General features: G+C 34.4%; 4 protein-coding genes and 1 long non-coding RNA gene across 12 annotated transcripts; 2 read left to right on the top strand and 3 right to left on the bottom strand.

Moving 5' to 3' along the window:
• The first annotated feature begins 33,247 nt into the window (after positions 1 to 33,247).
• Positions 33,248 to 49,201, top strand: LOC108331463 (phosphatidylinositol 4-kinase beta 1). Of its 5 annotated transcripts, none has more exons than XM_017566151.2 (17): positions 33,248 to 33,365; positions 33,470 to 35,418; positions 35,893 to 36,081; positions 36,167 to 36,215; positions 40,016 to 40,148; positions 40,255 to 40,738; positions 41,467 to 41,547; positions 41,632 to 41,751; positions 43,249 to 43,318; positions 44,238 to 44,335; positions 44,418 to 44,522; positions 45,762 to 45,815; positions 45,962 to 46,105; positions 46,223 to 46,276; positions 46,346 to 46,420; positions 48,227 to 48,310; positions 48,392 to 49,201. In XM_017566151.2, the coding sequence occupies exons 2-17, from the start codon at positions 33,946 to 33,948 to the stop codon at positions 48,491 to 48,493; spliced, it is 3,315 nt and encodes a 1,104-aa protein (XP_017421640.1). In that variant the 5' UTR covers positions 33,248 to 33,365; positions 33,470 to 33,945; the 3' UTR covers positions 48,494 to 49,201. The 5 variants fall into 5 exon arrangements, 3 of the variants coding, with proteins under 3 accessions (XP_017421640.1, XP_052731877.1, XP_052731876.1); XR_001832391.2 differs by lacking the exon at positions 33,248 to 33,365 and having other exon boundaries at positions 33,409 to 35,418; positions 48,392 to 48,707; positions 48,786 to 49,201; XM_052875916.1 differs by lacking the exon at positions 33,248 to 33,365 and having other exon boundaries at positions 33,409 to 35,418.
• Positions 49,202 to 50,178: 977 nt separating this feature from the next.
• On the bottom strand, positions 50,179 to 52,996 carry LOC108330746 (succinate dehydrogenase subunit 7B, mitochondrial). 4 transcript variants are annotated; one of them, XM_052876370.1, is made up of 5 exons: positions 52,773 to 52,996; positions 52,598 to 52,663; positions 52,057 to 52,159; positions 50,936 to 51,050; positions 50,348 to 50,565 (listed from the first exon to the last, which is right to left on the bottom strand). In XM_052876370.1, exons 1-4 carry the CDS (start codon positions 52,827 to 52,829, stop codon positions 50,983 to 50,985), a joined length of 294 nt encoding a protein of 97 aa, XP_052732330.1. In that variant the 5' UTR covers positions 52,830 to 52,996; the 3' UTR covers positions 50,348 to 50,565; positions 50,936 to 50,982. The 4 variants fall into 4 exon arrangements, with proteins under 4 accessions (XP_017420764.1, XP_017420763.1, XP_052732330.1 ...); XM_052876369.1 differs by having other exon boundaries at positions 52,598 to 52,666; positions 52,773 to 52,989; XM_017565275.2 differs by lacking the exon at positions 50,936 to 51,050 and having other exon boundaries at positions 50,179 to 50,565; positions 52,773 to 52,988.
• Positions 52,997 to 61,667: 8,671 nt separating this feature from the next.
• Positions 61,668 to 65,442, top strand: LOC108332149 (NAC domain-containing protein 82). The gene is made up of 5 exons (XM_017567312.2): positions 61,668 to 61,814; positions 61,903 to 62,363; positions 62,446 to 62,723; positions 63,692 to 64,345; positions 64,992 to 65,442. Exons 2-5 carry the CDS (start codon positions 62,207 to 62,209, stop codon positions 65,229 to 65,231), a joined length of 1,329 nt encoding a protein of 442 aa, XP_017422801.1. The 5' UTR covers positions 61,668 to 61,814; positions 61,903 to 62,206; the 3' UTR covers positions 65,232 to 65,442.
• A 943-nt stretch (positions 65,443 to 66,385) lies between these two features.
• On the bottom strand, positions 66,386 to 67,726 carry LOC108330382 (uncharacterized). The gene is made up of 3 exons (XR_008248434.1): positions 67,286 to 67,726; positions 66,755 to 66,824; positions 66,386 to 66,674 (listed from the first exon to the last, which is right to left on the bottom strand). It is a non-coding gene; the product is annotated as an uncharacterized LOC108330382 (long non-coding RNA).
• An 852-nt stretch (positions 67,727 to 68,578) lies between these two features.
• LOC108329930 (BTB/POZ domain-containing protein At2g13690-like) lies at positions 68,579 to 71,364 on the bottom strand. The gene is made up of 2 exons (XM_017564317.2): positions 70,517 to 71,364; positions 68,579 to 69,890 (listed from the first exon to the last, which is right to left on the bottom strand). Exons 1-2 carry the CDS (start codon positions 71,117 to 71,119, stop codon positions 68,946 to 68,948), a joined length of 1,548 nt encoding a protein of 515 aa, XP_017419806.1. The 5' UTR covers positions 71,120 to 71,364; the 3' UTR covers positions 68,579 to 68,945.
• Between the last annotated feature and the right edge of the window lie 725 nt (positions 71,365 to 72,089).

The following is a 72,089-nucleotide window of genomic DNA, read 5'->3' as shown; positions in this document are numbered from 1 at the left end:
GATTTTTTCCTTGCATTGTGAATAAGGCAAGAAGTAGACACTATCTACATTCACTAGTCGAAGTATGTTAAAAAGCCTCTTTAGAAGTTCACGTTGGAAGAAGCAAAGGAGATGAAGACTTTAATGCATCCAGCAACTAGCTTAAGGCTAGATGAGAGCTCTACGAAACTGGACAACACCAACTATCGACATATGATACGTTCACTTCTATATCATACAACGTATGGGCCTGATATTATGTTTAGTGTTTGTATGTTAGATTTCAATCAGACCTTAGAGAAACTCACTTAACTATTGTTCAACTTGCATCTTTTTTTCCTCATTGGAATAACTAACCTCGGTCTTTGCTTCAAATGAAGGGAAACATATAGATTGTAGGGATATTGTGATGTAGATTATGCTACAGATAAGATTGAGAGAAAAAGTATGAGTGAAGGTTGACACTTTATAGGAGGAAACCTCGTCTCCTGGATAAGCAAGAAACAAGGAACAATTTCTCTTCTACAACCAAAGTAGAATACATATCAGCAGCTAGTTGTTGCTTACAACTTCTATGGATTAAGACTTAGCTTAAAGACTACAATGTCAACGAGAGTAACATTTCTATCTTTTGTAATAATAATGTTGGTATCTATTTATCTAAAAATCATATTCTACACTCAAAAGCTAAACATATTGAAATAAAACATCACTTCATTTTCATTACGTAAAAAAAATATTGATTTATATTATAAATACCCAAGATCAACTTGATGATATTTTTACAAAACCCTTAGTTGAAGAAAGATTTGAATATTTGATAAATCTTTTGGGCATGAAATTTATTGAGTGAATATTCTATTTCAATGCGTCTAGTGCTCAGATATAACATATAGTACAAAACATCATAAGACATATTGTCTAGAGATGTCATAATCAATTTCATGGCCTGAGACACATTGTATGAAGACACATCATATTGCATGCAAAATTGTGTTTAATATTGAGCCCAACTAGATAACCCATTTAGGGAGCGTCTAGGTTCAAGAGGATTTTAAATCTCTGCCACCTTAGCTTAACCTAAAAAAATGCATTAATTATAATTTGATGGCAATTATGACTCCTCGATCACCGTTTCAAAAAACCACTAATTTCCTCAAAAAGTAACTTCCTTTTTCACTTTATAAAACCAAAGCCTACATTTCAAGTTTGTCATATTTTCCCCAATGTTTTTGAGATTTCTCATAATCTCTCAAACACTATGTTATCTCTCTCTTTGACTTCCTAAACAACCCACACTCAAAAACCCTACGCCTTCAAACTTTCTCAGAAAAACCTTGTAGCCTTCTTCCGTGTCTACCAATTAAGCCAGTAACATCATTGTGAATGATATTTACTTCAATGTCAAAAAAGTCGCCTATGCTAACCCTACCAAACACAAACCAACAATTATCTATCTTGGGCATTAGGTTAACCTGAAGAAACTCACAGGCCAACAAAACATGATGAAAAAGAAAGTGGTTGTTGAAGATATTGTTGAACACTGGACTTTCTAAAACCCATATTGAAAAATACGTAAAGAAAGCAAGGAAATGTGGTTCAAAGAAAGTCCTTTAGTGCCAATAACATCATCTCCAAGTGGCACTAACAAACCCAACCAAACCGTACTACCAACCTAACAACCACCACCATAAACACATCCAACTCTTTTTGCCACCTCTCTCTCTTCCTCTAGACTTTGATGTTCTCTACATACCCTTTTGATGTTTATCCAATAAGGGGGAGAAATATAACGCTAAACACTAATAGGTTATTACAATAAGGGGGAGAAATAGGTTATTGCATTTAAGGGGAGTACATCATTCATTTGTGTGGAACTATTTATTTGTTGAAATATAAATTATATATTTTGTTATTACAAATCGTCTACAGGTCTATTCTAATAAAAAATTGTTTTGCTCCATTATCATGATACATCTTACTCTGATATACATATGTTTTGTACAAATAATTTATAACTTAAGTCTGATATATATGCTCTGATACACGTATGAACATTTATGCTCTGATACATATAGGTTTTGCATAAATAGTTTATGACTTATAGAAGTCATATATCATTCATGATTGATTTTGAATAACATGTTCTAATGTTTTGATACTATAAATGACATTTGCTTTGATGGTTTTGAATTATATGTTGTAATACTTGGTAAAGAAAAATTGATCATATATCTCATACTCCTTTGATGCATACCAAAAATCTACTTATATTTGGTTTCTTATATTTGGTTTCTTATTTTTGTTTTCTATGATACATATATGCTTTAATACGATGGACTATTATTCATTTCACTCTGATAAGAATCATACATCGCAGTAATATTTATTCCAAGCCATGTTTGGTATACTTCACTCTGATATATCTTTGTTTAAAACTATTTAAGTTAACAAGCTCTAATATATAAAAGCTCTGAAAATCTTTTTTCTTTTTTAAGAAAATATGATAGCTTTGAAAATTTGTAAAATCACATACTTTCATACATATACATGCTTTCATACATGAGATGAAATTTTTTTCAAAATCATTTCGTTTAGCATATGCATTTGTTAACCATCAAAAAAAGGGAGATTGTTAAGACAAGATCATATAAATACTAGATCGTCTAACAACTCAAGTTTTGAATTTTAAGAAACAACATTAAATGAAATATTGCTTTAAGAAAAAGTCTAATGAAACAAAACATCTTTCATAAAGAATCATCTTATAAGCCATGAATTATAGAATAGTGCTTTCAAACACATATCGTCTAAACAAACATTATTTTATAAATAATGTCTTACAAAAAGAAACGTCAATCTGAAAGTTTAAAATATTTTTTACTCAAATAGTGTTATTCAAGCAAGCGTCTTACAAAATGTATCATTTAATGAAAGCTCGCTAAATGCTATAAATAATAAACAACTTTTGTATATAAGCATTTAACATTTTACACTGCCTGATAATTCTATGTTGAATGCTTTGTTAAACGATGTGTTTATTAATGAGTTGATAAATGAAAAAAAAAATTCTTGAGCACGCAATACAACTTAACGTTTATCAGCATTCAAAACTTTAAATGTGATAATGGTTGAAAATACCGTTATCTGTGATGCAATTTTGATATTAAATCAACCCATTTTGACATATAAGCTTACTTGAACTCATATTTTTAGTTTAGTTTCTTGAATAAGTGAGTAGAGGGTATAATTAATGATTTTATCACTAAATTTCCTTAATTTTGTAGGTCATTAGTATGATTTGGAAGAAGAGTAAAAGTATCAAGGAGTTGGAACTTAAGAGGGACAGATAAAGTACTAGAGAAGAAGGCTGAAGAAGGTCGCAGGGCGCCTGGTTGCCCCTTTAAAGGGCCCTCAACGCAGGATGTCACACATCACCGCTTGGGCACCCCATTAAGGGCGCTGAGTGCCAGCTTCTTTGTGCCACACACCGCCTGGGCGCCCTCTAAGGGGTCCTGAGCGCCATTTCTCTTGCAAGCTCGCTCGGTTGCCCTAAGTAGGGGTGCTGAGCACCAACGTTATTGGGCTTGGACTTTATTTTTGCTCTATTTACGAACTTGCACACCCTAGGGTTGCTATCTCTTGATGGCTTGAGCATAGAAACACACATTTTGCCCCTTTGGAGGCAGATTTGGGGATGCAGGAGCTCTCCTCTTAAGTTTCTAGGGTTTTTCTATCAATTTCATTCCATTGTACACCTAGTTTCTCCATGACAATGAAGAACTAAACCTTAATTGTTGTTGGGGGAAGATGTAACCTCTAAACTCTCATGTATTTGAATTTGTTCTGAATTATTATATGCTTATGTTATTAATTGTTAGGAATTTTCTCCTTCGCTCTATGCTTGTTGTGTTTAACTCATTCATGACATGATTTTTGGTCTTCTTTGTTATTGGGAAATACCTAGAAACCTAGATCTAGAGAATTTCTCCCAAGGGGACTATTGCCTAGACATAGGGATAGAACGTTTGGTTTTCTTAAGCTTCTGTTCGTAATGCAAAATTAATTATTAGGGATGTAAGACATTGTGATCTAGTAATTAAGGATAGGCTTCTTTCGTTGAGACATTGGGTTCTAAGTAATTTAGAAAGTGACATTGACATTTAATAAAGAAGAAGATATCTTATATGCATGAGAGTGATTAGGTGAAATCTAAACCCCAACAACATATTCATCTTAGATTATAAACATCATCCATTCACTTTTGTGTTTCTCCTCAATTGATCGAATTGCATTCATATTTACTTTTAATTGCATTTGAATTCCACACCAAAGAAATTGTTCTTAAGTCTTAATTAGTTAAGGTATTACATGAATGTTTAGTGCCGTGAGTCTTCTAGTATACGATACTTGGTCCTACCATTTTATATTACTTGATACGATTTTGTACACTTGTCGAGGTCTTAACAAGTTTTTGGCCCCATTATCGGGGACTCATGGTTTAAACTATACTTTTGTGTAATTCTTAACCAGTTAGACTTTATCTTTAATTTTCCTGTTTTTAATTTTTTTTCAGTTGATTTTTTTAATTTTTGGGCTAATTGGGTGCTCTAGTGCAGTGTTGTTTAATGTCTGTAGGATAAAATCTGAAAATTTGTACTAGGAGCACAAGATCATCAAAATCTTTCTTCTTAGGTCTAGAAGTAGAGAAGACTGCCAATAGTAGATGAAGAAGGCAGATAATGAAGAGAAGGTAGTTCACTAGTGAGATACAAGAACAAGTTATGGGTGATTGAAGCTATTGAGATTGAGGCTCCTTATTCAAGGAAAGTAAAGATGGTGACTAGGAAGCTGCTGAAGTTATGTTGGTGTGATGAAAGAGAGAAAAGCACCAACATCAAAAATTCGGATTGTGCTTAATGGTGTCAGGCTCGTGACGTTAAACAAGCGCTTATTGGGAAGCAACTCAGTTTTTGACTTTTTCTTTTTAATTGATTATTTGGTGGTTTGGATTTGATTTTGTTTTGCAGTAATGACAGCCTCTACTGAGGGATGCTAGGAGGATTTAGATGATAACATTTACTGATGGATGTTGTTATGATGAAGATTTAGACGATAGCATCTACTGATGAATGCTGCTACAACATCTACTGATGGATGCTGCTATGATGAGATGATGAATGATAGCATCTACTGATGGATGCTACTAGATTAAAGCATCTATTGATGGATGCTATGATGAAGAAGATTCATATGAGAGCATCTACTGATGGATGTTACTGACAGCTTCTACTGATGGATGTTACCGACAACATCTACTAATGGATGTTATGCTCCTATATCAGGATTTTTTTATGTTTTTGTTTTTTTTATTTTTGTGCATGTTGAACTTTGTTTATTTTTTGTTTTTGTTTTAGTAAGCTATGTACTTGGTTGAATGAATAATGGTTGGTATTATGTGATAAATTGTTGTTTGTGATGAGTAATATTCTTGTGTTTGCTCTATTATTTTGAGATGCATGATTGAAATAATGATTGGTTTAGCTTTTAAGTAGATGGTGGATGCTCATAATTGTTTAAAACAGATGCATGGTTTCAATTGTGATTAATATGCTGGGCAGGATGTTTATTAAATTGTGGAACCTGAGTTAACCTATGAGAGGTTGGAGTCTAGAGTATTTGATTGATTGAATGTTATTGCTTTGGAAGCATGATTGAGTTTGCCTAAGTTTCTATGATTAAACCTCTTGCTTACTTGTTACACATGATCAAGGCCATTTGTTCTTCTCCCATATAAGCCAATGCCAATATGTGAACCCAACAAAGAACAATGTTTTTTTTCTATCCTTTGAAGCTTGAGCCTAAATTTGAAAGAAAAACCTTTTGAAATCCTTGCCTTGAGTTTAGTAGAGTATGTTTATATGGTAATGAAGAATGGTTCAAGTTTGGGGTTGTGGAAAACCAGAAAGAACTTTGTGAAAATCCTTAAAGAGTATTGAGCAAAAGAAAAAGCAAAATAAAAAGAAAATAGAAGAAAAGAAAGAAAAGAAAAGGTTAAGCTCAATGAAAGGAAAGTTGGAAATGAGTTGAATATTGGTTTCTCAGATAAAATGAGAAAGAGAGATTATTGTTAATCTAAATAAATGAATTATCCACTCTCTTAACTCAAGGAATTTTGTTGTATAGAAAAACCAATTTTCTTCTTAGCTTGGCCATGTTAGAAGCCTTGAAAAGCCCTTGTGATTATAACTTTCTTGTGAGTGTGTTTGATGGTATTTAAATGAAAGGCAAAGTTGATTCATGTGACATTGTGATGGTAGAATGTAACAGTGCCACCTCACTATACACCTTTGAGTTTGAGTGAAACATTATCCTGGGTGAGGAATTATTCCATGCACTTTATGATAACATTCTTGCTTGCTTGTTGATTATTCATGAGGTTTGCATCTGTTGTGTATGTCTTGATTATGTTAGCCCCATAGTTGAAGCTTGATTGGCTAAAGCATCATTATATCTTGACTAATCTTTCTATGATGAGTAGACATGAGTGATTTAATTGTCCTAAAGGAAAATGCTTTTTGGTGTGCTAGACCATTGTAGTATGTTTATTTTGTTTAAGCCAAATTACATTTTTCTTGAGGACAACCAAAGTTTCAAGTTTGGGGTTGTGATAACGGATGAAAATACTGTTATCTGTGATGCAATTTTCATATTAAATAAACCCTTTTTGACTTAAAAGCTTGCTTGAGCTCATATTTTTAGTTTAGTTTTGTGAATAAGTGAGTAGAGGATAACAATTGAATTTACCGTTATATGATACTTAATTTTGATACTAAAAACACCCTTTTTAACTTAGAAACTAGCTTAAAATCATAGTTTTGTGTGAATAAGAGAGTTGAAGGTGAATTTAATGATTTTATGCTAGATTTCCTTGTTTTCAACAGGAATTGAGATGATTTGGAATAAGAGTTGAAGTAGTAAGGAGTTGGAACTCAGGAAGAGCTGGAAAAGCATCAGAAAGGAGAATCGCAGCAACGTTGAGCGCCATTTTAGGGACCCTCAACGTCAGAGTACATTGTCTCACGCTTGACTGCCCTTTTTCTGAAGCCCTCAGCGCAGGAAGTCTCTGGCTCGCACCTGCGTGCCCTTTTGGGGGCACTGAGCGCCACTTCCTTGAATCGCACCACGCCTACTTGCCTTTTGAGCTGACCCTGAGCGTCATATGATTCGGCACGCCACCCAGGCGCCCTAAGTGGGGCGCTAAGCGTTGGCGATTGGGCTTGGGCTGTGTTTTTTGTTATTATTTCGAACTATTTAATGATTTAGACGACCTAGGGAAGGTATCTTTTGACAGAAGAGGCGTAGAAACACACCCTTTGTCCCCTTGGAGGCGGAAGCTCCTATCTTCAACTTCTAGCATTTTATCTTTCATTCTTTTCCATTATTCATCTAGTTTCACCATGCCAATGGTGAACTACATTCTATTTGTTGTTGGGGAATGATGTAAACCTTTGTAAACTCTCATGTATTGAATTGATTCTTAATTATATATGTTTCTTTCATTAATTGTTAGGGTAATTCTTCTTCACTCAATGCTTGCTTTGTTTAACTCATTCATTAACATGATGTATGATTTGCATGAGTACTGGAAGGTATCTTACAATTCAGGTTCTGGAGATTATTCCCAGAAGCAGTATAGCTCAGGAATGGGGTATGAGTTCTGGTTGTCTTAAGCTACTAATCGTAATGCAGAATTAATTGTTAGGGATCCAAAAGATTTTGTTTTCAAGTCTTATTTAATCAAGAAATCACATAACTGTTTAGGTCGTGAGTCTCTTGGGAAACGATGCTTGGTCTTACCATGTTTATTACTTGATACGATTCGGTACACTTGCCGGAGTCTTAACAGTAGAGGGTATAACTAATGATTTTATCACTAAATTCCCTTAATTTTGTAGGTTATTAGTATGATTTGGAAGAAGAGCAAAAGTAGCAAGGAGTTGGAACTCAAGAGGATAGATAAAGTACTAGAGAAGAAGGCTGAAGAAGGTCGCAGGGCGCCTGGTTGCCCCTTAAAAAGGCCCTCAGCGCAGAATGTCACACATCACCGCCTGGGCGCCCCATTAAGGGGCTGAGCGCAAGCTTCTTTGTCGCACACTGCCTGGGCGCCCTCTCAAGGGCCCTGAGCGCCAGTTATCTCGCAAGCTCGTCCGATTGCCCTAAGTAAGGATAAGCTTCTTTCGCCGAGACATTAGATTCTAGGTAATTTAGAAAGTGACATTGACATTTAATAAAGAAGAAGAATTCTTATATCACTAGTACAAAAATAGCGTATTACGTCGGTTATTTTTGGCTTTTAATGACGAACTCGAGATCGACGTCATATCGGGTGACGTAAATTTTACGTCGAACACGACCGCGTGACGTTACTAGAACAATTTGACGTCGAATGGATTGCGAATTGACGTAATTCTAACGTCATTTCTTTACAACGACGTACGGCTACGTCCACTAGTAAAGAGAATGACGTCCAATATTTAAATAAATATTTATATTTATAGTAAGATTTGTCGTCTCATGTATGGGGGAACTGACGTAAAGTTGACGTCGCTGTGGAAGATAATTGACATAATGTTCATGTCGAAGCTCAAAGAGGACGTCAATTTTTGAGTAAAATTTTGAGTAAATATTTATATTTAAAGGAATATTTGACGTCAAGTATAAGGGGAAGGACGTAAGGTTAACGTCGAACTTGTCGATATATGACGTTACTGTCGTTGTATGAACGTCGAACAGTGTATACTTTGACGTTACCTTCAGTGTTTTTTTTTTTAAATTTGATTCGATTTAGCTCATTTAACCAAACCTGAAATACATAAACCAGTTTTTCAATTCATATAATTAATTAATTTAAACCATGCTATCATCAATTCATCAATTCCAATTAAATAGTAAAACTAAAAGACGCTAATGCTATCATCAAATCTTAAAAGAACCCAGTTTTCCATTCATCTATTCACAGTAGTCATCTATTCACAATAATCTATTAACAGTTTAAAAGTTGCACAAGTAAGCAATTGCTACTATCATGAAAGGAAAAACCTAAAGCTATAACTATTTAAAATGTTTATTCAAATATCCTGCCCAATCCTCTCTTATCGTCTTTATTACTGAAGTGGACAATGAAGAGGTAGTGTTGAACCGCTGCATAATCAAAGAAACTTTACTATTATATTCATTTTAATGTCAAAAGTTTATTGATATTTGTAAGATTTTCAAATGTACATTTCTACCTCAGTCCACTCCCCTCTGATTTCTGCTCGGATGATTACCTTTATCCATGACATGATGTAGTAGCCACATGCCCAGGAATCATTCTGCTTATTACACTAAATATGTGAAAGAACTTAGTCAAATGTAATGATTTAAATTTGACTACGAAAATTAAAGGTTAAAGATCAACGAATTCCAACCTTAGGATATATAATCTACAGTTATTGTCCTTTGTTCCAGGTCACAACTCTAAACAAATTTGAATCATTTGAAACATTAGAAACATAAGTTAATATATTAATATCATAATGAATTGATAAGAATGAATGTAATACTTACGTTTGTATTAAGGACTTCAACTCCGCTCTCATCTTCCTATGGAGAGAACAAAACCATACAACTGTGCTTTTTTTGGAATGATCACCATGAGTTTCCAATGGCCCCTATCATGTACCAACAACTAGTGAGTTTATTGATTAAAATTTGATAAAAGTTGACAATATTGGGAAACACATACACATCAATGTATGGCATGATATATATTTCTCTGTTAGACTCAGTCATCCTTGTTTGAATATATGAATTTCTGGAATCTAATGTGTTTCCAGATGGTTGAATGGTCTGAGGTTCAAGAAAGCCATAAACTGACGCCCGACCTGATTCCACTACGATGGTGTCCATGTACGTATAAGAATAAAGTTAAGTATATTTATTAAAAAGTAATAATACTAATATACAAATTGGAAAATAACAAATAAAAAACTTACATGCATCATAGTTGTGTGCATGCAATGTTCAACATTTTTTCTCTACCACTGATCTCATATGCATCATCGAAATTAATATACAATGGAACATGACACTCTAGGCCAAATGTTCTTAACTCCCACAGCAGCTCTACCGGTCCTTTTCTCAACTTATTTAATCTCGAGGTCAATATGGATATAGGGACATGGTCTTCTGCTTCCTCACGAGCCTCATTCATATGTTGAGCCATTGGTTGTTTCTAAGGACGATAGACCTGCAACTCACATTTACAAAAGTTAGGAATCATTTAATTATAACTTGAAGATTTAAGATAATAAAAAGAAGAATATAATACCATTAGTCGGCCAAAATATGGCATCATCATAGCCTTAGGCCAAGCTATAAATGTGCCTAAGGCCTCCCCCACGAATTGGATTTCAGATTTAGGCACTAGGACTCGAGCTTGGGGGTCTCTCGGATCATCAATCATTACCCGTGCGCGAGTGGGCAATAAAGGAGCACCATGAATGGTCTGGCCTCCTACAATCTGTCGTCCCACGGCCACTACGCGCGGAGGATCCTCGTCAACCAAAAACTCATACTGAATATTGTAATAAGTACGATCTGCAGCAGAGCATGAGCCTTTGGTGCTCATACGAGGTGCAGTAGGATCATCTATAGGGGCATCCTCTTGTGTGACTGTTGTTGTTGCTCTTGTGGTTGTTGTTGTTATTGTTGTTGCTGTTGTTGGGTGATCATCGCAAGTTTTTCTTCGAGCATTCTTAAGCGTTCACCCATGTTTTCCTCTAATTCGACTTGCACCTGTTGCCGGATGCTACTAACCATTTCTTGAGTCACGACTTTTGTGCTTCTTGGTTTAGGGCCAAAGTAGTCCCTCAATTCAGTAGCTCCTCCAACAGCACGCACACGACCTGGACGGTCTAGCCGACCTGTGGCTGCTACTAGGAGGTCCTCCCTACCTTGTGCCACAAATATGCCTTGACTCTGTTGGTCAACCAAGTCATCTTGCATATCATAATGAAGTTAGACACATTAAAAAGTTTGTTACATAATTTTTTTATGAACTATGGTAATTAGTTAAAAGTTTCCACTTATAATTCTCTAGGATATCTCCTGAGCAGACTAAGATGTAAACTGGCCATTGAACTTTATTCATGTAGCCTTCCACAATTCATGTTTAGCTGGTTGAGGTGCTAGATCAGGTGACTCAAGACCTAACTCCCCAGCACGACGTTTTCTCATCTTTTTCTCTAATAACGCATAACCACCACGTGATAGTACGTGTGGTGTACATTAAGCTTCTGCCTCTGCTGGGCGACTATCCTTTTCACCTATGAAAAAAATGAAAATCATTGAGCATAAATCACAAATTAACATCTTTTGTGACTAGAGCAAAATATTAAAAAACATACCTACCACTAACGAGTAAGTCTAGATCCTTTAAACTACACCCACTCCTCCTCATTTATTTTATATTATTTTATATTTTGTACAAGGAGTGTCGTTCTGTTTAGAGCCAAAGACGTATTGACGTGTCATTCTCGTCTTAAAGTCCCTCCACCGGACTGCAATATGGGATAAAATCTTCTTCCTTATCCTCTCATCATTAGTGATATCCCAATTTTCCTGTTAAAAACAAAATTAATGTTAAAGCATAATCAACAAAAATAAGTCAATGATGGAAGTAAAACATCTTAAACATACCAAAATATCCTGCCATAGTAGATTTTTGACAACCTATGGGACATCATCCCAACAGGTAGCGACAATAGGGACATGATATTTTGCCATCACGCCCAAGTAAGTCTTGAATGATGCTGCATGTGCCCCAATAGGCACAAATGTTCGGGGATCAAACTCCACCGTCAATGGTTTATCATTAACCCGACGGGATGTGACATCAGGCATCCGAGTCGCAAATATACCATCTCCTCCCATCGGACCTGATCCAGAGCTCATCATACTTGTTTACAAAGTGTTAGTAAATTATAGTTAGAACAAACAAAATATATAAATTATTCAAGTAATTAAAGCAATGTTAAGATACCTATTTGTCCCATATGCCTTCATTGTGATCACATCGAGTTGCATGTATTTCATCGGGTACATCATCAACCTTATTTTCAATGGTTCTTGATGAGAAGGAGCTTGTCTCAAGTATATCTAGAGAGTCTTCATCATCAGTTGTGTTCATGGCTCTGCCTTCCAATACCACTGACCATTTATGATTCATTGGGTCAATGACATAGAATATTTGTCTTGCTTGACTAGCCATAATAAATGGTTCATCCGTGTAACTCATTTTGTTAAGATCCACCAAAGTGAATCTGAGGTCTTCTGTCACCACACTAGAATTACTGTCAACCCATTTACACTTGAAAATTGGAACTCTAAAAGTGACAATCAATTTCCCAAATTTCTTGTATTATTCGAAAATAATTGATTGATGCTATAATTGGATTCTTATCCTTGGAACTGGAAAAGTGTACAGCCTCAGCTTATAGGGTAACTCCACTATTTTGAACTCTACTTTTATCGTCTTCCTCCTTTGAATAGAACGAGTAATTGTTTATGTAATAGCCCCCGAAAGTGATCACATCAGTGTTAGGTCCACGAGCTAGTCTCAATAGATTTTCAGAAACATTCGGAGTCGCATAAATCTTTTTCTTAAACCAAGCTAAAAAGGATTTGTTATGTTCATTAAGTGTCCCCTTTTCACTCATACGTGGATGTGCTGACTTAATTTTATCAATGTGTTGTGAAATGTAAGGAATAACATCCTCTGTGTTGTTTAAAAATACAAATGAGCTTGATTAACTTCTTTTCCACTAACACTTTCAATCCTTACTCCTCGAACTCCCTTTCCTTCACATATGTTTTCATGTCTTTTCTTTGGAAGTCCTATTGGGTCACAACTTGGCATATAACTTGAGCAGAATTCAATGGCTTCCTTTGCAATGTAGCGCTCTATAATTGAATCTTCCGGTCTCAATGATTCTTAACATATCCCTTTAAGATCTTCATGTATCTTTCAACCTGGTACATCCACCTCAAGAAAACCGGCCCACATATTCGAATTTCTCTCACTAGATGGACAATCAAATGAACCATGATATCAAAAAATGAGGGTGGGAAATACATTTCCAATTGGCACAATAGTCTGATGGCCTCAATTTTGCAAATCATCTAACTGTCGAGGATCAACAACTTTCTTGCAAATGGCATTGAAAAACAAACTCAAACGTGTGAGAATACCTCTAACAGAGGTAGGTAATATGGCTCAAATAGCTACCAGTAAAAAAAGTTGTTGCATTAAGACATGACAATCGTGAAACTTTAAACCAATTAACTTCAAATATTTCATAGAAACAAGGCTACTAATATTCGACGAATAACCTTGTGGAACCTTCAGACTGTGTAAACAATGACAAAAAAAATTGTTTTTCTTTTTTTGAAAGAGTGTGACAAGTTGGAGGAAGATAGGTGTGTCTTCCTATGGATTGCGGATGTAACTCAGAACAGATTCCCAAGTCTTGTCATGCTTTCACTCCATCTTTTGTCTTTCCTTTAATGTTTAGTAAAGTCCCAACAACACTATCACATACATTTTTTTCAACATGCATCACGTCTATGCAATGTCGCACATCAAGTTTATACCATAATGGAAGATTAAAGAATATTGATCGCTTTTTCCAAATGTTTTTCTCAACGGTCTTTTTTAATGTTTTCCGAAGACAACATCAATCTTCCTTACCTAGTTGTATACTTCTTCCCCATTACGTGGTCTGCACACTACATCATCCTCAGGACTTTCATTAAACGCTTTTTTCAATCTACGGTAAGGGTGATTTCGAGGAAGGAATCTTTGGTGTCTTGTGTACACAGTTTTCTGCTCATGCTTCGGTTGAAGATAACTAGTATTTTCTTCACAAATCGGACATGCAAAATGACCTTTAACACTATAACCACTCAAGTTCCCATATGCTGGGAAATCATTTATGGTGCAAAACAACATTGCATGCAAATGAAAGTTTTATTCTGAATATGAATCGAAGACCTCGACGCCCTCTTCCCAACCCATTTTTAAATCGTCAATTAACGGTTTCAGATAAACATCAATGTCATTTCTAGGTTGTCTAGGACCCGATATCATCATAGACAACATCATGTATTTTTCCTTCATGCACAACATAGGAGATACATTGTAAATCATCAAAATAATTGGCCATGAACTATGTTTGCTACTTAAGTTGCCATAAGGATTCATACCATCGGTAGCAAGTGCAAGTCTTAAGTTTCTCGGCTCTACACTAAATTCGGGAAATGTGCCATCAATGTTCTTCTATTGTAGGGAATCAGCTGGGTGTCGAAGAAGATTATCACATTTTCTTCCATCAACGTGCCACATAAGATTCTTCGCATCTTCTTTAACAGAAAACAATCGTTTCAACCTAGGTACTATAGGTAAATACCACATGACCTTAGCCGGTGGACCTTCATTGTGTTCATCGTTATTTCCATCAAGTTTCTTCTTAAATCGTGACAAACCACACGTCGGACACACCTTCATTGAAGCATATTGATCTCTATACAATACACATTCATTGGGACACACATGTATCTTTTGGTATTCCAAACCCATTGGACATAGAATTTTCTTCGCGTTGTAATTACGGATAGGTAACGTGTTATTTTCTGGAAGCATCTCCTTCAGCAACAACAACAATTCCGTGAAACTTTTATCAGTCCATCCATTTCTTGCTTTCAAATAAAACAATTTCAAAGTAACCGATAACCTTATAAAATTGATGCATCCTGGATACAACTCTTGCTCCGAATTGTACTTAAGACTAAAATAAGCTCTTCCAAAATTTTCTTCGCCAACGTCACGTGCCATTTCGTCTAAATGATCACTCATTCATTTGTCGACATAATCTGAACCTCATAAAGTTGTTGGCTCATGTAATACTTCCCCATGCCAAGTCCAAACTGTATAACTTCTCATTATTCCATAGATGAACAGATGATCACGGATGTTATCAAAGTCTTCATATACTTGATTGAGACAACAAAAACAAAGGCAAAAATATGCCTCGTTCACTGGTTTTGCGTGTTCTTTAACATATTGTATGAACTTAGAAACCCCTCGATCATACTCTTCACTAATACGACATTGATGAATCCAGCTTCGAACCATACAACTACACTAAAAGCAAAGAATCCACGAAAAAAAAACTAACTTACGTAGAGAAACAAAAATAAATACCTATCATACGTTGAAGGAAAAAAATAAATTATCATAGTATACGTACACGAACACAAATATCTATCGTTATACATATATCATACGTCCAGAATCGACAAACACAACACAAACACAAACACATATATTATATGTAAGAGATATTGAAGGGAAAAAAACCAAACTTGAAATGGTGTCACTAGAGAAGATGAAGAAGTTCGCTGACCACGAACGAACACAAATATCATACGTTGAAGGAAAAAAAACTATCATAGTATCGTTATACATATAGATATCATACGTCCAGAATCGACAAACACAACACAAACACGAGCACATACATCATACGTAAGAGTATTTTAAGAAAAAAAAACATACTTCAAATGGTGTCACTAAAGAAGATGATGAAGTTCGCTGACCACATACGAAAAATAGCCTAAAGATAAACGAAAAACAATCGTTCATCCTTAGAAATGAGAACCAAATGACATTACAAAGACAGAAAGGACTTAAAAATAACCTTGTTTCTTTATCGCAGTCGTCCACCAAGAAGAAAGTTCAAGCAGAAATGGAACTGCGAACAAACAGTGAGACTGTGTTATATTTTTACATTCAATAAATAAATTTCACGTCGAATACAATAAAAATTTGATTTTATGCTTAACAACAACGTCGAAGTCCCAAACCATTCGACGTTTTCTCTTAAAACAGCGCACCTTTTTTATTAATTTTTTCTTATAAATTGCAAAGGTTACGTCGAATTTGAAGGGGATTGGACGTAGTATTGGAAACCAAAAGTTTCTACCTTTTTCATTCTTTTTAGTTTTTTCTTTTAAACACAAGAGCATTAATAGAACGTCGAATTCTGTTGGAATTCGACGTTTTGTTCTTTTGCCAAAAAGTACCGAACTTTCATTTTTTTTCTTTTCTCCCCTCCCATAGAACGTCGAAGGCTGTCGGGCTGCGACGTGAAGAAAATTGAAGTACTTGGGAGCATTAATTGTGTGCTTAATAGAACGTCGTATTCGATGTGGCTTGGACGTTTTTTTCTTCCGCCAAAAGCAAAATGTGGCGCTCTTATGATTCTTTTTTCTTTAAAATCAGACATGAAATTTTTTCTTTTTACTTCTTCCTTAATCGATTCAAGTTAGCAGTGTACTAAAATTTTCACTTTTAAACTAGTGATAAGTTTTTTATCAATATCAGAACTACATAATCTTCTCTTCTCAACTAGATTGAGGGAGTCCACATACAATGCAATCAACATTCACAATTCACATATCGTTTACTAAAATAAATCTTCATTTCATTTCAAAATAAAACCGAAAGCAGTACATAAAATAAAACAAAAGGTGACTTAATAGCCATGATTACAAAATAAATAAAAAAATCCGCATAGAAAAGTAGTCCCTATTCTTATGAAGAAGAATCCATTCAATCTTCATCAGTTGACTCATCATTAGAATCTTCAGTTTCAAAGCCAATGCCATTCTTGTTTCCCTTCTTCTCCCATTTGAAAAGAGTATCTTCAACTCTCTCATCCCTTTCAAACTTCTTCCTAAATTGATCCACAACATATTTCTCAAAATCAGTTTATGGAATGAAGGCAGTATGATCTACAACAGGAGTAGGTGTACTTCCAACAGTTAGCTCATCTCTGAAGAACCATCCATTCATAGTCCTTTCCAGCCCAATAGAAAACAGACTTAGTATACCAATTTCTTGTGACTTGTTGCACACAAGTCTGACTTCTTGAGATACATCTACTCCTTGAAGTATCAGCACTTGGCTGATAAATACTCCATATGGCAATTTGTGTGCATATTTATCTCCTGTAGCGATCATGTGGTCTTTTAGTACCGCAACCCAGTTGGTTGGGATTCTAGTCTTGATAGCATTCAACAAAAATACATCTTCTGTTGACATTCTGTCCTCGACAAATCTTCCAGGCAGTAGTAGCCAAGTCAGGACATAAGCATTCAGTTTCTCCTCCTTGTTTAAACCATCATGGAGTTATTGCTTATCCACCGTGTACCTTCGTGCATATCTTAAGCAGTTTATATTTATAGCTCTCTTTGTTAGCCATCTGTTTGACTCAGAATCACGGATATGAGAATCCAAACCTTCAACTTTCAGTCCAGCAATATGTGACCAAACATTATCCTCAATAGTAAAGTTAACACCTTTTACCCTTGAGTGCATGACCCCATTTACAACCCTCAGTTTGTGTAGAAAACCTCTACCAAATCTGGATAGTAATCTCCTTTCATTTGGACCAAATCAGTAAGCCCTTGATATGCAATCCATTCTTGAAAAAGGAACCCTTCTTTCTTGAACAATTGCAGGTCCAGAATTCTTGGAACGTCTTTCACAATCTAGTAGTTTTTAACTTCTCAGCTTAAAATATACAAAGGTTACGGCGAATTCTATTAGGCTTCGACCTACTAATTGTCACCAGAAGACAAAGAGTTTGAAAAAAGACGAAGGATACATCGCATTCCATGGATATTCGACGATTTATTCTTCATCCACGATTCTTTTTTCCTTTATAAAACCGCTCATAACCTCTCATTACCATTATATTTTAATATAATATTTACATTTTAAGATAACCTCCCATTAGAAATCCAACGTTACCGTTATTCGAGGTTTTCTTCTTTAGCCTCCCACACTTTTCTGTGCTTTTTTCCTTTACAAAACTCCCATAACCTACCATTACCTTTATATTTTAAGATAAGATTTATAATATTTTTTGTCTTTTTATATTATAAATTTGTGTAAATTTATTTTGTAATATTTACATATTATAAAATATAAGAACGATTTGTCGGTGAAATTTAAAGAGAATAAAATATTATTTATTTAAAATATTATTTTAATTTCATACGAGAATTGAGTTTTAGTTATACATCACAATAATTAAACTCATAGTAAATATTATTATCTTATTTAAAGTAATTTGAAATGAATGTTGTAGGCTAAAGATAGGTATGATTATACTAAAAGACCTTGATTGAATTTTAAATTATAATAAATTAAGTTTGAGAAAAAATGAAGTTCACTGATAAACTAAAGGTTAAGATAGAATATCGTGGAAAAAAATTGAGATAGCTAAGTTAGAAAAAAAATATTTAGAAAAGTTAACAACAGAGATGCATCACACCAAGTCAAAGATCGAGAAGAGACAACGTGTATGGAGAATAGTCAGACAGATCTAGACCAAAAATTAAGACAGAATGGGTTGGGTCGAAGAATAAGGCAGGTTAAGTTTGACGGTGGATATTGGTTGACCCAAAATGAATGTTCAGAGATTAAGAATAAAGGTCAAGACAAACTAACATAAGTTGAAGGTCGAAACGAGTCGGCCTGAGCCAAAGGTAGGTGCCTTAAACATTTATACCTATATATAGGGACACATAATACGTATGTAGACATTTTAGAAGTCATAAATATGCATTTGCAATGTTGAGAGAGGATTCTTTTGGTTCTTGGTTTACAACTCTGATTCTTATCAAAGATTAACATCTTTGTGGCAAATATTTCTTTTAGGGTTTCTTAGGTGCCTTAGACATTTAGACCTATATTGTAGTGTTTTCATCTCTGTCTTATGAATCTCTAGAAAAAATTAGAAAAGTCGAGACAGACGGGCCAGGTCATGAAAGAGATTGGTTTATATATTTGAAACGGACCGATCAGAACTACCACATAAGCGTTTATAAAAAAACTCGAATTTAAAAAGTCGACGACGATCAAAGATCAAACCAACTCTTAGAACAAGTTTTATTGGCCACATTGAAATAAATTATTTTGAATAATTTAATAATTATAATTAGTTATTAGTATAAATGATTATGATATCAAAAAATACTATGATTAACATTATTAGAAAAACAAATTTGACCACTTTCATGCATTATTTCTTCGCTTTTTAGTATTTTAACAAACGTGTGATCAATATCCAGCCACATTGTCATTAATATGACCATAAATAATCATTAAAAGCTCATTTGTATTTCTTAATTTATAACGCTTTTAATGGATTCTTTATTACTTAGAATCGATTGTATTAACTTAGCAAAATTGAGAGTGGAATTATATGAATATAGAGTGGCACATCAAACTTTTTAACTTCAAGCCCTCCAAATCTAACCTTCTTCGCGGGTGATTGAAAAGTAGACATTTTTGGGTTGCGGGAAGTCAATTTGTTCTTATCTGAATAAAAAGAAATTTATTACTTTGAATGATGTTTGAACGTCGAATTCGGCTAGGCTTCGACGTTCATACATGAGGGTTGAGTGTGGCAGTTACTAAGCATAATTACACGATGTACGTCATCGGTTCATCTATAAATATAGCCTACATTTCACTCAATTATGTTAGCAATAGTGTTGTCAAAACGGGTCATCCGGCTTAACCCAACCCGGTCTATCACGGGTTGGCCACTTAGTGAGCCAACCAAACTCGACTCATTTATTAGTGAGCCGAAAAAATTCAAACCTGGCCCGACCCGCCACGGGTTGGTGGGTTAAACGGGTTGGCTCACTAGCTCACTTAATTACGAGTTTTTTTTAAATCCAAAAAAATTACAATTTTTTTGTAATTCAATTTTAAATAATTTCACTTTAAAATAATGTTAAACTCTAGAGACAATTCAAAATAAAAAAATTTACATACAACTCAAATGTAAACCAAAAATAAACCCAAAAAGCGAATAAATAAGTTTATAATATTTATAATTTTTGTGTCATTTATCCATTTATAAGATTAGAATCTTGAATGGATAAATTTATAATATTTTTGTCTCTTAAAACATCTTTTTCTTTATTCTCATTTACAATACAATAGAAAAATATTAACTAATAATATTAAAAGACAAAATAGTAAATAATTAAATTAAACTAAGTGGGTTGACCAACCCGACTCACCACGATTCAACTCGGGTGAGACGAGTTCTAAGTGAGTCGGATTGAAAATTAGTCCGTACAAAAAAATTTCATTTTTTTCAAACTCAACCCGACCCAAACTCGTGGTGACTCGAGTTAGCCTGTGAATTTTAACCATTTTCATAACACATGTTAACACTATATTCTCTTAATTTAAATTCTACGTATAAAAATAGTTGTGTATAATACATTAGCCTTTATGTATAGAACATTGCCCTATTAATAAAATTGTTTATTTTAATCTTGGTTGTTGTTTGTTATTGCTGCTAACACAACATATACTATTGATTAAAAAATTATAATAACTCGTGTTTCGTAAAATTGTGTTGCTTAAGTACGAATTATATATATATATATATATATATATATATATATATATATATATATATAAAAGAAATTTAACATGACAAATATCTTAATTCATGGAAAGTCATAAAGAGGATCGTGCGGAGCAAATGAAAAATTGTCTAAGCATGACATACAATTATTGCAAATATTAAAAAGAAAATTCTGAATTGTTACTTTAAGATATCATTAATATATCAAATATTTGTTAATTAAATTTTTTGATCAACTTATTTTCCAACTTAGATGTTATGTCTAAATAATAAAATAGGACGATAATAGGTTTAATATTTTTTAGGTTTTTGTTTACGCAAAATCGTCTTAAATAAGTCTTTGTATTATTTTGTATCTCAATTAGGTTTTTGTTCCTGTAAAATTGAATTAATTGAAACCTTAACATCAATTTCAGTAAATGGTGTTAAGAGGTCCATCACATGACATACTGACCAAGCAAATATTTCTCATGTGGCATACTGAGGTCGCAATAGGTGGAATTTATTTATTTTAAGATTTAAATAAGTTAAAGTGAATAAAAAAACATGTTATTTATTGTGTGAAATTAAAATAAAAACGTATTAGGGATAAGTTAGGGATTTTTTGGTGAGATTGTTGACTATGCGAAATTAGGGAAAATAGGGTTTGAGTGGGTTTGTTGTTATCGTTCAAAATTGAGATTTTTACAATCAAATTAGTTCTCGATCAAGAGAATTAGGGTTTCGTTGGAGGATTTTAGCATCATTTATCGGTGGTTTTTCGCTAAAATCGCCAAGTTGTTCGAGATCAATCACGTGGAAGGTTATCGCCAAGTTATTCGAGGTCAATCACGTGGAAGGTTGTAAATGTCTTTTGATTTAAGTATTTGATGATTTTGTCCTTTTATGCTTTTTCCATTTTGCAAACGTTGATGTCGAGGATATGGGGGTTGTCCCACAATGTTGCATGTTCATTCGTGTTTCCTTGTTCATTACAATGTGGTCCCCAATGTTTAAAGTGTTGTTTGAGTGTCTTTTTTAGTGGGTTGTGCTTTAAATTTGTTTAATTTTTGTTGTTTATGTTATTATTCTATAGGTTAAATATTTGTATATTGTTGTACGTCATGAAGGATCATTTTGAAGTTGTTTTCCACCATGGAGGAAAGTTCTTAAATGATGGGAAACTAAAGTATGAGGAGGAAACTTCAACTTTATCTTTTGACGCATACATGTGGAGCTACTTCCTTGTAGTCAGTGTAGTTAAAGGGCTGAGATATGATGGATTTAAGGACTTGTGGTACTGTGTAGGAGGAGGTTTTGTGTTAGATAATAGGTTGAAGCCTTTGTGCGATGACATAGGAGTCATGCACATGATTAACTTAGCTAGACTAAATGGGCAGGTTCATCTATTTGTTGTTCAAATAGTGTCTGAACCTGAGGTGATATAATTGTTAGAATATGTTCCTCATAATACACCTGAAGTAGAAATTGAACTTGGGATGCCTGATAGTGGTCAAATTGCAAGTATAGGTGATGGTGAATGTCAACAATAAAGTGATGGTGAATGTTAACACGAGAGTGAAATACAATCTGAGGTGCCTGTCATTGAAGGTGAGAGAGGTGAATGTGATGGTGATGATGAAGGTAAGAGTGAAAGACAGGGTGAAGAGGGTGATTGTGAAGAAAGTGTTGTTGTCTTAGAAGAAAGAGGTGAGGGTGATCATGTAGAAGGTGAAGTTGAAATACAAGTTGATGTGGCTGAGTGTGAAGGAAATGGTGTTGATGTTAGTAGTTAGAGTTCTAGTGGTGAGGATGGCAATGTTTATGTTAATGATAACTGTATGGAAGGCCTAGTTTATATAGATGTTGACTATGATATAGAAGAGGAGGTAGGAGTTGGAGATTAGTTTGGTAATATGGAAGTTGATGTGCAAAGTGTTTCAGATCAATATGATGGACTATCATGGACTCAAATGTCGAATAGTGATCTTGATCATGACATAAATAGTGATGATGGTAGAAGTTTGAGATGATTTTACATAAACAAGGACCTCAAAAATGATTAAACCTATATAATATTAGTATTAGTTAAGAAATACAATAAAAGATTACTCACATCCACTAAAATATAATTTAATAATTAAGAATTTTTTAAATATATAAATAAATTGTATTAAACAAAACTCGTGAGACAAATTTTCATCATTGTTATATTAAGGCTTAATAGCTTATTTTATCGCCAGTTTCACTTAAGTGTGTCAAGTTGGTCCATCCTTTTAAAAAAGTATCAATTATGTCCCCATTGGTAAAATTTGTTTCAATCAAGTTCTTTCCATTAAATACCCACAAACGACGTTAACTTTCTTCTCTCTCCTCTCCTCCTCTGAACACAACATTTTTTTTCAGTACACTAGGAAGAAAAGCTTGAACATAATTTTGAATTTAATCCTTGATAAACATCACATGCTACGTGACTGGATTGTTGGAACAAGAATTATGATTCAAACCACTAAAAAGAGAGTCTAGCAATTTTAGTAACTCTAGAAGAAGCCTTAGAGTACCATGTTTAACATAAGGTTCGGTGTGAGGCAATCCCTTATTAAACACAGGCCTGCTGAATGGACGAGGAAATAAACACTTCACAATACTGTATAAATCCATATTATCTAACAATAGCCCTGGACTATTTGATTGTAAATTTGCATATTCCTTAGAAATGCCATTACCAACCAACGAAACCAACTGAGCTGCCACAGATACTGCAGGAATCATGAAAAATATATCAGTCACCATCAGTAATAAACATAATAAATAACAGCAACAAAATTTTGGTAAACAATTCTAACCATGAAGAAGACTTGAAATTTTCAATGTTGTAAGGAAACTCCTTCAAATACAACAACCCAAAAGAACCCTTGGCCTCAACAATAGCCAAAAGCAAGTCCCTATGATGTTGAACCTCCGTCACGCAACTTCTTTATGAGGTCCAATACCCTCTTAATATTGCCCCTCAACCGCATTTTCGAATCTGGCATCAAACCATTGCACAGATCAGTACAAACCCTAACAAGCACCCAAAACACAACCTCAGCAGCATCACCACCACTCTCCCTTCCACAAACCTCAACCAATTACTCCAACGTGGCACTCCCAAACAACACACTCCGAAGCCCCGAGGGACCAACAACTCCACAACGAGAACGCCAGAATACATCTCTCTCTACTGCAAAATCCACCGCAACAACCCCGGCTTCCCGACATCCAAAAACGACACCACGAATCCAACAAACGACTTCCGCAGCAACCCTACGCTTACATAGAGAGACACATTCATTAGCATTTTCCATATTCATTAAATACAAATATATTTATTCTATTTATAATATAAAGTATTATAATACAAATATTCTATTTAAAACACAAATGTATTATAATATCTTTTTTAATTTTTTCCAGATATTAAATTAAAAAATTACTCTTTACATTTACGAGTTTATAAAGTAAATAATATTTTTAACTTAATTTATCTACTTAATCAATTTTAAAAATAAACAATATTATTACGATTTTTAAACAAATAAAAGGAGTTTTATAAATTTTTTTATTTTTAAGTAAACTCATTTTATTTCATTTTTAAGTAAATTATGATTGACTTAAACAAATTGAACAACTCTTATAACTTGAACATGACTTTAAATAAAAAAATATGATTTAATTGAGTAAAAAATTAAATATAAACAGACTAAAATTCATAAAATACATAAAAAATGAAAAACAAAATACTATAAAATAACATGTGACACGTACAAAACATTATTAACGCCAATTTAATGAGATGAACCAAATTAAATGTACTTTAAAAGAAATAAAAAATTAATTAAAAGTATATATATAAAAATTTCATTGAGTTAAATATTGATATAGAGACCAAAAATTTCATTGAGTTAAATATCAATATAGAGACCAAAACAAATTAATGCCACAAATAAAGAAATCAAATTATTAATTAAATTAATTATGTATATGTAAAATCCTAGAAAAAGGTATTTTATAAGTTGTGACAGTCTAAAAATAGTGTGACTCGATTATTTTAACATTAAATGGTTTATTTATAAATAATTTTGTTATAAACGAGTTTCATTATTTTAAAATGTATCATCTCTCTATAAACCACTTTTATAGAGTTATCTATCTTCTCTCTAAGGGTGTATTCACGTGTGGTGATTGGAGGAGATGATTTTGGGGAGAGTGATTGAATGAATTTGAGGGTAAATTTTTTTGTGTATATTTCAGTGGATTTAGAGGTAATTGAGAGTGGATTTAGAAGTAATTGAGAGTGGGTTTAAAGGTAAAATTGTGAGAATTAGTGTAGGATTTGATTGATGTGACAGTTTAAAAAAAGTTGTTTAATTGGTAGATATTAAAGATTACCAAAATGCCCATAGTTATTAAAGTAATATAAAATGATAATTGTTAATGTTATATATAATTGTAAAATTATTTATAAAGAGTACAAAATTAAAAATAATGATTAAATTTTTCTTTTAAAAAGTAAAAAAATGATAATTTAGTCAAATGAATTTATTTTTAAATGTAGTATTTGTTTGTAATATAATATAGTTCCAAGTAGTATGAATTTATTTGTTATGGAAGTGAGATTTATTAATTTTGAATAGAGCTGATAATTAAAGGAACTTAGAATATTACATGACATAAAAAAAAGTGCGAACATAATAACACACAAACATATTTGTAATAGTTTATGATGAAGTTGCTTTAGTGAGGTATGTAAGCAATCTATTGAAACGATATTGTATTGGCATTCCTATTAGACGTCTTGTATGTGATGGATGTGAAGATATAGAAAGTCGAAGCACTATTTGAATAAATTAGCATCTTGAATGTTCATAGGTCGTAATAAGTTATGCATTTCTTCTAAAGTTGGATTAGATGATTGAATCCTAGCCATTAATAGGGAATTTCGACGCTCCATGGCTTGTACTTGACGTTCAAGAATTGCACATAGTCTTGTTCTTTGAGTAATTTCTTTTTCCAATTCATCAATGATTCTAGAATCCATCTGATTTACAGTTCATTAAGTTTACATTAAATAGAAGTATGAAAACTGATGTCAATGTAAGTATAATTGATAAATAGGTAATGTAAGTTATCAAACACATCAGTGAAATTAAGCAAAGAAGTCATGTAATACAGTGACGGAATAATAATCAACTTAATAATCTAAATGGTGAAGAATTAAGTTAACATTCTGATTCAGGTGAGCAAATTATCGGTTCATGTCGAGGGATAAGTTCGCCAAATTATCTTCAATACGCTGAACCCGCACCTGCATTTGTTCCATACCCTGCATTCTGTGTTGCAAGTCTTGTACCCCCTCCCACATTTGAGTCATCATATTAGGATTTGAAAGATGTAGAGGAGGTTGCACAGGGTTGTCATGATGGTGTGGTTGCTCTTCGTCTTCTTCATCACCGACGTCGTGCTGCCAAACACCGTTAACATTAACAATATTCAACCTCTTCAAAGAAGTAATTGAAAAATGATGTCTGGTCCCAAAATGAGTGTTGGCATCGGCATCAACATGTACTCCACAATATTGCATGATTTGGGTGATAAGGACATCGCATGGAAGGGGTGTGTCACCGGCCTTGCATTTAAGCATATGCTGCATGATGTGATGAGGCCAATTGATAGCTATATTATTTTTAAGCACCTATAACATAAAGACATCCTCCTGCAATAACTTTGAAAAATTTGCAGGTCGTGGAGTCAACATGTGCGCAATAACATAATCCAGAAGTTTATCATTAATATTCAAACAACCAATCGTTTTAACACGTTGACCCTGCATTTCTGGTCTAACCATAGTAGCTAATGCCATCTCCCGATCATACTTCATATTAGCAACATTCAACCAATCAGTAGGTTTCAATTTAATTCTTCTCTTGTTGACCTCACTCATAAGATATCCATTTGGAGAAATCTTCAGATTTGAATAAAAAACTTTTATCAAATCCGAATAGAATGGTCCCTGCAATGTTAGAAATTCAACCACTCCTTGAAATAGAAGATGATGTTGAAAATATAACCATGAACTGGCAAATGATTCAAAATTCATAATTTTTGGAGCAACGATATTTCTTGTGTAAAAATCAGCTGCATAGTTTTCCATCTGATGGCTGTGACTGAAGAAACAACGCTAATCTAATTGGTCTGCAACAGATGGTCTGACATAGTTAGTAGGTTCTGCCTCAGTTTTGGTTTCTTTTCGCTTACGAATTTTTCTAGGCCTTTTTGTTGATGATGACGCCATTTAGCAAATACTTGAACAAAACCAAAAATAAAAAAAAATGAACAAGTTAAGTCATAACTTCATATTCAATATTAAGTATAAGAAGATAAAAAACAAACCATAAAACCGTAATAAAATTCACTTCCTCAAACCAGTTGGTTAAATACCAACAAGTGATAATTACAAAACAGGTACATCTAATAGTGTCAAAGTAATACAACATAGCATGCAAAAATTTTAACAATCACCACCAGAAATCATTTTACATAACTTATTCCACCTCTTGTGTGATGGAGGTCCCATCAACCTCTTTGCACATATGGGGTTTACACATAAGAAGTCATAACATTGCTCGAGCAAGTTGTCATCTGCAATATTCATTTCACTCAACATCTCATAAATGTTGCCCTCTGTGTATGTGAATGTAGGGGTGCGACGTAATATTTCATTTCTCTTTTCCATTGCAGTGACTTGTCGCTCGGCTACATTTGAAATCTTTTCAAAATGAACATTTGTAGATCCAAGGACACCTGTGAAACCATCTAGGTTGGTCGTCAATTTATCAAATTATGCATCAATGACATCGACCATAGGTGCCTTCCTTTTGGAACCTCATGAGAATGAAGTTCCTCCAGATGGGACGGAAGGCACAGATTGAGTCTGCCCTGGAATATAATGTCTATCATTGTCTCCAATCCATAATGTGGTTCGGTGCCACTTGCAATGATAGGGAACCTTTTTTCAATACACCAAATGTTCTTTCAATAACATTTCTCGCTGATGAATGTCGATGGTTAAAGAGCTCGCGTGGATTCTGTGGTCCTCTGCGTCTAAATTCTTTAAGGTGATATCTGACGCCTATATATGGTGTCATAACCGTACTTTTCAGCATAAATCCAGCGTCGCCAAGATAATATTTTCCTACAATATTGCACACATCGGTATTTAGTCACTAATAAAGAACCAATGATAACATCGCAATGAAGACAACTACCTTGGGGGATCACCAACGGATCATCTCGATCAAGAGCATTTTTTAAAATTCTAGAATCAGATGTTGTGCTTTCCCACCCAGCTAGAACGTATGTGAATTTCATATCAAAATCACAAGCGACAAATACATTTTGAGTTGACTAATCTTTTCTTCCACGAAATCTCGGAGCATCTGTTTTTGGCACCCTTACACGAACATGGGTACCATCTATGGCCCCTAAACAATCCTAAAAATGTAATTAAGAAGTCATGATACAACTGAATAACATTATCATCCTTTCATAAAATTATATTTTCAATTATTATGAAATGAGTACTTTAAAGTAAGGATAAAATCGATTGTTGTTCAAGACATATGGATGAACCTCTTCTCTTGATGGCTGAGTTAAAAATTCTGATTCTAGACTTAAGATAGCATCCAACACAGTATGAAAGTGTTTGCTAACCGTTGCCCCATATCGATGGAAGAAAAATGCGACACTTCGATTCTTAATATTATGGCCAATTATATGAAGAAATTGAGCAACTTGTTCCTCCACTGTGAAGCGAATGACGTTCCTCCACTGTGAAGCGAATGACGTCCTTAACTAATCCAATTGTTCTTAGTCTCTCACAAAGATTAATAAATGCCTCTGGACCCATCCGAATAATGTCGCGACATCGATTAGTATGAACAAGGTACGACATTAACTTCTCCCTACGACGGTCTTTGTCGGGTACGAAATACCTAACAGTACTTGGATCACTCGAGCACATATTCAATATATTCAAGGCATGTCCAACAATGCATAACATTGTTAGTGCGACCATTGAGGTGGTTATTTGTAATTGTCGATGTAGCATTGAGACTATATTAAAGTCTACACCAACCACATCATCATCGATATCTTCACCCTCCAAATAAGACAAATCTAATTATTCTTCCATCTATATTTACTTAAGCAAATATACACACTATAATTAAATTCATGCATTGATATATTCATTAAACATAGTTTATTCATATATCATTTATTCATATATGAAATAAACAAAATACATTAATACATTCATATATTCATTAAAAATAAAGCAAAAAAATTTACATTAAGATGGCATTCGTATATTTATTAAAAATAAACCAACAATCACACTTACCTGATGAAGACTTATGAAGTGGATGTAGAAGTAAGAATAACCCAAAATTTTGCACTCAAACTCCAACCAATGTAGTCACAGATTGTCCAAGATTCACTGATTCTGGACTTTAGATCAATGGAGTAACACCAAACCTGTGAATATGATAATATTACATAATGGTTCAACAAATAATAAAATCAAAACTTTGTTAATTGATAATCTACCTTCAACAAAGTGGAAACAAAGAAATAACCACATGCAGAGAAAGAAGAAAAATTCTTCAATGTGGTTGATAAACTTCCACCACGCAAGACCTTCACAACCAACGTTCAAGCTTGTCCTTCACCACGTTCACAACACCTGCATCACAAACAAACGGTTAGGGGTCTGATATTTGAACCACCTTTGCCAGATCCTCCACTCTTTTCTGCATCATGTTGTGTGGGCATTCTCCACCTTCATCCATTGCTTCAACGACCATGGCATCGTCGGTGCATCCTCCACCATGACAGACACCTTCGTCGCTACTTAAAGGACCATCACATGCTCGCTCCATCCTCCATCATCACGGAGAGCTTCGTCCGCTGCTTCAACTAGCATGGGATGAGCGTTGCATCCTCCACCATCATGGAGAGCTTCGTTTCGACCAAACGCATGCCTCTGCAACCACCACCTTTGTCGCATGGGTACTGCAACCTCCACCTTCTTCAACCATCAACGCGCCATAATGAGTTGCAAGCACCAACCAAATATGCACAACTTGTAGGGAACCGAATACGCCCTCTAGAACCGGATCCGCGCTACAAAGTCCCCAACACAGCAGCTCGTAACCGAATACAACCGCTAGTACCCGAATACACCTCTAAGGGAACTGAATACGCACGACGCGAACCGAATACGGTTTCCCATGCTTTTCTTCACACGCCTGTAACCGGATACAGCGTCTTGGAACCGAATACCATTTCAATGTTCTTCGTCTTCTCCAGCTTTGCAGAGTTGTCTTCTTCATCAACCACTTTCTTCTTCATCTCCTCTTGCCATCCACCTTATCTTCTTCATCTACCACCAATCCTGCAACGTAAAAAAATAACAAATATTGTCTAAACAACTACAATCATACCTGACCTTAGCTTTCTCTCTTCGCCCGCACTCAAACACACTTGCAGCTGCTTCGTTCACTTGCACAACAGAATGCTCTTCTGACTCAATTAAGACAACAACAACCATAGACCAAGCACATAGTAATCGTTGTTCGAGATGGTCAAAAGCATTTCAAAATAATAATGTGTATAGTGTGACTAATGCATGCGGGAATCTTTACTATTGAATGTCTGTGTGAAGCAAAAGACTCAGGAATCTCTCTACAAGTTCCACCTTTCAGTAACTAAGTAACTCGTGAGTGCACAGTGTAGCCAACTTTGAATTATTAATGCTTGGAATCGATGCTTATGAGTTAGAATCAATTATATTAAACATGCAAAACTAGAACTGGAATTAGCAAAATGAAGAGGGGCACATCATACTTTTACAATACGATCCCTCCAAATCGTCTCTTCTTAGCGAGTGACCAAAAACCAGTGAATCCCGCAATTCAATCACATTCCTTCCGCGCAATTCCCTTCATGTGAACACGACTTTCTCCTCTATTCTTCGCTCGCTGTTATACGTAAACAGTAAATCACCCCAAGTGAACACAATATAAGAGTTCTAACTCTTTAGTCATCTCTTTGGCGATCAGGAGGTACCTAATTGACCATGACAACGAAGTCTACGTTTCTACCCAATCAATTTCTTCAATAGAGCAAGTAAGATTCGACTCATTTTTTCCTTTCGTTCCTAAATCTGTTTTAGAGGAATATTGTATTGTTGCATGTGTAATCATGCATCTCCTGCACGTTCTTGATTCATCTAGAATTCTAAGGACTTTATTCGTTTAAATAATGATTCAAGGTGGTTTGATGTTTGAATGCTTGGTGTGATATGTTTAGATTGTTTTACTGTTATAATTATGTGTTTGGAGGTTGTATTGTGGTTTAAATGGTGATCTTAAAGTGGTTGTAGTAATGGAGGGTGACTTAATTGAGTTTCAAGCTTAAAAGAGGGGTTTTGGTGAGTGAAATTGAGAATTTGGTATTGGAGTGAGATGGGAATTGGTCTAGCACTTTTATGTGGTTAATTAGAACTTGTTAGAAGAGTTAGATGGTTGAAAATTGATATGGAGCAAAGATTATGGTTCATTGTTGAAGTTTGAAAGTGTTTTGAAGGAAAAAAAAGGTTTTAGGTAGTGAAATGGTGAGAAAAGGATGTTTTGTTATAAGATGTTTTTGTGACTTGTCTAAGCATTGAAATGAAGGAAATTTGATGCAAGAGTGTTTGGTGGTTGATAAGTAGACTTTAGCTTGGTTTAAAACTAGTTTTTGGGGGGTTTGGACTAGTGAGAATTTGAATTATGGGTTCTGTGCTTAAATGGTTTTTATGGAGGGTATTAGTAAGTTATTTGGGACTTGTTGGGGTCCCTAAGTTGTTTGAAAATAAGCCATAATTGGTAGAATTCAATTTGGGTATATAAAGTAAGGTTTTAGTTAATTTTAGATTGGAATCTTGTGATCAATCACTTTAAAATGAGTTTAGGTTGGTTTAGATACATTTTTTTAGGTCCATTTTACTATATAATACAATCTAGGAGTGTTATAACTTGGGAAAGATGCATAAAATTGGTCAGGAATTGTTGGGATGTGAAAATTCTACAGTTTTTGTGCTACATAATTATGTAGTCTCGCTGAGCGAGAGATGAGTGAGCAGAACCCACTGTTTCTGTTTTCGCTCAACGAATAGACTTGGTACGCTGAGCGAGTGGGCTTTAGCTACGCGAACAGACTTGGTGTGCTGAGCAACTGGGCTTTAACTGAGCGAACATACTTAGTGGCTGAGCGAAAATATCAGATTTTTAACTAAGTTTTTATATATTTTCTTAAAGTGTGTGCAATGTATGTGAGTGTTTGAATGATTGGTTTCTACTACTTCTTGTGGAGTATGAATTGAATTGTAATATGAAATTGAAACAAGGTTATGTATATGACCAACGATGTTATATGTGGGAATTCAATGTGAAAGTATATGAATATAAGTATGGTTTCAAATGGATTCAAGGTAAAGGTGAAGTGATATTAAGTGCTTCATGGTTGATAACATGGGTTCCACGGGGAACTCCTTCAGTTTGGTTTCAAGTATTGATGGTATGAATGACCAGAGTTTTACTAGGGTTTATCCTAACATTCAAATGATTATTCATGCTCAAGTAGAGAGTGATGAGTCATGTAGTGAGAATAACAGGAGTTCCGAGCTTGAGGTGCCTTTCTCTAGTTGGTAAAAATGCGTTTGTAGGACTAGCCTAGTGTGGTAGCTTGGGGTAGTCCAGCTGTTCCACTATACCGATGCAGGAATCCCTAGAACTCGACATTTCATACAATATCCGGATGAGTCAGTCTAGGTCTTTAGATGTTAAGATGTTTGGGATTTAAATGTTTTATGTATGCTATGTATAAAGGTGGTATGAATTGTTTGGTATCTAGCTTATTCTTACTTTTGTGTTTGTCTGCTTGTGTGTTGTTTTCTCTTTTGCAATGATCACCTTAACTAGTGTGAGCTTAGAGAAGACATCTTTCAGGGGATCCATTGATATGTTGAGAGAGAAGCAACCGGATAGAGAGTTTTACTCTTCAAAAGTAGAATATTCTACTCTAATAGTTTGTAGTTTTTTGACAAGTTATCATTCATGTAATATTTTATTTTAGTAGTTTTATTCCACGAAATGTTATAATATATCTTTACAACTTATAAAATAACAAATACTTGTAATCTATCTTCGAGTATAATAAAAAATTAATAACAAACTTTTATACTTGTAGTTTAGAATCAACTTTAATCTATTTTTAACATATTTAAGATGTTTAAAATAAAATTAGATAATATTTCTTTTAAACTCATGTTAAACTCATGAGATCTTAAATTAAAATAATATTTTAAAATATATTAATCATTTGTTATTAAGTAAAAATAAACGGATAAGATTCTTATTTTTATTTTCATGATATCTTACGTATAAAAGATAAGTATTTTGTTTATTTTTTAATTCATGTACATGTAATAAAAAACTAGAATTTTTTTAAAATAAAACAACTTTTCATTGAAACATAAAAAATTGCAATTAATAAGATTTTTTAAATAATTAAAATTAAACTTTCAATTTTGAGTACCAATAAATACTTTCAAGCTTTGTTTTGTACTAAATGCTTTCACACTTAGCATATGAACATAGAGCTCCCTGTTTTTCGCAAACTTCACTCTAATTGGGAATGGAGGGAAATAATTTACTGCCCCACGATCTTAGGACTAGGACTGTGCATGTGCATGTCATAGTTAAGCGCAACTTAGCATTTCTTTTTCTTTTATTTTTGGTTTTTATTTTTATTGTTTTAGTAATTAACTCGTGCCTTCCTTTGTCCTTCTCTCTCTAACAAAGAAACGACGACCATCATCACCGCTCCATTGCCACCGATCAAAACGCCGTCGTTTTGGACAGGGCGTGGAGATTCATTGCGGCATTTGATTTAATTTCACGCTCTCGTGCAGTTAGCGCCAGATTCACATTTCGCGCAACTTAGGTACCTTCATTTCTTCCAATTGAAGTTTCGTTGCAATTTTAGGGGGAAGATTCTACGGTTGTACCTGCTCAGCTTCAATTTTCGTTATAACTTTTATCACGAAAATATGTGGATTGTGTCGCTGTCTCGTTTTCACGATTGATGCAAGGGTTTCTCGGAATTTGCAGTAGATGCTCGAGTCGGATAACTGACGAGGGTGGTGATTTCGATTCGTGGATGGGTTAGGGCTTCGGGGAAGGTTTTAGGGATTTGTAGGGTTTAAGTATGCTTTAGCTGGTTATTTAATTCAAATCAGGGGCTTTCCCATTGGCGGAATGATTATGGTAGGTTGAGAATGGTGAGGCTCTTAGGATTGAATCGTGGGGAGGTCGATGAACCCAGGGAAATTGCGTCGAGGTCTAATTTGACAAGCGAGTCCAGTGAAAATGGGTGGCTCATCAGGTTCTTTGACTCATCGTTCTTCTGTGAGTGGATTGCTGTTAGCTACCTGTACAAGCATGACCACTCCGGGGTGCGTGATTACCTGTGTAATAGAATGTACACACTTCCCTTGCACGGAATTGAGAGTTATTTGTTCCAAGTATGTTACATGATGATACACAAGCCAAGTCCATCTTTGGATAAGTTCGTCATAGACGTGTGCTCCAAGTCGCTTAAGATTGCTTTGAAGGTGCATTGGTTCTTATTGGCAGAGCTTGAGGACTCCGATGATAATGAAGGAATTAGTAGGATTCAAGAAAAGTGCCAGATTGCAGCCACCTTAATGGGTGAGTGGCCGCCCTTGATAAGGCCTCAAAGTGCTCCTACAACCCCTGGAGGCAAGAGCCAAGTTTTGCATAAGATATTCTCATCAAAACAGCGATTGTTGTCACTAACATCTTCACCGCCTACTCAGAGGTCTATGTCATTCTCACCTTCATCAGGAAACAATTTGCAGGAGGATGGTAGTCCGCAATCTACTGAGGAAAACAAGTTATTTAAGAAGTTTATGCCAGGTCCAAAAGTTAGAGATGCTTTGCTTTTTAGAAAGTCAGTGGAGAAAGACGACGACGAGTCTGAAAAAGATGGTTTCTTCAAGAGGCTTTTAAGAGATAGCAAGGGTGAAGATGAGTTGGGCCAGAAGATTCGTGATGCTTTTGTCTTTCGTAAGTCTTCTGAGAAGTGTGACGAAGATTCTGAAAAGGATAATTTCTTTAAGAGGTTCTTAAGGGATGGTAGAGGGGATGATGAAGAATCTGAAAGGGATGGTTTCTTTAAAAGACTCTTAAGAGACAGTAAAGGTGAGGATGAGGACTTGCCCTCTAGTTCAGAAGGATTCTTTAAGAGATTGTTTCGTGATAACAAGAATGATTCTGAGGATAGAACACCCAATAAGACAATGGAGGATGAAGATAAAGAAGGTTTTTTCCGAAAGTTTTTCAGAGAGAAGTTTGAGGATAAGAAGGATGGGAATGACGAAGGAGATATTGCAAATTCCGAAGAGAAATGTGCAAAGCCTGCTGAAGAGGATGAAAAAGAAGGGTTTTTCCGAAAATTCTTTAAGGATAAATTTGACGACAAGAAAGATACAAGTGACAAAATTGAAGATGGTACAACCAATGTTGAGGAAGAACCCTCTGAATTTTCTTTGTTCAAAAGAATTTTCCGTGTGCATCCTGAAGACAGTAAAAGTAGTTCAGCCAGTGAAAACAATGGTGGGGTGTATGAAAGTAGTCCGGGTACAGAGAATTTTTTTCGTAAATTGTTTAGAGACCGTGATCGATCAATTGAAGATTCTGAGCTATTAGGGTCAAAAAGGCAGAAAGAGGTGTGTTAAACATACAGTAACCATTAACATTTAGTTTATTTATATATTGTTTTAACGTGAAACTGAAACCTGGGAATTTAGCACATGGTTAAGGCACCGAAAATAACTTTCTTTGGACTATACAAATGGCTTAAGTACTATAACTTCTGATACAAATCATTTTACGGCATCAATCTCGATCTGAACATCCATTACATTTTTGGCAACCCCATTATTGACTACCTGTACCCCTTATCAATAACAGTCATATCATGGGCATGAATGCACGACACATTGCATTCATGATGGATGCTTAAGAGATGATTGTAGTTGTGGGTTAGATTTAGAACTTAGAAGTGTAACATTAGTATTAATGCATCGAAAACTCTGTTTTCACATTCTTCATACTTTTGCTGATTTTAATATTAGAGACATGGTAATTTCCCATCTATAAAATTTTTTGCCTTCACTGGATTTTTCATGTTACTTTGGCAGAAGCATCCCGGATCACCAAAGCAGCAAAATGAGAAATCAGGAACAAAACCCCCGCTTCCAATTAATCCATCGCAGTTCCGGAAAGGAGCTTACCATGAATCATTGGATTTTGTGCTGACGTTATGTGAGACATCATTTGGTCTAGTGGACGTATTTCCAGTAGAAGACCGTAAAGATGCCCTGCATGAGGTTATCTCCTTACATTTTCCTTTAATGTTTTCTTTATCTAGTGCTTCTGACATGTACATATTCTTTGTTATTCCTGTGTTTCAAGTCACTTGCAGAGATCAATTTACATTTAATAGAAGCTCACAATATTGGAGGTACTTCTTAACTCTTAATGGTAGTAGTTAGTGATGTTAATTGGACTAAATGGTTTCCACCAATATTTTGTGATGTATTTAATATTAGAATATTACATGTTATTGCCAAAGAGTTCGAAAATTTTTGGAGCCATTATTTTAGTCCCAAAGAATATATGGGCCCAACTGATACCTTAGCTGGGGTTAAAAGAGAGATTTCACGGGATAGAGGAACAGAGTTGGTTAAGGAAATGAAGGAATAAAGGAGGTTCACATCATGGGGGAGGGGGATTGATTACGATTTTGTTTTTATTGTTTGGCTATAACTGGGCTGAGGTTTTAGTCACCTCTGAAGCAGCTATTCTTGAGGGATTATAGGAGGACACAATTGTAATCGATCATACTCAGTAAATAATACATCATTTCATACCAATTTGTCTTTTGGTTCTAAACAGTGATGCCACCTTCTGAGGTGAAAGATCAAAAGAGCTTATATGTTTTTTTTTCTTTTCTTCTTTGCTTGGAATATAACTGTGATAAATCAAGCAGATTGCCAGTGTTTTTCCTTTTTGTGGTGGAGAAAATGGTGAAAATATCCATACATGATCATTGTGTTTCATATCTATAGGAGTTAATGTATGAAAGCTACCATTTTGGTGTTTATTGGAGTCCGTTACTCAGAGGAGCCAGTGATATATATTTTTCTATCATGTACTAGAAATAATTGTCTCTTGTAGTTTTTACTTGCTACTATTCTTGGACTTTGGATTGATGCAAAGGAGTCAAATGTGATACTAGTTTCCATTGTTAGAATTGCTTATAATAGGATGGGATAGAGCAGAACATAATTGAAAGCATTCCATCAAACATCCTTTATTTTTTTCGCACTTTCTCTCTCTCTGTCTCTCCATTTTGGTGGACAAAAGTGAAAGCATTTTCAGTTCACCATAAAAGTATCCTAAAAATGGAACGGTAAATTTTTTGTTCCACGGCCATCGAGGTTGTAAACACTCCTTGGGAGGCTCAAATGACCATTTTTATAACTTTTCCCTTCACTATTAGGAACTTCTCAACTTTACTGCCGTTGTACCAATTCCCATGCTCTAGTAAAGTTCGTGGTCAGTTTCCAGTGCTCCAGCATCTTGCAATTGAATATTTAAAGACTTTCCCAATCTTCAATTATCAAACTTTCAATATGCTATGACATCAAGTCTTCATTGTTATGGCCTCTCGCACTGGATCATGCTTCCTCCCTTTTCTTTGATAATTAGCTTTCCTGTATTGAATACAATGAAAAACTAATAATAAGATTAATCTCCCTTGTATAAAACGTACACATAGGGTATTGTATTTATAATAAAAAAAATATGGACTAAACCCAAAGTACAAATAATGATAAGCAAAGATAATAACAAAAAAACAAAACATAAAAGATAAGATATTTAACACTCTCTCTTAAGTTGGTGAATATAAATCATATGTACCAAGCTTGTTGCAAATAAAATAAATTCTCGGTCTTGGTAAAAACCTAGTGAAAATATCTACTAATTGATTGTTTGAGTTAATGAACTCAGTCTTGATGTCTCCAGATACAATCTTCTCTTAAATAAAATAACAGTCAATCTCGATGTGTCTGGTTATCTCATGAAAGACAAAGTTAGACCTAACATGAGGAGGAACCTAATTGTCACATATAAGTGTCATTTGAGTGACATCTCCAAATTGTAACTCTCAACAATTCTTAAGCCAAACAAGTATTAGCAACAAGTATTAGAAACAAGCTAATGTAAAGCCTAAAGGATTTTGATGATGAAGTGCTTAAAGACTAGAAAAACTAATGTTTATTGGATTGATGTAAAATAAAGCTTTTGTCAATAACTACACATTTATAACTTAGATAGAAAAACAACATTAGAGGAGAATTATAATGCTTTAACACTTAACCTTTCTTCTCCCCCTTTTAGATCAGAATAAAAAATAGAATAACTCCCCTTAAACACATGCATACAACTAAGTAGAAGCTCCCCCTCAATTTCTCAATCCAATCATCAAGGAGCTACTCCTCAATATGATAATAAAATTAACAAGTAGTAACTCAGCAATGAATAAGAAGCAAATTTCATTAATACTTAAAAATAGAAGTACAATTTTAAAATTCCTCACTAGACCCATCATCATACTCTTCTTCTAAATGAAGCTCAATATTGGTCAACCTATTATCTATGTCACTAATGAGGCCACTCATTTGTTCATGTTGAGCAACACGAAGTGAGAGCAATTCTTGATGCCTTGTGGCTTGGAGGTTGTACATTTCCTCCATCCTCCTAGTGAGAGTTGCAATATTTTCCTCCATAGATGAGGATGAGCCTTTATGAGCTCTTGATGGTCCAACAACATCTGTAGCATTAGGCATTGAAGCATCTTCCTCCCCTTCTTCAGTAGGCAGGAGGTAATACTTCATTAAATTGATGAAAAAGAGCATGAAGCTTATCCAAATAACTAGTCATAGAGTTTTGACGTCGAGGAGCAACAATATTGAAAAGATCGTAACAAACGCCATAAGGACATTGACGACCATTGGTGTATAATGATTTGGCCTATTACCGGATTTTAGAACATGTGTCGTAGGCACGAAACATTTGTTTTAAAGAAGATTGAATGGTAGACTTGAGAACGATGCTTAATTGAGCATCAATTTTCTTCCAACGGAAAATTTCACTAGGAGCAATAGTAGTCACTCTTTGATAAGATGATCAACATACTACTAACTCTCAAACCAAAGTTTAATGTTTGACACCTAAGTCGCATAATTAGTGCCATCTAATTTATCAATAGACAAGTGCACATTCACATAGTTAGTATAGATGGACGGATAAGACAAATTGGTGGCAGAAGAGATATCAGAAGAGGCAAGGAAAGAAGCCTTATAGGAAGAGAGAGAAATACCATAAAAAACCAAAGAGGTCTGATCAATGTAGCAAGGTTATATCTAGAAGAGGAGGCCACAGTGAGTCCATCGATGATGACCAACGCCTCACGTGCCACCACATGCAGCTGGAAAAAATTGCTGACCGAAGCTTTGATTGGCGGGTGGGAGGGTGTGTCTGGACTTCGATGGCGGCGATCTTGACGACACGGTGATCTCCTGGTTGAGACGAGCAAAACTGTGTAGTCGCGAGTCTAAACTGAAACTCCGACAACAACAACAGCGGCGACAATAGTTGTAGTGGTAGGGGTGACAAAAAAATTGCAAAAAAACTCTAAGCTCTAAATACCATATTGAATATAATGAAAGACTAGATATATGATTAATCTTCCTTGGATAGAAAGTACACATAGGGTACTATATTTATAATAAAGAAAATATGGGCTAAGCCCAAAGTATAAATAATGATTGGCAAAGATAATAACAAAAAAATAGAAGATAAAAGATAAGATATCTAACATCTTGAACATATGTAAGAAATTTAAAAGCATAAAATATCTAAACTTTTGATAAGGAAAATACTAACAAAATAACCAAAAAATAAAAATCAATGCAAGCAAACAAAAACAATAACTAATGGAAATTGGGACAAGAGCTAATTACTAAGCATGAAGTATTATCTTTGAACTTGATTATCATATGGAAAATGACCAAAGTTTCTAATCTAAAACTTATTCCATTCCACTCACTCACTCACCATTAGATAACCTAACATTACCTAAAATAGTGTGATTTTGGTGTATCTATTCTGTTTTGTATTCTCATTGCTTGTTTGCTTACAGTTTTCCTTTATTCTCTTTCTTGTATATGAGTCTTGTTTTTCGAATATTCCTAGGAGTTTGCTTTCCGTTGGGAAAGGGCATGTACCGTGTACTTCATATACCTGAAGATGAAGCTGTTATCTTGAATTCTAGGGAGAAGGCACCGTACATGATTTGTGTTGAAGTTTTGAGATGTGAAATGCCAAGGTATTACTTGGATAATAATCCCCATGCGTTGTGGAAAATATTGTGCTTTGTAAAATGCAAACCATATTTCTGATATACTGTCCTTCCTGCAAAACCCTTGTTATAGCAATTCCAAAGAGACGTCTAATTCTCAGAAACTTTCAAAAGGGGGGATTCCGTTGGCAAATGGAGATGCTTTCTTTCAAAAACCACCCCCTTGGGCATATCCATTATGGACAGCTCAAGAAGCATATCGCAATAGCAATGATAGAATGTCCAGATCAACTGCTGAGGCTATTGACCAGGCAATGACCCATGTGCCTGATGCAAAAGTCAAATTTGTTAGTGTGAATCTTTCTGTGGAAGCACCATTTCATTGTAGGTCAGAGAATACTGAAGCAGAGCTCTGTGATGGCATTAAGCATCTTTCAATTTACAGAGATGGTATTCAAGAAGTGGGAAGGTCAGGACATGACAGTGATATGGAGTGGGTGCAGGTAGTATTGAAAGCTGATCCTGGGTTAAAAATGGAAGATATTGAGGATCAAACACCAAAACGGCGGAAGGAACATCGACGTGTTCCAAGTACAGTGGCAATAGAGGAAGTAAAAGTGAGTCTTTAACTGTCATTTAGTGATATTGATAATGATATCCCATTACATGATAACTTAATCAAGAATATGAAAATTTTAGATATGTATGCATACATGCAAGACACAAGTTCTTAGTAGTATAGGAACCAACATTATGGGTTATGTAAAGTCATTCTGTTCAGTGAAAGATTATGCTTTTCACACCTGGACGTGTAGTGTATGTTTGGATTGGATGATTTTTATAGGTTATTTGAATAACCAATTATAAATATAATTGATTATTGTTATAATCAGTTATATGAAAAGTTTAAATATATTGGTGAAAAGTAGATCAATGTAATCTATTTTGTTTGGGTTGTCTAAAATAATTGGCTGTATATAGTAAAATAAAAAAAATGGGGTAAGAAATTATTTGTATGTATTTAAATTAATCAATTGTTGATAAAATGGGAAAGCAAAAAGTAATTAGAAAATTTTCTTTGTCAAAGGAAGGATCTAAGATTAATATGATTTTCACCAATGGTACCAAACAAAAGAGAATACGACTATAAAATACGATTATAAACAGTTTATATGTGTGTATCACATATATATCTAGTGTGTATAATCTCTGAAACTAATCAAGTCAAAACATATACAGTACAAATGAATGATAGGTTTTAATTACAAATTGATTGTTCATGTTTTATTTGCCATTTCCCATTCAGATTACAACTTTTGTGTTTTTAACACTTTAAATTTGCTAGGCTGCGGCAGCAAAGGGAGAAGCACCCCTTGGACTCCCTTTGAAAGGTGCTGGTCAAGATTCATCAGATGCACCACCAAGGGTAGGACAATTTACTTGTAAATTTTGTTTTTGTTTAGCCTTAGAAGTATGAAGTTGTTGTACATAACATAATTCTTCTAAACAGGCTAATGGAATTATACCCAAAGCTAGTGATGCCTTGTCTGGTGAACTTTGGGAGGTAAAGAAAGAGAGGATCCGTAAGGCTTCTGTCCATGGGAATTTACCTGGTTGGGACTTGCGATCTGTACGTATATTTATCAATCCAAAGAATTCTTTTTGTTAGTCATCTTTTTTTAATGTCATGAAGACCAGAATTTAATAAAGTAAAACGAAATGCATGAGACACATTTATATCACCCAAAGGGAAGTGTTTTATTTATTTACTAATTTTTTATTGGAACTGGTATCCAAGTCAGAAAATAATGTTTTGCAATTGAATAATGTATGAATTATAATTTCTAGCAAGGTTGGGTACAGTACAGTGTTGTTAAATAGCCACTATATTTCTGCTATTGCATTGTGGAATTCTGCTGATCTGTGATTGCAACTCTGTCCACTATCGTGGCTGTGACATGTATCCCGGATCCCCTTATCATCTCTGGCGATCCTCTCTCCCATTGAACTTGAGTTAATATTGTGCCAGTTTCTATTCATTTTAGTTTTATTTGCTTACAACTTAATCTTGTTTACATATTTGATTGATATATATAATTTATTTCAATTGGTTTGACTTCTGCTATTTGCCTAAGACAGTATATGTATTGGCATTCCACCATTCTCCGTGATTCACATTTAATAATGTTGGTTGAGAATTTTGTACTGCTATACGTTATATTTTTTAACCTAGTGTAGTGCATTGAATCCTTTTCTGAAAAATACTTTAGACAAATAAATTTCTAAATTAAGGAATCCTTTCTCTAATTATGAATTTCCCTTGAGCAAAATATTGGGTTTGAGGCTTTTGTACCTAGTAATCTCTGCTTGGAGAGCTAACCCCTGTCATGCTGTGAATGTTCACACCCTGAACATGATAGCTTATTGTGGAAGATTCTTGTGGTCCTAGACCAATACATGGTTTGTAAAATTTGAATTAACAATATCAATGCAAGAATATTCTATGGAAACCCTTTTGGAAACTTCTTGACTAGTTAGCCTTTTGGAAACCCTTTTTTGAGTTGGAGTTCGGCTTCTCTGCAGTAAAATCATGCAGTATCCATTGGGATAAACCATTAACTTTGTCCCTATAAGAAAATAATCATGGACTTATATCACACAAAATTCAACCTTTGAAATTTTCTTTATCAATTTTGTGTGATAAGGTTAATGATTACCTGTACCACATTCTGCATGGTTTCTCTACATAAAAGTTAGTCTGGCACTGAATACTCTTTGTTGGGAGTCCCAACTTGGGACAAAGGGCTGGCCATGGAAATTTGTCTTTACATTTGACATTAAAAATTATTTCCTTCATTCTTGTTTTGTTATTGTGACATCTGTTTTACGCATATTATGACAGAATTCACATTCGAATCAAGAAAGAGAGTTTTAGCAATCAAAACTTCGATTTTCCCAATTTGTTAAAGCTGTGTATATCCATGTCTTCATATATCATCATGGTTTTGTAGTGTAATTGTGGTCAGCTTTTTGTTCAAGATGAGTTATTGAGATTATTCTATTTGAGTATGTGTGCTTTAAGATCCCAACTTTTGAACATGATGGCAAAATTTCCACTTTATCATAGGTAATTGTAAAAAGCGGGGATGATTGTAGGCAGGAGCATCTGGCAGTTCAACTTATTTCACACTTCTATGGTAGGTGGTCTCTTTCAGACTCTTCCTATGGCACCTCATATTCCGAACTTACCATTCCTTTTTGAATGTTGTTCGTTGTGCTGCAAAAAATAAATTTGCCTTTTATGATTATTTTGTCTTTTGGTGTTTGTTTTCCATGGCAAGAATATTATTTGACTATGGTATTAGAAGATGTATCTTATATTCCCCTGGACCCTGATTCTTTATACAACTGGCTTCCTTTTTGGATTAAATTTAATTTTTATTATCTGTTGATTTTTAATTCGCGTATGCTTTCATGTATTTAGTATGCCCTGAATGACAGGAGTAGGGATTTTTGTTTTGCATATGTAAATTCCTCTGACTAAATAACGTGTTATTTCATTGGTTATGCTTTCTGCATCTGCTATGAGCATAGCATGAGTGATGACTTTGCAATGTGGGAAGGAGAAAGGGGAATGTGAAAATAATTAAACTGAAAAAATCATTTTGAGTTACTCTTTCATTAGGTTTCTATTCACACTCCGTTCTGGATCCAAAGCAAGCCTTAAGCAGCTGAACCTTTTTTACTTCAGAAATTTCATTCTCTTTCTATTTGACCGTGTGAAATGGGAAATCGGGCTAAATACAAGTCGTGGGAGATCCTATTCTTCTAGAATCAAATGTATGTCTTTGTGACCTCTGTTTAAGTCCCTCCTTCAATGTGAACCTCCATACATGTTAAATGCACTTGGTTATAGTTGAATGCAGTAGTTGTGAATTGATGTGGAAGTATGTAAAAGCAATAATGGTATTTTCTAGTTGCACCTGAGATTTGCTAATGATGCATTATTGAATCTTATTTTGCTATATTCTTATACCAGGTTACTTCAGTAGGATGCAGCAGTTTCTTCTTTGTGTTTCTTGTTATGTTGCTTACTATCATTACGTTTTATGCCAGATATTTTCCAAGAAGCTGGCTTACCTCTCTGGCTGCGCCCATATGAAGTGTTATGTACTTCTTCTTACACTGCTCTAATTGAAACAATTCCAGATACGGTGATTCCATGGTTACATACTTCGTATTCATTAAAATTCTACATTTTTTGTCTTTACTAATTATTAAATGTGTGATTTGTAGGCTTCTCTACATTCTATAAAGAGTAGGTACCCCAACATCTCAAGTTTACGTGAATTTTTCATTGCCAAGTATCAAGATGATTCTCCAAGTTTTAAACTTGCCCAGGTAATGTATAGATTCAAAGATTCACTGTATTATTGCGGACTGACCTTGTTCATCTTATAAGATGCAATACTTAATTGAGCTTGTGTTCCTCTTTCTAAAACACTGTTTGACATTTAAATTTTATGTTTTTTTTTTAGTATACAGATAGAACATTCACAAAGAAAATAGCTGAATAGAAATATGTATGTCATGGTTATTTATTTTCCTATTAGTTTAACTGAAGAGGATTATTTATCCTTCTTTGTCACAAGATCCCAATCCACCTCATGATCTATGACTAATGCATATGTTAGATATTAAATTAGTCAGCCTGTTAGGTTTCTTAGGAACAAGAAACCAGATTTTCAGATTCAGTAAAGAAATAAGCACTCAAATCTTACTGCACAACGTAAGATAATACTTTAATTAAAGAAAACATAATACAGAAAACATTCTACAGCTTCCAAGGGAAGTAAATCCCTTCTACACAGGACAAGCCCTGTTCCAAAAACGAAAATACAACCCACCCACCAGGAGGAACCATTTCCTCCTTAAAAGATAACCCTCACTAAACTTAATAACTACCTCTAACCACCCCTAAACTGCCCTAAACTGCTCAACCACCCTTAACTGTCACAAAACCTCTGATTTTGAACTTTCTTCCTAACATACACCTTAAAGGTCTTATCACAACCTAGCAAACCTGGCCACCTAAGAAAATTCCAAAATACTAACTTTTCATAAATACGTAGTTTAGCATATGTACATCTATGTTAAAAAAGGATTCTACAGACAATCCAGCATAATCTACACTGAAATTCCATATTGTTTTTATTCTCTGAAATCCCGTATTTATGACACCTGATAAGCATCCCATTACAAAATCAAATTCATGTTTTTAACCAGTGGTGTTCCTTTTTTTCTTTTCTTCTCCTAGGTAATCCTGTCTTGGATGTATTATAGTAAGTTTTCTTTCAGTACATTCAAACGTTCACTTGCAAAATGCATTGTACCATCATATGTTACTTCTGCTGCTGCCATCTCCCATTTTTTCTCCGGCATAATTGTGTAGTGTGATTTCTTGCTGGTTTTTAATTTAAAGGGTTATCCTCCTACACCCCTTTATCTTTTGAATGTTATTCCTTTCATCATGTAATAAATCTGTTATAGTAACAAACACCTTTATTTTATGTTAAAAATATAAAAGATAATATCATTTGATTCAATATTTCATGATTTGTTTACATGTTTTTGTTTCAGAGGAACTTCGTAGAAAGTATGGCTGGATATTCCCTGGTTTGCTACCTTCTGCAGGTCTGAAACCTTTTATTATACACATGCATACATTTTCTAAAACTGGTGTATTACCTGCTTAAATTCCAATCCAAATAATACTATTTTACTTTTTGTTATTGAATATTTTCTACCCACTTCTTATTTAAGTTTTTAATTTAATCCAGGTGAAGGATAGGCATAATGGGAACCTCTTGATGGATGAAGAAGGTCATATTATACATATTGATTTTGGTTTCATGCTTTCTAATTCACCTGGTGGTGTTAATTTTGAAAGTGCACCTTTCAAATTAACCCGAGAGCTTCTTGAGGTAAAACTGAAATTGTTTACTAGTTAATCCACATCCATACTTGAGTATCCATTAGGTCATTCAGACACTTACTAGCTTTCCTCTATGCATCTAACAGAAATAATGTGATTGTGCTAGGTCATGGATTCTGATGCCGAGGGAATTCCAAGCGAGTTCTTTGATTATTTCAAGGTAAAACATATATGGTTTTTTTCTTATACTAGCTCTAAATTTCTGATTCGGTTTCCTGCTGTAATCCAGGTTTTGTGCATTCAAGGCTTCCTTACTTGCCGTAAGCATGCTGAGCGTGTTATTCTTCTTGTTGAGATGTTGCAGGTAAATGTTAGCTCCATGTTGCCCAGTGTTGTCCAATATTTACTGTGCCTGTGTTCATCTACCAGTTCCAATTTCTCATAACTAGCTGTGTTTTGAGAAATAAGGATCATACCTTCAGAATTACAAATATCAAGATTACATGTGAAGTCATGGCTATAGCTATTTATCAAAGAACTTTAATTTGAAAAAAAAATTCAAATGCATCTGGGAAGCATTACCCATTGACTCTAATCCTGTCATTCATGAAACAACCAAATATATTGAGGTAAATTGTAATTTCCTAAGAGAAAAACTAGAGTTTGAGATATCACTGCTAGATTTGTCAACTTTAGTGAACAAGTGACATACATATTCACCAAACCTCTAAGGTGACCTATGATTGATCACATTTGCAGCAAGATAAACACATATGAATTGTATGCTCAAGCTAGAGGAAGAGTTTTAAAATTACACCACTAAGGATCATATCTATATAATTACAAATGTAAGGATCATATCTTTATAATTAGAAATATCAAGATCATATTTGTATTATTCTATGATCATATCTTTATTAGTAGATGGTACCGAATCTCCTCTATTATATTGATTTCTTTCTCTCAATATAAATAAACCTTATGTGCTGTCACAGAAACACAAGGTGTGAACTCAATATTTCTTTATATCTTTATATATTAACATCTACTTTTGGTTGCTAGTCCCATTCCTATATCTTTTTTGTTCCCTATTTTCAAATGCCACCAGTTGCCTTTAATTCTTAAGGTGGTGTTTACATAAGGGTTGAACAACTTCACTTAATATCAATTGGTTTTGGGATGAACTTTGTCATATTACATTGAGATTCTAGCAATTAGAGGTAGATGTAGAGCTTTGTGATAGAGGACGAGAATCAAACATGCAATTCTCTGTAGATGGTGTATGTTCTAATTTTTCGGTAAAGAAATGGTGGAGCAGTAATCATACAGTTATCCCATTGTATAACCATTACAGTAATCAGGCTGTGTATGCAATATTGATGAGGTTGTGATTTAATCTAGAAAAAGATTTAAATAAAAGAAGTTTGATGTGTCCTGCATGACTGTTAGCCCATTGAATAACCTTACAGTTATCAGGCTGTGTATGCAAGATTGAAGAGGTTGGGGTTTAAACTAGAAAAAAGATTTAAATAAAAGAAGTTTGTTTGTATCCTAGGAAATGTTCTTCCCTCTAATCCAAACATTCTGGAAATGAAAAACAACCTATTTCTAATAAAATATTGTGCAAAAGGCTACACATTTGCCCCATTACACTGTGCTTTTCTTTTTTTATAAAAGAAAAATTATTTTAAATTGAAGTACATGTTCAAAATTATAACTTTGAATAGTTTTTTTTCTTGAAAAAAAGGAAAAGGACTAGAGTATGGTTGCTTTAGTATTTGTCTAGGAATTTAAAAATAGTGATACCTAAAAGTAGGTATTTCTAAAATGTGCGCCTCCTAAAGTAGTTGTATCAGATAAACACTTTCTGTGGCAGCTTAAGCAGCGGGTCCTACATTTATTTGATCTAAGGAGAGAGATAGAGGTTCGAGGTTTCCATATGTTCTTGCCTTGGTAGCTTGATGTAGCCTTATCTTATAATCTTGAATCATGATCTCAAGTTACACCTATTGTAGCTGATCTTTTTTCTAGTCGTGGGAGTCAATTGTGTGTGTACATTTTTTATTGTTATTATGAACGTGGATGGGCAAGCGAAGAAAAGAAAATCAGGAAATGCTCTCCTATTCATGCTTGATTTTCTCAGCTAATAGTTTTCTAATGTCGTTATTAGGACTCTGATTTCCCCTGCTTTAAAGGTGGTCCACGGACAATACAGAACCTACGAAAGCGTTTCCATCTCAATTTAACAGAAGAGGTTTTGATATTAATATTAGTTACTCTCTAGACTATAAATTTTTGTTGCCGGTTCGCTATATCTTTTTCTTTCTCCTGGCAGCAATGTGTATCTTTGGTGCTTTCCCTCATTAGCAGCAGCCTGGATGCATGGCGGACTAGGCAGTATGATTATTACCAGAGGGTTTTGAACGGGATTTTGTGAAATAGTTTGTCAATGATGATGGTTTGCTTGTTCCCTTTTGACTAAAGCTCGCACGGTGATTGTTCATCAAATAGTATTTGCTTTTATAAGTCATTGGAGGATGGTTGGTTCACTGTGGTATGGCTTTTAGAGTTTTCTGAGAAGAATTAATAGGTGGCAGAGTGCAGCCTCTATTCTCCTTGTGAGGGTGGGAGGAAGATTCTGATGCGAAAATGTACTTTCCACAGTCTTAGGCTAAATTTACTTGAGCCGAGTCTTTTGATTTTTTCATCCTTGTTTCTTGTGAATGAAGCTCTGCTGCCTGGAGAAATTGCATAAGCCCCTCAAAAATGCTGAGACGGTGCAAATTGTACAGTGATTATAGCGGGAATACAGACAAGATTTATATTGGATGTGGCTGAGTTCTGTGTAAACTGTTTGATTGGTTCATCGAAGTCTTTCCGTTGAGCTGCTCAGCATATACCGACCCGTTATCATTTTGGATATCTGTTAACATGGGCAGACCATCAGTTGGCAAACTGCTGTTATTTTTACTGATCTCAGCTGATCAATGGCGTCTGTCTTCCCAGAGTTGATTCTTCAATGCTTAAACTGGAAAATTGTTCTCAAAATTCTTTGATGATATTCGATTGTATCATGTGTAATCGATCCTGTTTACTATCACGGTGAAATTTGTTCACCTTCATATCTATCATAAAGTTTTGGTGGCATAGTGTCTCTGCAGCTATATTTTACTTTGCCTTAATCATAATAAACTATATTTACAGCGTTTGATTTCACAAAGCACGCCTTTTTGGAATTATATTTTTTATTTTTACGACATTCATAGACTAGGCGAATCCAATCACTATTTAGAAGTAATGCTCCGTAACAGATTCAATGACATTAAATTTTTTTTTTATTGTCCATATACTAAATGGTTTTGGAATATTTCATTGAGCAATTCAACAAAAATATCTACATGACCATAAGGACTACTGCATAATAGAATTTGAATTATGATATTTAAGTAGCTAAAGAAGGTACTGTAGGAACCATACCACCGTGGTGATAGAAATATTTAACCTTCAATCTCGTGGATAGGGAGAAGGTAGTCATCATTCTAGAAATATTTTTCAAGACCTAAATCCTAGATAAAAAAATGTACACATGCTTAAATACTGTAATTAAGTCATTTTTAAACCCCAATTTTAAAATTTAAATATTACTATTACAACTTGAACCCTAAATCTTAAAATTTAAACTCTAAATTCTAAAATAAACGTGGTTGCCATTCAAAAATATTGTTTGAAGATTAAAATCACATTTTTATGTTGAAGGAAGAGTTTTAAATTTGAAAATCCATAACCAGAGACTAAAATCGTAATAAAACCATTCCTTTAAAAATAATGTTTTTCGGGTGAACGGAGTTCTCTGGTCTCTGGTAAAGAAAAGAATCACTTGCTTTTGGAAAGCTCTGAATTTTCTATTTCTCTTTATCACTTGAAAATTAATCAATAACTAATTTAAAATAAACATTATTATTAATTTTAAAAAAATAAGTAAAAGTCAAACTTGCTTTAAACTTAAAAAAGGTTACGCAGAACTCCAGCCTTCCCTACAATGATGGGCAAACGATACTGCCAAAATATATTTGTCAAGCACTAGTCTACAATTCTGATTAATACAATTAGGCCAACACCGGATTACAATTCCCACTGATTAGGATTATCACATTCATTAACATTTCAGGCAAAGCTCGATTATAGAATTGTATTAAACATCTCATATCACACCCGACACCCTCAAACTTGGTTGAAGGAATCATATCTGTTTCTCAGACTGAAGCCATGAAATTGTATTCACTAGACAGTATTTAAAATGGGGAAAAAGCTACCGATGCACAGACCATTTTGGTTCAAATACTTTTCAGCTTATTCTAAAATGGCTAATAACAGTCCAAATTGTTGCCACAAACATCCAACAAAACACAACTAACTCCCAATATTCGCTTTGTCAAGAACTTTCAGAATGCTACTGTTTTTGTGCATCCTCTCGTGTAACAGCTCTAACATATATTTCGTAACAGCATCCTGAAACATCATAAATAAGCAAACAAGAACATTGAAAAGATGGAACAGGCAGAGAAATTAGAATGAATGTTTCAAGAGTAGTAACATACCATAAACTAGGATATATTCAAAATACACATGGATAGGTAATGCAAAATATTTTTGTGAGCAGAATCGTCAATTAATGAGTGCTGTCATGATATTATTATTCACACATGTTCCTAGTTGCGAATAATGCCAAAGCATTGTAAAAGGTGTCCATGGAAAAAACAACTGAGAAATCAAGATTTCAACAAGCTAAAAAAATTTTACCAAAATCTGAAACGACTTAACAAATAGCAAATAATAGAATATTCTTTACACTGTTAAAAGTGATATAATATAAATAGACCTTTAAACAACTATGCAAGTAGCCCATTTTGTTCAATTCTTGAGTTGCTAACATTTGAGTGCACAGAATATACTCAGGAGGAAATATGTCCTATTGGCTCGGACACAAAAAAACCCTGTAACAATGACAATATTGAAAAGCCCAAAGTTACACACTCAAGGGAATAAAGAGTACTGCGTCCTTTTTTCCAAAGTTGTTATTTCAGAAAAAAAAAAAAACATTTCATAAAGCACTTTTCATAATCTATCATATTCACTAATCCAAATTTAGTGAAGTAATCAGGTTTCAGTAATCAAACTGCAAAGGTAATGAGGCATGCTGTATTTCCAAATCACCGAGGGCAATGTCTAAGCCAAACAACAAATCTGGCTCAGACCATTTCCAACTAAGTTGTTGAAAGCTTGATCTCATAGAAACCAATTTTAAACACAGATTTGAACAATTTTTTTTCATTGAAGCTTACCAATAAAAAAGACTCCCTTATTTGCATTTAGCTGGTTAGTTTAGTTTGGAAAACACCACCAAGACAACTTCAACTCAAGCGTACCCTTCTCAAAGAACTAGAAAAGACTAAATCATATAAGAACTTACAGTATCTTATCAGATAAAACTTAATCAAATTCTCAACTTAAGCAATTACATGGATATTTTCTGAAATTGCACAAACTTAAAATCATCGGAAGTATTGATTTTGGAAAAAAAATTCACATGTCACCTGCTTTGAGAACCTAATAGAAAGAAATGAAAAACCATAATCTATGTTTTGTTCAAAATTATTATGGTTTTCAAAGTTAGTCTATTGGGACTACAAGGACAAATTTAACATTTAGAATGATGTGTGAACGGCAATAAGGCCAACAAATTTGAAATGAAACAAAAACAGTATTCGAAAATATGAGTCCTGTTCAAATGATTTAGCAACTACCAGACTTTAGATTCCAAACTACTTCACAAGCACATAAACTGTCACAACAAAGTCCAGCTCATTAATAAGCTATTTCAATACCTAAAAGATAATAATAAAGTACTACTCAGTTTCATTTCTCAAATCAATTCACAAACCACAATACCACAAAAAGACCCTCACTCCTTCAATCAAAATCAGAGTTAAAGACATATACCTGCTACAACAACAACCGTGAGAACATCCCCAATTCTTTTGAGCTGTTTTACACTCTTCTTATACGATTTGAATGGTTTCAGAATTGAATCTTCAGCTAAGAGCTGCAACAAAATCCAAGAGGTAAAAATGAATGCACAAGCAAACAAATGTGTGCCAAAACAGATGAGCACGTTAACTTCTACAACGAATTCGCAAAAGCTAAAAAAAACATTTAAAAAACTACAAAATACTTTCTCTGTTTCTTTCAACGATACCACAAATAGCAAATGACAAATTCGTGGAGAGGGGATCAAAATCACATTTCAGAAATTTGCCTAATCCCGAATGCCAATATTTGTTTACAAAATGAATACATCAAAAGAAAACTCTCCACTTTTACTGACTAAGTCGAGAATGAGGTCTTCTTAAACCCTAATTTGTCTATTGCCAAATTAAATCAAAGTAATTACAAGTAGAAATAGGTGATCCAGATGCACGAAATTACTTGAATCGTGAAAAACAATAACAAATCTAACAATAAAAAAAAAAGTACGCCTTACAGCTTTTTCACGAGGGCCAGGCTCAACGTGGAATCGACGGCGCGGAAAAGAAGCGGATTCTTCGGTCTTCTGATTTCACAAAAAGGATTTTCAGTATAAGGTAAAGGAAAACAGAATCGTTAAATGAAATTAACAATTATCATCAATATGTCATAGAAATGAAGTATAGGAATACCTGGGACTGAGTTACAAAATGGGAAGCAACGGCTGTTTTGTTCATCAAGAATGCCATTTTCTCGAAGCGCTTTGAGGTGAAACGACGTCGGTCAAGTTCAGAGCTCCGAGAAGTAAAAAAAATCGAAGCTGTGTGAAGAGAGAACTCACGAAATCTGTAACTACCCCCACTCAGATTCCAACTCCTCCCTATTGGATCAATTTTGTTATTATCACTTAATTATGTCTTTAGCTCTGAATTATTCTTTTTAATGACTTGATTTTCTTTGCTAATTTTTGCCAATTAATGACTTGATTATATTATTTAACTTCCAGACAATATTTTCACCTTCAAAAATAATATCCCTTTTTTGTACCATTCATTTTACTAACAAGATTTAGTAGAATCTCATTAATTTCAGTGAAATTAAACAAAAAAATATAGAAATCTTCAATCATTCAGTACAAATCTTGCAACCTATTTAGAAATTCGATGGAGTTACGTCGACATGCTTTTTTACTTCCTACTTTTTAATTATTAAATATTTTTAAACCGTCAATCAAAATATTTATTGATTTTTTTTAATGATAGACTATTTTTGCAATAAAATAAAATTAGAAAGGTAACTAAACTTTTGATATTGGTTCTACACGATGTAGGTCTAAGGTGTTTTCATAAATCAATCGACTTGAGGTATTTCTTTGTAATAATTCATTAAATTTAAAGTTTTCCAATTTGAGTGAGTAAAAGTGATGGAGTACTTTATGTAGACCAAACTCATAAAAATCTTTAACTTATTAAGTTTATGTGATATGTTAATAAATCATACATTTTTTTATATTAAGTGCATCTCTAGGATCAAATGACACAAAATGAACAAATTTACATGCCTGAAAAACAAGTTAGAAGGTGTGAATGCAAAGTGGGCCGTAAGCGGGTATGTGAGAGTTTAGGTTTAGCATGGGCGTGTTAAGCAAGCTTCTAGGTCTCTTGGACGAACTCAACCTTTTCCAAGTGAGTAAATGCTTCACTTTTCTTATTTTTGATGCATCTTTCATCCCTTCTTGTATTCTTCTCATCATGTTACTACGAGTGTAATCACCATATTGTTACCTAAGTCATCATATATCTTCATTATTTATGCATTTAATAGACTGCTCATACCTTGTAATCACCATATTGTTACCAAAGTAACAATATAATATTAATTTCCTAAGTGGGTTTTGGGCCATTTGTGTTTCAGCCCTCAATATTATTTCAAACCTACTTTCATAATTCCTTTAATCCTTTCTTTGACCTCTTTACACACCCAACCTTTGCACTCCTATCTTCTTGCTCTCTAATCTTCCTTGTCTTTATCTTCCTCAGCAATTCAAAAATGAATCTTTCATTTTACCTCTCAAACTACTTTAATGGTTTCCTCTACTCAAAACACATATTTTGCTCCATTTTTGTCGACCAGTCTTGTCGAGCTTAACGCACAACTCTTTGTGAAACTCAAGTATTGGTTCCTTATATCATGGGTGATATCACTTATGCTTTTAGAGGTCCCCTCAACATTGTTGGTTCTATGGAAGAGTTTCCTACTTTTCCTCAATCAATATGGTGAAATACGAATGGATTTCTCTCACAATGTGAATACAATTTATCAATCGAGACCTTCTTTCCTGAAGTTGAACCATCTAAAGCGGTTGGATAAGATTAGCAAGGCCTACAAAACTAGTGCATCATCCACCTTTGGTCGGTTTCACTATTTGAACCTACTTGGTTCATACTTGAACAACCCCTTAATACTTATCCCCTTAATGAAATTAACTTGTTTTATTGATGTCTTCTTAACATACGTAAAGTTAAAGTTGGTTCTTATCATATGTATACCCCTTTCTACTAAAGAAAACCAAGTCTAATGACTCCTTTGCTCCCTTCATCTAATCTTCTTGCCTTTGAGACCAGTCATGGTTCACTTCTCGATTCCCAAATTCCAATCTAAAATTCCCAATACATGGGTAGGTACCTCACTTAGGACATATTGGTTTCGACCTTTCACAACAAAGATATCTCGCTCCATACTTGCCATCCTCAACTTTTAATGAGGCAAATGAGGCTTAGCTAAGACCATCCTTTCCTTAAACTTCATAACCCAATTGACCATTCAACTATCTATAATAAAAACACCTTTGTGTTTAACCTCACCACTCCTAAAGTGATATAGGACTATCTCCTGAAACATATATGAGAAAAACTTGAACAAGAACATTTACAATTTGAAGGATCTATGACAAGGTCAAAGATAAAAACATGTCTCCTTAAATCTTATAATGTTCCATAAAGAAAGGAATTTAAAGAACATGAAGAACATGAGCACAATTGAAGAATAATTTAGAAAATTAAATAAATTGTAATTTTATTTTAATTGCAAACAATTTGTTTCTTTTTTAATTTTTCAAGTTTTTTTTGGATCCTATATCTTTGGGCTTTCTTTTAAGGTTTTTTAGGTGCCTTAAACATTTGTACCTATATATAAGGGCACCAAATACATATGTAGACACTTTTGAATCATAATATATACATTTGCATTTTTTAGAGAGGATTGTCTTGGTTCTTAGATTAGAACTCTTATTCTTATCAAAGATTAATATCTTTGTGACAAATCTTCACTTGACTTATCAATCTGCTAGATTTTGGCATCCCCATCTTTATCTTATTTCATGTTCTTCTTTGATTTATTTTTATTGTGTTCCTTGAAGATTCAAATTCAGAAAAGATCATACTTTTTCCTAGACATGATCATATCATAGAGGTTTAACGTCTTTCTTTTCTTTTACTTTTGTTAGATAGATTATTAGATATCTTAGATAGATATCTTATCTCTACCTTTTATCTATATTCAACACCCTATGTGTAAACATGATATCTTTGGAGAAATTTTTGTCGCTACTGCAAAAGTTGTTAATGTCGTCGTCTACCACCATCATTGTTGCCAGAGTTCCAATTTCGGTCGACAACCACATGGTTGTGATAGTCTTAGTCAGGCGACCATCGTGTCGTCAACAACGCCTTCATCAACACTCCTACATGCTTTCACTTGCTTCTCAAAGTTGCATATCTACTCAATTTCATGTCATGCATTCTGCCTCCTCTTTAACAGCAATTCAAAGCGTTGCTTTAACTTTATTTTTTCTTTTTTCAAGATTTATGCTTGGTACCTTGGTTAGAAAATCTTGGAGTTTTAGGGTTTTTTTCTCTCATGTTTATCCATGTCTTTTTTTGTTTTTGTCTCTTCTAATCACTCTTTTGTCACCAATGCATCTAACTCATCCATATATACTTTTTCTCGAGAGACAAAGATAACTTTTGTTAGTTTCTTTATAGCCATGGTGACACTTCACTAATGACCTTTTTATCAACTAGATGTTGATAACACTGTCATTGATATGATCAAATCAATACTATACTAAACTATAACAACTTTAATATTGCTAAAATAGTAACCAGCAAAATAGATAGAGTAAGGAGATTAACACATTTAGCATTTTCTGCAGTGTTTGAATTTTTCTCAAGTCTTTCGTTCATAGAAAACAAGTTTCCAATTTGTCGTTTGGACTACACTACCTTCATGTATAGGTCGCTAGTTTATTATTGGTTTAATGTCTCGATAGGTCCCTATTTTCGTCCGGAATCTCAAATAGGTCCCTTTTCTTTTCAGCGTCTCAATTGGGTCCTTTTTTTTGTAAAATTGAAGCAATTAAAGGTATGTCGTCAAATTAGACAAACGACTGTTTAAGTTTGGGTTACGTGGCATGGTCAGTGTTTTCATTAATCACACGTGGTATTAAAAACGAATTCTTTATTAAAAATTTGGATTGCACATAGATGAAATGAGATTTAGGGAAGGGCAAAGTGGACAAAATTAAAGAAAAACGTTCTTTCTTTCTTCGATGACTGCATTGAACTCTTCTCATGAATTACTATCATACATTATAAGATATATTCATACAATCTTAACATATTAACATAGTTTAATCATCTCTAACTGAGCACAATGTTCTGCCAATTCTTTTACAGCAATCGACCCAAATGTCATAAGTTCATCAATCATATTTCAATCCTAATATTTTTACATATTTTTCTCTATTTTTCGTTCAAAATCATGTAATTAAATAAAATATACTTCAACATCCATACAATTATGACATTTTTTTTCATCAAGTTAAATTAGTTCCACGATTAAGGCTAGAACACCAAAAAAGAAAACATCTATGGAGTGGTAGGTATTTACAGAAGCAATTTTGTGAGTAACATGTTCGATAAACAAGGAAAGGAATGAACTTGAAATTGCTACTAAGATGCAAAACATGTCATGTGATGTGACTCAAATTTGCTTCCACCAAACCAAAAACCTTTGAAACAACTAACAGAGAAACTTGCTTGCTGAACCTACAGAAAAATAAAGCACTCCAATGACACGTGCGGGTTCTCTAATGACTCCTTCACCGAAACGCCGTCGTTTCTCTGCACGACATCTTTAGTCACCGGAACCTGCCGCGTCGGCGGTCGGATATTACTCCGGCCTCCACGCGATGGTGACCTCGACCGTCGGATGGACCCCCCGCCGGAAAGACGACGTACTATTAACCCTCGACAAGTGTAACTGAATCGTATCAAGTAATAAAATTGGTAAGACCAAGTATCATTTCCCAAAGGACTCACAGCCTAAACAATTATGTGATTTGTTGATTATCTTAGACTTGTAACCGAAAATATTGTTGTTAAACTATGCAAAAATAAACATGAATGCAAGGTTTTGATCAATGGACTTGAACAATGTAAAAACGATTGATGAATAATATGAATGATTATGTTGTTGGGGTTTACCAATTCATTCTATCCACTCTCATGTATTCAAGAATTCATCTTTCTTCATTAATGTTAATGCCACTTTCTAAATTACCTTAAACCCAATGTCTTGGTGAATAAAGCCTACTCCTAATCACTTGTTTACAATGCCTTGTCTCCCTAGCAATTATTCATGCATTACATTAGCACAAAAGTTTAAAGGCAACCAACCATCATATTCCTATGTCTAGGTTTATACTACTATTAGGAGAATTTCTTCATGTCTAGATTTCTCCGTATGTGTCCATATCGACAAATCAATTGTCATGCAATTGAATGAGTTAAACAAAACATGCATAGAGTATAGAAGAAAAACCCTAACAATTAATGGAAGAAAACATATATTATAAAGAATCAATTCAATACATGAGAGCTTCAAAGGATTACAATGGTTCCCCAACAACAATGAAGGTTTAGTTCACCATAATCATGGTGAAACTAGATGGAAAATAATGAAAGAATGAAAGATAAAACCCTAGAATTTGAAGAGTGGAGCTTGAGCATCCAAAATCCTCCTCCAAGGGGTGAAGAAAGTGTATTCTACTTCGTTCCAGCCAAAGATGACAGGTCGTCTAAAACCTTATATAGTATTCTAAAAATTACAAAAAAGTGGCCCAAAACCCATAAAAATGGCGCTCAGCGGTAAATACAGCTCAGCGGTAAGTGCGATTCTTCAGTTTGACGCTCAGCTGCATTTCTGCCCCTCAACGGTGACTACGGGACCTCAAGAACACCGCTCAGCAGTAATTTCCGCTGAGCGGTACTCGCGTCTTCTTTTTTTGTGCACTTTTCACTTCCTTTTCTGATTCCAACTTCTTCCTACTTCACTTCTTTCATCCAATTCATCTTAAAACTTGCAAAAACAAGGAAAACCAAGCATAAAACTCATCAAACTCTCTTATTTCAAAAACATAAACAAAAGCATGATTCCAAGCTAGCTTCTAAGTCATAAATGTTGTCTTTAAGGTCAATTTTAAGTATAAAAATAACAGTTTTTCAACTGTTATCACGTACCTGATCAGAATCTCTCGCGGGAACTGGCCATGATCTCAGCGGAATTTCTGGCTTTCTCGTCGGCGATTTTTGCCTCCACTCCCTAGAGCTGATTCTATTGTCGTCCATGACGTAGGAACACTTCCGACTCCGAGTTGCGTTGCTTCTCTTGCTTGTGGCTTCATCTTCTTAGATGAAAGATCGCTTTTTTTCTCTAACACGAACCCTAATATTACGGTCCCAATTTTTTTTCCCAATCTCATTTCCATTTCTCAATTCTAGGGACTGCACTTAAATTTTTTAGTTTTTCCCACTTTGCCCTTCCCTAAATCTGATTTCACTTATGGGCAATCCAAATTTTTAATACAAAACTCGTTTTTAATGCCACGTGTAATTAATGAATACACTGACTATGCCATGTAACCCAAACTTAAACATCCGTTTGTCCAATTTGACGGTAGACCTTTAATTGCTTCAATTTTACAAAAACAAGGACCCAATTGAGACGCCGAAAAAGAAAGGGACCTATTTGAGATTCCGGATGAAAATAGGGACCTACCGAGACATTAAACCTTTATTATTTTAATGAATTTATTTTGTCCTTAAACGCTATCAAATCCTTTTTTAAAGTTTCATTTTCTTTTGAACTTTTTCGATATTGATTTCTTAAAACTTTGAAAGCTTCTGACAATTTATGATGAATTTGACAAAAATTCATTATAGGCTTGAATGATAAAGTGAAGGTAATTGAAATTCACCACTTTGTTAGAGTCGTCTGACGAATATTTAGTAGTGTCTGTCATATGGCTCAAGTTTACTTCTTCCCCTTCTTCTTCCTTGGACTCAGATAAATCTAGGTCTTCCCAAGTACTCATAAGTACCTTCTTTCTATCCCTTTGGGAAAAACCACGTTCTTGTTGGACTTTTCCAAGTTAGGGCATTAGGACCTGAAGTTTCTGGGTTTCTTACATTCATAACGCACAACTAACCCTTTCTTGCATTTTTCCTTTTGCTCGTTCTTAGATGTTGAACCGACGCATCTACCTCTGAAAGGTGTGTTTTTCTTCTTTCTCCAAACAAAATGCATTTTCCTTGAGATGAACGATAATTCATCTTTTTCTTCTTCCTCCAAAGATTCATCTTCAACATTTGACTCCTCAAACAGTTCTTCCACCTTGAAGACTTTGGTGGGCATCCTTTTCGTTGGTCGTTGATCCTTAAGCGCGATACATTTCTACTTTCTCAACATCCCATCTTATTGTAGTTTCAACTTATGAACTTTAAGGATGCCACTTGATCCGTCAAGGTTCTCAGACATCCTTAACGTTGTCACGTGCGATCTCTATTGTGTAGGGAAGTTGCGAAAGATTTAGGGAAAGAAAAAAATATTTGTATTCGTGGGTATCTGCATATAAAATTTGTAGTGGATAGTTGATAGTCGCATATATTTCTTATCCGCGGGTAGTAGACATTGAGTATTTTAATACCCACTTATAAATGAGTCTCGTATCCATGTATATCCATTACTCACAAAAAAATTAAAATGAAAATTTAATTCATATTTTATTAAGTTAAATTTAAATTTTATTATGTTAAATTTTAATTTCATTTATATTATATTTTATATTTTGTTTTGTAATTTTATTTAGATTTTATTTCAAAAATTTATAAAATATATTTTTAAAGGAATCATTTAAGTCTCTGGATATTGTGACGTAGATTGAGCAGGTTCGCCTATTGATAGACGGTCTACTACATGATATTGTGTTTTTCTGGAAGGAAACATTATTTCATGGGAAAGTAAGAAACAAAATGTAGTATGATTAACAACTGAAGCCGAATATAGGGCAATGACGTCACTAACATGTGAACTTATATGGGTGAAACAATTCCTTCAAGAGCTTAACTTCTGTGACATCCAATGAAGATGTATTGCGACAATCAAGCTACTCTCCACATTGCATCAAATCTAGTGTTTTACGAGAGAACTAAACATATAAAAATTGATTGTCATTTTGTTCGTGAACAGTTGTTGACTAAAGAAATATATATTGAGTTTGTTAGATCAAACGATCAACTCACAAATGTATTGACCAAGTCATCAAGGAGTCCTCATATTGAGTTTATTTGTTCCAAGCTTGATACATACAATTTGAATTCTCTAGCTTGAGAGGAAGTGTTAGGATATTTACCCTATTTATCATCATTATATCGTGTCAATGGTTACTCTAATTATCATGATTATATTGTGTCTAAAATTACCTATTTATCATGATTATATTGTGTGTAAGGTTACCTTATTTATCATGTACTCTTGTATCAAATTACTTTTATAAATAGAAGATTATGAGACACATCAATCAAGTTCACAAAAATTATTTTAAGGTTTCAATCTCTAAGTATTATTATTTCAAAAAGCATAAGTTCATAATTCTCGTGGATCTTATAAATACAATATTTCTCAAAGAATATTTATTTAGTACAATCATATTTACTTAATATTAAAACTCTTTTCTTATTAGAGCGAAAGTTTTTTTTGCAACTAAATTTTTCTTGAAATAATAAAAAATTTAATTCAAAATCATAAAAATATTGAAGTCATCCTAGGATTTTATCAACACGTATGGTAAGATAAAATCTATTACTAATTTTGTAGCCTTTTTTTCTTTAAATTTCACTCAATTTTGTTTCACTCCAATTCAAATAAATTTTTCATATCTTATTGTATATGTTATGGTGGACAATAAACTATACGAAAATGTAATCTGTAATACAAGTACATTTTAACTTAAATGTTTTCATATTTATTTATTTTAAATTAATTATTTTTTGTTTTCTTTTTATATTCAAACAATGTGCCGACATGTATAGTATAAAAGAAATAATTTTTTTTATAATAATGTTTTAAGAAATAATGTTAATAAAAAAACTCAGAAAGTAAAGGAAATGGTTTTACTGTTATATATCATAAACACATTTTTTGCTTTTTCGCTTGTCTTTCACAGGAAGAAAGAGCATAATATTGAAACCTCCTACTCAAGAAACATTTTATTTATTTTTAATTCAATTTTGGGAATAATAAATCCACCACTATAAATGAAACCTTCTCCGTGGAGTGTCCAAATATGCGAACAAAGATTGAACTGTGCGCGCTTACTTCTTCCACCTTCCCCGGTAAGAAAGAAGAGCTCCTAATAACTGTGAACCCTAATCGATTTCGTGGATTATGTTTTTCTGAGATGAACTGCATTGGGTGTGTTAGGGGTTCACTGCGCAGATGAAGCTTCTTCCGACTGTAAAGGGATCGTCATCCATTGTGTGCCAATATCCCTGCATGATCCGGGGAAGGCTTTGGCGTTCTTGGAATTTCTTCCGTCATTGGACTTGACCTGACCCCAATTAGGGTTATATTTTCAGTCACTCTCTTTTCATTTTTCCTTTCCAACTCTTCCTTCTCTTCTCTTCCTATCGATCTGTTTCTTTTTCTTCCATTGCTTTGGGTTGCTTCACAAACCGCTTACTATTTCGCTTTTTCATTTTCATTTCTTATTATTTTTTTTCTCTGGATGGCCCGAAGAAATTCGACTCCAGGGTTTCGGTTCCGTCCCACCGACGTTGAGTTGATTGAGTTTTTTCTAAAGAGGAAGGTTCGGGGCAAGAAAATTCCTAGCGGAGTAATAGCTGAGCTTGACTTGTACAAGTATGCTCCGTGGGATCTTCCAGGTTTGCAATCCATTATTGTTTCGTAGGTACTTCACCATGTTCTTTTTTGTGTGTGTGTTTTATCGAGGTTTTTTTTTTTCAGATAAATCTGTGCTTCAGAGTGGGGATTTGGAGTGGTACTTCTTTTGCCCGCAGGGGAAGAAGTATTTGAGTGGAGGGAGGTTGAATCGGTCGACGGAGGCTGGGTACTGGAAGACTACTGGGAAGGATAGAGCAGTTGAGCACAAGAATCGAGTTGTGGGGATGATTAAAACTCTGGTTTTTCACACCGGTAAGGCCCCTAAGGGAAATCGGACTGATTGGGTTATGCATGAATTCAGACTCCAGGACAAGGAGATGGTTGACGAAGGCATTTCGCAGGTAAAAAAACTTTGGCTAAGAAAAATTGTTATTGGATAATTTGCAGTTTAAGGGTTCGTGTCTGTGAGGATGTCTAGTATTTTACAGGTTTTGTTTAATATGCCATCACAGTAGAATTTTCTCTTTTTGTGTTAGCCTAAGCTGATTTGTAGCAGTAGGTATACTTTGCATGTGCTTAAATTGTATGACATGAAATGACTGCCTTTGCTGTATTGTTACTATATGCATTTGACTAATCGCATCCCTTAATCCTTTCTGCATTTGGTTTTGGGACGAGAATGGATAGGGTTTGAGTAAGGTACTGATAGGGTTTGAGTTAGGTACTGATAGGGTTTGAGTTAGGTACTGATAGGGATTGAGTAACTTATAGGGACTGAGTAAGGTACTGTAGTACCCCTAGCCATTATTGCAATTAGGAAAAGTACCCATGCCCGTCTCTATACTTATATGAGTAGCAGCTTTAATCTTCATCCATACCTTGCTCTGAAAGTTCTAAAAGGATACATCGACTTTCAAATTTGTTGAACAATTCCCTTTTAACCAATGAAACCACTAATCTACAAGGATACAATGCCTTCTATGAAATTCAAACTCAACTGTGAGAAACATTTTTCTCAAGCTGTCAAAATCATTAAGGTATAAGAATATACAACAGGAAAATGTATTCTACAGAAGAAGATATTTAGTTTTTTCAATAATATTGAATATTTATTTCACTTGTAATTTACCACAGATAAGATAAAGAATCGTCAAACAACAAAAGCAACCAATAAGCTCTCAACAAATTGGAACAAATAATTGGTAGGACAAAAAATGATTGCTTGAAAGTTCCCTCATTGTGCAGGATTTGTGTACACTTTGCCATCTATAGTTTGATTTGTTGACTTTGCTTTTACTTCTTTGTGGTTCTTCTAATTCTTCTTGTTCATTTATTTAACTGTTCTACTGGTTTGTTATATGTATTGCAGGATTCCTATGTAATTTGTAGGATATTCCAAAAGGAAGGTCCTGGCCCTAGGAATGGTGCACAATATGGTAAACCATATGATGAAAAAGACTGGGATACAGATGAGGAAATTGACTCTGTGCAATCTGACCGTGTTGCTTCTGTGTCTACACCTCTTCCCATACAACCCAGTGGACGTCATATTTCTATTGCAAAAGACATCCATCCCTCTACAAGTGGATGTGCTGGATTGACCTCTGAATTATGTGTATCAAAATTGATGCCATCTTGCTCAGCACATCATGCGATTCCCACCAATCAAGCTATCTCTGTATCATGTGTATCGGAATTGATGCCCTCCTGCTCAGCACTATCTTCTCCTAACTGTGCGTTGGGTTCTGTATCACATCTATCAGCAGTTCCTTTTGCTCCAAACTATGATGTTGACTCTGTATCATGTGTATCAAAATTGATGTCCTCTTGCTTGCCACTTGCTTCGGCTCCAAATAATCTAGTTGATGCTTCATCATCTGTACCAGAATTGATGCCCTCTTGCACGGCACGTCCTTCACCTTCATCTCCAAACCATCAAGATGATGATAACATTTTATCTTTGCTAGATTATTTGAAAGAAGATGATGACACAATGGCTGTGAATGAAAACAATGGAATTGAGGTGAGCAATCTATTTTGTTATTTATATTTGTGGATTTGCTTAGGAATCTTGGCATGATTGTTTCTCTTCCAGACTCACCCAAGACATGATTGTTACTTTATCTTTTACGTTTTGCAGTTAGCTACTCAGAAATCCCCTTGTTCTTGTAGATATCTATACGTCAGATATAACCATGTTCTTAGTAGATATCTATTGAAATTACAGGGTTTATAACATCCTGCTGTAGGTTCATTTACGATTGTTGCCTGTTTCATTCTATTTTTGTCGACTTTTTGCTACTTGACTGATTCATTTGAGGACTTGGTGGTTATGTTTTCAAAGAAATAGGCTAAGTTTGCAATCTTTCCTGCTATTTTGTTCAGGGATATGGGGATTTAGTTTTTATTGCGTTTTAATTAAGTAGTTGACAATTTTTTAGCTCATTCTTGTAAGCTTCCAGTGAGGCAAATTTGACTGACCTTAGGAAACTGTAAGGTACTCTTATTGGATAGTTGATGCTACTAATCGTGATGTTATATAACGTAAAATGATATTTCTATTTCATAAATTTATTTCAAGATTCGTTAGATTTTGTTATTTTATAATATGTAGAATCTTGCCTTATCTTCTAATTGTGCTGTGCTAATTTGTGATTATGGGATGACAGGAGGTTGATCCTGATCGGGCGAACAATGCTGAATGCGCACCATGTTCGGATCAAAATGTGATTTTTGAGAACTTAGGAGACCTTGACAGCTTGGTTGGATTGGGTGAAGGAAGTTTATCCTCTGGCCAGAAAATTGGACTTTCTACAAGCGATATGTTTTATATAGGTGGTGATGATATGTTCAGGTCTTGGGAATCCCAAGACTTTTTGGAGTTGATGGATCTAGCGGGGCCACAATAAGCCATGGAAGTTCTGGCGAAGATAACAACAAGTAAAGGTTAGAAAATTGATTCAACTATGGCCACAAGCTACGATTCTCTTGTTTTTCATTTAAAAACTACATGGCCAGTTATGCCTATTTAAACGTCAGTTTCTGAAATTCCTTAACATAATTTGTTGTACTGATATGAATGTTGATTAAAATCTAATTACGCTGCAATTCGTTCCAAAATCTGCGTTCATTGCTTTTTTTGCCTTGAAGATTACCTTGAGAAATTTTAATGCAGAGCAAATGTTTTGGGGTGATTTGGTGGTCTTTGAATATAAAATTGACATTCATACCGAATATGTTTTCGTGAGTTTATTTTTGTTCGAGACTTCTTGCACCTTCAAGTTGACAAAATATCTTTCAGTAAAAATATATATAAAATAAATTTATCGATTAACTGATTTTCTTTATTTTTTATTTATTTCATCTTGTTTATTTTGTATTTATTTCGTTTAAAATTTATATTTATTTTCATTACATTTTATATGTATCGGATTTTAAGATCTAATTTAGAAAACTCACTAAATCTTGAAATTTGATTGAGGAAATTATTGGATTTCAAAATTTAGTTTAAGAAATTATCAGATTTTAAAATTTTATTTAAAAGATTATCAAATTTTAAAATTCTATTTAGAAAATTATTGAATAGGAAATTACTAATTTACAATAGAGGATTGTGGTATTACATAGCTACAAATTTTAGTTTACTAAATTACACATATGCTGTAAAAAAATATGAAAATAAATTTACCATTGCCGTTTGAAATTTGAAAACGATTTTTCACAATCACAGAAGAAAAATGCATCGGATCTTCATTGCATTAAATTGTTTATAGCAATAAAAGCTTATTTCGAAATACACAAGTGTCACATTATTACACATTATAAAATGAAAGTCATTTGAATTGACTACATGAGCAAAGATGACATTAAGTACCCGATCTAAATTTGATTTGCGTTAGTGTCATTATTTCTACATACAAGGATAATTAATTTTTAACCCATAATAATAATAATAATAAGAATAATAATGATATTTAATATATTATTTTTAAAATATTTTACTAGATCTCTATCATTTTTATTGAAATAAAAAATAATTAATTTGGAAATAAATGTATTAAAATATATATTTTATTAAAAGTTGAATATATTAATTGATTTGAATTCAATGTTCTCAAGATTGTACACATGTCATTGGAATGCATCATGATTATGACAAAACTGGCACAATAATCCTGAGATGCTCTACTAATAAAACGAACCAACCTGTTTGTTGCCATCAAAACTTTGATGTTTCCACGAGCATCAAATCCATCAAGCTGATTAACAATTTCAAGCGTGGTTCGTTGAACCTCGTTATCACCACCAACACCATCAAAAAACACAATGCACGCCTTCTTTGAACGAACCATCTACAAGAGACAATTTTAGCCAAATGATTAATTTCATGGAAAGAATTACCAAAATCTAGGAGGTCTGGTGCAATTTTTACCTCAAGTAGTTCACGAACCATCCTAGCCCCCTCGCCAACATTCTTCTGAACTAGATCACCTTCAATAACTCTAATAAAAAAACATATAAATACATGCCGAATTCAGTATTACAACAGAATTTCGAAATCTAATAAAACTTACAATAAAATTTCAAAATCTAGTGATTCCTATTTTTCAAAATTTAATGTAGTGGAGTGTTGACCAACAAAATGAAGACGACGGAGGAAGGTGCGATTAGGTATAGAATAACAAAAAGGCGGGAGGAAAAGGTGAGTGGATGATTACAGGAGAGAAAACAGTTTTTTACCTTTGTGAAAAAGATTGAAGGTGAAGGAAGAAAGTTAGAGGTGCCCTTTTTTTGTTCTGACATTCTAACCGCCGAAGCCCAATTAGAACAACGACTATGCAAAGGCAGCAATCGCTCTTTCTTCCTGCACCTCCCTTTTTCCTTCCATCTACCCCGTAAAACCTGATATTCCTAAATTATCCCCATTAAATTTATATTAAAAACCCTAATTCATATTCCTCACCATAATTCCTTCCCCTTCTACCATGCTGTGCGTGTATCCCTGCACCTGCCTCCATCTTCAACCATTGTGAAGGTTAGGATTGATTGCATCTTTTATCTTTGGTTGGTGGCCATGGAGCACTGTGCGACACTGGGATTTGGGTTGTCTCGTGGTCATGAAGGAGTTGTGTGGGGCCAGGGTTTGGAGAATCTGACTAGCAGAGAGGGATGTGCTTCATGAGAACATGTTTTGGAGGCCAACCTGCACCTGAATCTGAAGATTTGCTTTGGGTTGATAGGAAACGAAGATGGAGTAAAAGAAGATGATGATGAAATGAAAGAAGATGAAGATGAGACAAAAGATGAAAATGATGAAATGAAGACGAGAGGGTGAACCGGAATTAGACCATGAAAAGAAGTCGCTGAATATATTTTGGATTCACCGTTTCCAAATGGATTATTTCAGATGAACTTTTTTAAATATATCTCGAAAAATGTACATTTTAGAATATATTTTCGGATTTGAGAAATATTTTCTTAAACATATATTTTTAATATATTTTAAAAATGTTTTAGAAAGTTAAATCTAGAATATATTTTTTAAATTTATTTTACATTGTATATTTTAAAAATATTTTTAAATTTGAAAATGTTTTTTAAATTATTTTTAATACATCTTGAATTATATAATTTTAAAAATATTTTTGGATTTATACATATATTTTAGAATGTACATTCTAAAATGTATTTTTAAAATATATTTCAAAATGTATAATTTAAAATTAAAAGATTAAAATTGTAAAAAATGAACTAAAATTAGAATTAAGTTAAATTAATAAAGTGAGAAACGTTACATTTTGTAATTATTAGTGACAATAATAATGTCTGTAAAAGCAGTATTTTAGTTATATCTTAATCATGAATTTTGGAGTCATACCAATCTGATGGCAAAATGTTCTTGTATCAGTCAGCTTTGAACAATGTACCGTATTCCGTAAACGAAGGATACAAAAAGAACGTTGCTTGGTTGACGAAACCCGTTGATTAGCTTTTGCAACAAAAGAAAACAGAATACCTGAACTGCAATTAATATCTCAGGTGTTATATTGCCGCAAAGCAAAGTTTCAGATTCTTATTAGGAAGACTAAGGACGTCCTTCCGCAAAAGCATAGACCTCTTAGTTTCGACCAAAATTATATGCTTATGTGATTCTTTTCGCTCCTTCTATAACTGAATGAATTCAGAATACACTCCATTCTCTTTTATCCGTTTTATCCAAACATTATCCTCTGCTATAAATGAATATGGCAGGTAATGAGTATAATACGACAATCCCACATTGTATTAATTTTGAATTTTATTTTAAACTTTTCCATCTTTCTTGTCTTTACAGCACAAGTCCAAGAAGCATAACAAGAATACTGTGTCGTGACTTAGTGACAACTTATTAGTTGACTAATGCATTCAACTCATTAACCTGAACTAAATTGGACGGCGTGGAGCCACTCGAGCAATAAACAAGCAAACTTCTCCTACTATTTAGGCATGAAATAATCTCCAAAGATCTATGAAGTTTTCCTACGTTATTCAGTGTACACAGTCCAGAATCCCTCTCCTCTGCTAGTTGCAACTCTTTACACAGTACACAAACAGATCAATTGACAAATAGTGGCACGTACAGTTTACCTTGACTCAATGGCATGAGTTTCAGAGCCTCTTAAGAATGACCTGCGCCACCAAATTTGAAATGCCTTGCTTAGATTTGGACACTCGGTGCCATGGCTTGAGAAGTGTCGAAACCATTCCATGAAGAGCATGTACTGTTGATTTAGAGGTAGAGTAAGAAGTGTTTGACCCATAGCCTCTTGCAAAACCTTTATATCAAGTCCTCTTCTGCATCTCTGAAGCCAACCAAAGTCCAATAACATCGGCCGGAACCATGCCTGAAGAAGCCCTGATCGTGCTTCCAACCGGCATTGCAATTTTCTAGTAGCCATGGCAATAAAGAGAATTGCTGACACACGACTTAGTTCATATCTAATCATTGGGGATGCACTATCATGCATTTTAACAAGTTGGTGCTGATCTGCCCATATGTTCACAAAGTCCTCTGCTATTTGCCCATCAAGCATGATTTCCAACAACCAATTTATGTTATCAACCTGCCTTGAGATGCGTTCAATTAGTGGCTTATTCTTATCTTTCTTTGTTAAGTTTTCAGAGGGGATGGTATCTGATGCCTCCTCAAAGAGGCTTAACAGTGAGTCCAAACATGCGTGGCCAACAGAATACAGATCGTCTTTGTTGAGGTCAAGATGATTCTTCTCATACACCGAGCTTTTGCAAAGAAGACCCTTCACCAGTGATTTTAGTTCATTTCTAGCATTGACATCCACACAAGTTATGATAGACCAGACAAGCTGTCGAGCTATGTTTGACTGGTTAGAGCAATCTGCTGAGTCGTGCAAGTAAAGCCTTCCTAGGATGTCTCTCGTTGTTGCTTCATCAAACTTAAATCTTGTGAATAGGCTTCTCAATTTTTCTTCTTCTTCTTCAGTCCAAGGCACAGCTTCGAGGTATTGCAAACACGACAAAACACCCTTGGTGAACATGATGCCTGCTGAAACCTAGTAATGCAATCAAACAACCATGTAAGAGACTAAAGAGGCACCTATAAAGAGAACAGGAAAAAAGATTCTTCAATACCAAAATCACGTAAAAAGTTCCATTTGAAGCACATTGTCGTCTTAATACTTTCTTCAAGAAAATACAACATTCTGTTTGAATTTCATGCAAATTCATGGAACTTTTCCCAAGGGAACAACCCATTTCCTCAAACGAAGATGAAATGAACGCAGAACTAAGCAAGAATCAGAAAATTATTGGACTTGAGACAACTATTTAGATTATGCTTTGAGAAAAAGAAAGTTTTATCTTGGTAATGTATTTCACAAAGTTTTACTACATGAATTACTAAGATGAAAACTAGTTCCTGTTGTATAAACAGCAGCAAACAAGATCTAAAAAATTTCATCGAAGTTTTCTACTTGAAAAACTCTTGCACTATTACATCAAGTGCACTACAGTACATGAAATAAAAACAACAAAAGAGATTGATACCAGCAATCAAAGACCCGAAGAACTAATAAGAACGAGAAGTCCTCCAAAGGAAAACAACAGAGACCCAGAATTTAATTTAATAAAAAAATGTTTTCTTTTATCTGTATATAGAAAAGTAAAGTGAAGTGTGAACCTCCAAAACGTCAATGCATCGAAAAACGCCGATGTTAAGAAGTCGTTTGGTGAGGCAATCGTCGTTTTCAAACATGAGCTCAATTGTCTCTCTGAACACGCCCAAGTTCTCAACTTCAGGAACCTCTATTCTACACATTTTGTTACTCCCACTCCAAGACGCAGCCCCTTTCTTGTAATCCTCTATCAACCCCGCGAACACTTCGGAATTCGCGCACAAAACCCCGGAGTTCACCTCCAGAACCACGCACCCGCCGTTCTTCCCTCTCAGACTCATCCTCACATCCCTATCGCCGGCTACCGGTGCCGGAGATCGTGGAAGCGGCGGTTCCGGAGAGGGGGAGGGAGCGGAGGTAGCGGCTACGGGATCGGAGTCAATGGGGGAGACTCTTCCCGGAGAGAGGATACGGCGAGGGTCGATCCGAGCGGGGATGCGGGATTTGGGGGAGGTCGGGAGGGAGAAAGTGGGTTTAGAGTTGGGTTCGGGCTTGCGAGGGGGAAGAGGTTTGGAAGCGGTGATGTTGTCGGGACTGGAGGGAGGGACTGCGAAGGAGCAGCACCAGGTGCGGCGGCGGTGGCGGCGGCGATGGTGGAAAGGGTCCATGCTGTGTTGGGTGCGTGAGTTTCAGAAGAACTGCATCGGGGTGTGTGAGAGAGACGATGACGGTGTTTTTTAACGGCTCAGAGAGAGTGAGGTGTTGGATTTTTAACCCTTGTTTCTTGAAATTGGAGCCGTTTTTTTGTTTTGTTTGTTATATTGAGAATTGGATCGGAAAAGCTGGAGTGGAGTCGTTAATAATGGCTTCTGCTTCAGATTCCATTTGGTTTTGATGGATCAATTGCTAAACATTGTTTTCTGTTAACGTTATTTATGGGGATGAAAAAAAAATAGTTAAGAAAACAAATTCTTGTTCTCTTTCAGTTCAAAATTCGTCTAATAATTTCACATACATTAATATTTATAAAAAAATTGTTTAAGAATTTTATAAATGATTTTTCATTACTTTTTAATGGATAATGATATTTTTAGTCTATATTAATTTAATTTAAATATTATCTAAACCACTTTTTCATTTCTTTTTGTAAGGACTTACTTCTATTAATCATTTTGAGAATACAAAATTGAAGGATTTTTCAATTTAATTATTTTCATTTTATAAATGGCATCATTCAAGTTTTTTTTTGTCATGTATTTTACCATCATTTCTAAATTTTCATAAATTTGTCTATTTTTAGTTTCTCTAGTATTAAAATTTACTACTTTCTTCCTCAAGAGTTACCCAAAGCATTTTTCTTCTTAAAGCAATATCTAAACCACTTTAAGAATTCAATGTGATGTATTTTAAATTAGAAAGATTAAAAACAAAATAGAAATCTTTAAAGTGACTACAACTAAGAAATAACTGCAAAATTTGAATAAGAAGAATGAAAAGTAATTTAGTGAGATAGCCCACAAATAGCATCATTCTTGGAACTAGGAAATTAGTATTATATAGGATATATTGTGTTGCAGTGGTAGAATATGTGAACCTTTTTACTTTGCTTGTTGATCAGGGAAGGAATAATCTCCTCTT

The sequence above is a fragment of the Vigna angularis genome, chromosome 4, assembly GCF_016808095.1.
Source record: "Vigna angularis cultivar LongXiaoDou No.4 chromosome 4, ASM1680809v1, whole genome shotgun sequence".
Classification (NCBI taxonomy): Eukaryota; Viridiplantae; Streptophyta; class Magnoliopsida; order Fabales; family Fabaceae; genus Vigna; species Vigna angularis.
Note: the sequence above shows the minus strand (reverse complement) of the source record. Positions and strands in the feature narration are given on the sequence as shown.

Excerpts from the sequence above, each read along its gene's own strand:
- LOC108331463 (XM_017566151.2), top strand. The coding sequence starts at position 33,946 with ATGGTGAGGCTCTTAGGATTGAATCGTGGGGAGGTCGATGAACCCAGG. Across the intron at positions 40,149-40,254 it reads TTGAGATGTGAAATGCCAAG|CAATTCCAAAGAGACGTCTA; the intron begins GTATTACTTGGA and ends CCCTTGTTATAG. Across the intron at positions 43,319-44,237 it reads ACTTATTTCACACTTCTATG|ATATTTTCCAAGAAGCTGGC; the intron begins GTAGGTGGTCTC and ends GTTTTATGCCAG.
- LOC108330746 (XM_052876369.1), bottom strand. The coding sequence starts at position 52,829 with ATGGCATTCTTGATGAACAAAACAGCCGTTGCTTCCCATTTTGTAACT. Across the intron at positions 52,667-52,772 it reads ATTTTGTAACTCAGTCCCAG|AAGACCGAAGAATCCGCTTC; the intron begins GTATTCCTATAC and ends TTGTGAAATCAG. Across the intron at positions 52,160-52,597 it reads CTGGCCCTCGTGAAAAAGCT|CTCTTAGCTGAAGATTCAAT; the intron begins GTAAGGCGTACT and ends ATTTTGTTGCAG.
- LOC108332149 (XM_017567312.2), top strand. The coding sequence starts at position 62,207 with ATGGCCCGAAGAAATTCGACTCCAGGGTTTCGGTTCCGTCCCACCGAC. Across the intron at positions 62,724-63,691 it reads TTGACGAAGGCATTTCGCAG|GATTCCTATGTAATTTGTAG; the intron begins GTAAAAAAACTT and ends TATGTATTGCAG. Across the intron at positions 64,346-64,991 it reads ATGAAAACAATGGAATTGAG|GAGGTTGATCCTGATCGGGC; the intron begins GTGAGCAATCTA and ends ATGGGATGACAG.
- LOC108329930 (XM_017564317.2), bottom strand. The coding sequence starts at position 71,119 with ATGGACCCTTTCCACCATCGCCGCCGCCACCGCCGCCGCACCTGGTGC. Across the intron at positions 69,891-70,516 it reads GATGCATTGACGTTTTGGAG|GTTTCAGCAGGCATCATGTT; the intron begins GTTCACACTTCA and ends TTGCATTACTAG.